Source organism: Castanea sativa, chromosome 2 (genome assembly GCF_040712315.1).
Source record: "Castanea sativa cultivar Marrone di Chiusa Pesio chromosome 2, ASM4071231v1".
Taxonomy (NCBI): domain Eukaryota; kingdom Viridiplantae; phylum Streptophyta; class Magnoliopsida; order Fagales; family Fagaceae; genus Castanea; species Castanea sativa.
In genome coordinates, this window is record NC_134014.1 from 23,738,835 (window position 1) to 23,810,923 (window position 72,089).

General features: G+C 38.6%; 3 protein-coding genes, 1 long non-coding RNA gene and 1 pseudogene across 4 annotated transcripts; all 5 read right to left on the bottom strand.

Annotated features, from left to right (window-relative positions):
• Nucleotides 1-1,526: 1,526 nt before the first annotated feature.
• On the bottom strand, nt 1,527-1,901 carry LOC142625093 (uncharacterized). The gene has a single exon (XM_075798800.1). It carries the CDS (start codon nt 1,899-1,901, stop codon nt 1,527-1,529), a length of 375 nt encoding a protein of 124 aa, XP_075654915.1.
• A 592-nt stretch (nt 1,902-2,493) lies between these two features.
• On the bottom strand, nt 2,494-7,678 carry LOC142625094 (uncharacterized). The gene is made up of 4 exons (XM_075798801.1): nt 7,602-7,678; nt 7,026-7,508; nt 5,211-5,434; nt 2,494-2,990 (listed from the first exon to the last, which is right to left on the bottom strand). The coding sequence occupies exons 1-4, from the start codon at nt 7,676-7,678 to the stop codon at nt 2,494-2,496; spliced, it is 1,281 nt and encodes a 426-aa protein (XP_075654916.1).
• A 7,101-nt stretch (nt 7,679-14,779) lies between these two features.
• Nucleotides 14,780-15,217, bottom strand: LOC142625095 (uncharacterized). Its single transcript, XM_075798802.1, has one exon. It carries the CDS (start codon nt 15,215-15,217, stop codon nt 14,780-14,782), a length of 438 nt encoding a protein of 145 aa, XP_075654917.1.
• A 6,806-nt stretch (nt 15,218-22,023) lies between these two features.
• On the bottom strand, nt 22,024-33,553 carry LOC142625096 (putative pentatricopeptide repeat-containing protein At5g40405; annotated as a pseudogene).
• A 5,441-nt stretch (nt 33,554-38,994) lies between these two features.
• On the bottom strand, nt 38,995-39,947 carry LOC142623172 (uncharacterized). The gene is made up of 2 exons (XR_012842067.1): nt 39,723-39,947; nt 38,995-39,551 (listed from the first exon to the last, which is right to left on the bottom strand). It is a non-coding gene; the product is annotated as an uncharacterized LOC142623172 (long non-coding RNA).
• Nucleotides 39,948-72,089: the final 32,142 nt, after the last annotated feature.

A 72,089-nucleotide genomic window follows, 5' to 3' on the forward strand; every position in this document is an offset into this window, starting at 1 on the left:
AAATCTAGTACAAAACCATTGTCCCTAGACTCTACAATCCCCGTAGATGAACTTATAGCAGAAACCTTCTACCGCTTCAGAGCCTCTGAACTCTTCAATATATGAATGCCACCCTTTGACGCACGGATCCCAATATATGACTAACTTCATTGCACGAATCTCAGTATGTAACTCACTCACCAATTTGAAGAAGATTTTTGGCTACAAAGTTCTTTACTTCATCAACAATGAAGATTAAGAAGCACTTGGTTATAAAACCCTAAGGCGCAAAGACGCAGTAACTTCTTTTAGAGAGAATAAGGCACCAGTCACCTTTTGCATGTGTTCTCCTTGTATTCTCTTATGTGATGGCCTTTAAAATAAGCCTTATATATGTCTAGGGTTGTGAGAAAAGAAACCCTACACAAGTACATAAGCATGTGCTGAAAATCAGATCTGAAAAACTGATTTTCGTAATTCTTGATAGATACAGCTATCCAGCAGCTGTTGAGACCTTGATAGATAGAATCTGTTGAGAGCTGTCGAGACTCATTAAATCTCGATAGATAGCTATCTATTGAGAGTTGTCTGGATTCTGTCCAGCTTTAATAAACAACCTTTCTTTATGGCTTTAATACTTGGCTTGAACAACATGTTTCTTGAAGTATTAAACACATCCTAGATCTACCTAAATACAAGTAAATTGCGTTTTGTTAAAGGATTAGCCAATTACATAAAACACGTCCTTAACAATCTCCCTATTTGGCAATTTGTGACAAAACCACAACAAACAAATGGACATATGAGAGAAGTTATAAATCACTCAACTCATATTCACTTATTAAGTACTTTAAAATCTATCTTAACACAAACTCTTGAAAAACTTTGCAAGAAGAGAGTTCATGGAATGGAAGACTTTGACATCCTGTATTTCTGAAACACTTGAAACAAAACTCATCAAGGCATCTTAGTCATCCACTGCAGATAGATCAAACACTAATTTACCCAAGGTATGTGGTTCGAGGAACCAGACATGACCGAGGTTTTGTTTAGTACTTAGCATAGTAGGAAAGCATTAATTTACCTAAGGTATGTGGTTCGAGGAACTGGACATGACCAAGGTTTTGTTTAACACTTAAAGAGATAGAAAAGTATTAATTTACCCAACGTACGTGGTCTGAGGAACCAGGTATGACCAAAGTTTTGTTTAACACTTAGAGATATAAAAAAACATTAGTTTACCCAAGGTATGTGATTTGAGGAACCAAACACGACCAAAGTTCTGTTTAACACTTAGAAACTTTCACATCAAGTAATTAGGAGTTGCGCCACAGCTACAATAATACAGAAATAAACCAGTAACGAATGAAAAGAACATCATATTATTAATAATAATAATAACGTAAATTATTTACATTCCAAGGAAGTGGAACCACATTCTCGTCCAAATCTTCCAAGTAATAAGCCCCAATCCCTGCCACTGACGTTATCCGGTATGGGCCTTCCCAATTGAGGCCTAACTTCCCCCAGGATGGGTTCCTTGCTATTCACACAACCTTTCTTAGGACTAAGTCTCCTGGGGCTAGTGGCCTCAGTTTTACTCCCTTGTCATATCCTTTCTTGAGCCTTTGCTGGTAATGAGCCATCTTCACCATAGCTACCTCTCTCTTTTCCTCAACCAGTTCCAAGCTAATGGACAGTACGCCATTATTCTCCTCAACACTAAATTGATCAGTTCTCAAGGTTGGGAATCCTGATTCAGTAGGAATCACTACTTCAACTCCATTGGTCATTAAAAAAAGAAGTCTCTCCAGTTGATTGTCGGGGTGTAGTGCGATAAGTCTATAACACGTGGGGCATTCATCTACCCATCTTCCTTTGGCATCATCTAACCTTTTCTTTAGCCCAGATACTATGGCCATATTTGTAGCCTCGGCCTACTTGTTCCCTTGTGGATAAGCAAGAGTAGAATACCTATTTCTGATTCCAAACTTGCCGTAATAGCTTCGAAAGGTCTTACTATTAAACTGAAGCCCGTTGTCCGAGATCAATGCTGTGGGACCCCAATCTTGGTGATAATGTTTCTCTAAATAAACTTCTTAGCATTCACATCCCTAGTGTTAGCAAGAGGTTCAGTCTCCACCCACTAAGTAAAATAATCCGTCCCGATGAGGAGCCATCTTTGGTTTCCTTTGGCACGAGGGAATGGCCCCACAATGTCCAAGCCCCACTGAGCAAGCGGTTAAGGACTGGAAAGTGGGTTTAGGGCCCCTCTTGGTTGATGAATATTTAGTGCGTACCTTTGGCACTGATCACATTTCATTACATAATCTTGGGAAGTTTTCTGCATGCTCGACCACCAATATCCTTGAGTGAGGGCTCTATGGGCCAATGATCTCCCACCAGTATGACTTCCACAAATTCCTCTAACAAGGGTTCCACTGCCTCGGGATGCACACACAATAGATATGGTCCTGAATAGGATTGTTTATACAACTTGTGCTCCTTGGATAACTAGTAGTGCGGGGCCTTTCTACGTATCTTTTCTGCTTCAACTTTATCATCGGGTAGTTGGCCTTGCGTCAAGAAGGTAATCAGAGGATCCATCCAATTGGGCCCAACCTGAACATTGTGCACCCCAACCACTAGCTTCTCGTCAAGACTATGATTGGCCATATCTTCAACAAGGACGACCCGAGGTAGGTTTGCTTCTAAAGAGGTTGCCAACATGGCCAAAGAGTCTGCATGGGAGTTATGCCCTTTTGAGATTTGCTTTTGGGCGAAGCTCTTGAAGCGGGTTTGAGCTTGTCTAACTTTGGCAAGGTATCCCTGCATATGTTCGTCTCTGGTTTCAAACTTACCATTGACTTGTCCTACCACCAGTCGTGAGTCTGAATGTACCTTTATAACTTCTCCCCCTAACTTGTTAAGCATTGACATTCCCACCAACAAAGCTTCATACTTAGCCTCATTATTTGTTGCCAGAAAACCCAAATGTAGTGTGTGAGAGACTGCCCAAGAGGGGTACCCTCAAAAAAGAGATTTGGGGTGCTTTTTCAAGACACCTCTCTTTTTGGGTAAGTGGTGTGGAGTCGCCACTTATTTGCTATGTACAAAAAATAAAAAAAAACTAAATAAAAAAAAATACAAGACTGAATTACCTTGTTTCATTGATTGACTAAAAAGGATACATATTTGAAAATTAACAATTACATAGCTTTGGATCCTAGTTACAAACTACCAAATAATTACATGCCTTTTTGTCCTAGTTACAATCTACCCAAAATAAAAATAAAGATAAAGCCCAGGTCTCCCTATCCAAAGACACTAAATTCGGAGGCTAAATTACGGAATGAGAAGGTGTTAGGCACCCATTCCGCCCAGATAGAGTCTAGTCTTTCTAGACTCTTGTGACCAATGTACCATTTTTATGCATGACACGAATGATATGTTGAAAACAAGAATAAAATTAAATCATATGAATCTATTTTATGAATGCATACCCTTCTTTATTAAAAATTCAGATTTGTTTTTGTAAAAAAATTGATTTTTTGTTCTAAAGAAAAATCAGACCAGTTTATGTTTGTGTAAAAAAAAATTAGTTTTTTGATGAAAGAAAGATCAGATATGTTTTTGGGATAAAGTAAAAAAAAAAAAAATCTTTTGATTAAAAAATGTCAAATCTGTCTTTTGGGAATGAGAAAAATTGGTTTTTGGGTTGGTAAAAAAACCAGATTTGTTTTTGTGAACTTAAACAAAAAGGTTTTGATTAGTATTAAAAAAAAATCAGATCTGTTTTGTGATAAAAAAAAAATCAGATTTGTATGTTAAAAGAAATCAAATCTATTTTTATGTGTACCAAAATAAGAATTTTTTTTTTTTGTTTTTTTTTGTTTTTGAGAAGGGGACTTTATCCATTAAATAAATTTATGTTATGTTAAGAAACCAGATTTGCATCTAATAAAGATGCAGATCTGTTTTTGTTTTAAGAAAAATTCAGATCTACACCTAATGAAGATGTAGATCCATTTTTTATTTTATTTTAAAGTAATTGATAACATGCAGATTTTGACACTAAGAAAGAGATCACAACAATAATAACAAAGAAAATCAAGAACATGCTTTAACAATATAGATTAACATGAATGTTATGGATTCTTGAAATAATTAAATTGAAAGAAATATACAAACATGCATTATCATAACAAAAGAAACATAAAAAGAAAAGAGTAATTAGAAAACAACCTCTTGCATGGAGAGCTCTTCTTCTTGACAGGATGTTTTAGGGTTCAAAGAAATTTATGCAATTATCTTTGAAACCTAAAAACCCTAGCTTTTAGAAAAAGAACATCAGAAAGGGGAGTTAGAAATATAGGTATTCTAAGAGTGTAAAAACATATCCCCCCTCAGAGCGAAAAAGTGTGTAGAATTTTGAGACCCAGTCCCTATTTATAGAGATTGGAGTGCTTAAAAAATAAGCAACAACGCTTAAAATACAAATCGGGACTCATCCTTTTGTGAAAAGGTAGAAAAAGATGTGCCTTATTGTCACCCGAAAGGAAGTTGGGCCAAAGTCCAAAAGAGTGCCATTTGGCACTTTGAAAGTGTCGTTCGACACTCCAAAAGTGTTGAATGGCACTCTTGAGTGCTGATTGGACTTTTGTGTTTGGGTGCCTTTTGGACTCACTTTTTAGGGTTTTCCTGCGCTGGGCCATGCACTTAGACGTGTTTCCAATTCGGATTCCAATTTTTTGAACTCTTTTCTAGATAATTTCGGTATTTTCAGCAACAATTATCTTGTAGATAAATACCCTAAAATAAATCTTGATAAATTTCAGATTATCCACAATTTTATTGTTATCCAATTATCTCTTTTATTCCTTTGTAAGCAATCCTATTTTAAACACTAATTATGAATCAATCATAGAATTATTTAATTAATTTTAATTGCTTAACCAATTAGAATTAGTTTAAATTAATCATGCTTGGTCGACTCTACCTAGACACAATGTATGCCGACCGTGCAAACTTGACCAAGTGATATCTCTTGATCCGACGGTCCAATATGGAAATCGGACGTACTGTCATGATCGTTAGAATATCAAGATATTTTTTATGATATGCAATGAATGAATTAATGCATGTAATACAATCATGGTTTTTGAGGTACAAGGATGGTCACTCTAGTCATCTTCCTTGATTATATCATGGGTGCAAAATCGAGTGTTTACATAGTGATTTCTCCATCACTAGCATCTCGGGCGTTATCAGCATAATTCCTACTCCTAACCCTTTTCGGTTAGCTGCTCCATCGGTGTACACCTCCCAAGTGGCGACGCCAGTCGAGACCATCATTACATCTACTTTCCCATTCCCATCCTCGGCCATACTCTCTGTAAACTCTGCCACAAAATTAGCCAAGACTTGCCCTTGTATGGCAGTACGAGGCATATATCTAATGTCATAGACACCCAACATGGTTCCTCATTTAGAGATCCTGCCCGTGTAATTTGATTTTTGCGGGAGTGCTTGCAAGGGAAGTTAGGTGAGCACCATCATAGTATGTGCTTGAAAATAATGTGGAAGCTTCCTCGTGGCATGTACAATGACCAACACCGCCTTCTCGGGGGGTAAATAACGTTTCCCAGCTTCCTGCAAGGACTTACTAACATAGTATACAGGTCTTTGTACCCCACTATCATTCATGATTAGAACTAGACTAACGACATAATCTGTAACTACTAAATACACATACAACACTTCCTTTTTCTTAGGTCTAGAAAGGATTGGGGTGCGCGACAAATATTTTTTGAGCTTCTCAAAGGCTAACACACGCTCCTCGGTCCATTGAAAGTCCTTCCACTTGTGGAGGAGTTGGAAAAATGGACGTCACCTATCTACTGACCAAGAGATAAACCTATTTAGAGCAGCTAGGCCTGTCTAGGTATCGACTGGCACCGATGAAACTGGTCGGCACTGAACCAATCCGACCGCTTCACATGCCCACTGTAGATGTTGGTGCTATGGTCGGTAGCGATTTGGACAAATCAAAGACGTCCGATGCAGCGAGCGGTGGTTGTTTTGCACTCCAACAAGATGACGTAGCTTTATCATCAGATTAAAAAAAAAAAAAGTTTTTTTGCTTTTTAATTTAAAACCCTAGGTTTATTTACCCACACTCTCATCTGTTTGCCTCTTCTAGTCCCAGCAAGTCAGCAACAAAAGTCTTCATCTCTCCTCTTTCTCTCTCCCCTCAACCTCCGCCGCTTACTACCACCGCAATCTAGTGCTTAATGCCGCATTTTTTGGAGTTCCACCCTCTCCTCTCTCCTCTTTGTCACAATATTCTCAAGAGTTTCTAGTGATGATTCTGACTTCAGTTGCTCTTCCTTGCAAATGTAATGCTTTCTACCAGGTTTGTTCATGTAATTTATTTTCAATCGTTTTGTTTGATCTTTTATAGGTTTGGTTTAGTTTTTTTATTTGGGTTTTTGTGATTTGAAATGGGTATGTTTGAGAGAAAGATTGTGAATTCATTTTCTTTTGATTTTTTGTTTTTGGAATATTTGGGTTTTTTTCATGAGTATGATGTGGTTTGGGTTGTTAATTGCATTGTGTTTGGTTCCTGAGAAAATGAGGAATTAACCGAACTAACTGCACCGAACCAGTATTTTGCATCGCACCTTGTGTAAACCGGTTCCCATCCCTCCACAGGTGAAGTGTGGTTAGGGATGAGGGAAAACCGCTCCTATAGGTGCGGTGCAAAAATGCCCCAAAAAACTGGCCGCACCACACTGTGTACAACCCTAGGAGCTGTTGCCATTCCTGTTAACTTTGGTACCTCCTTAGGGTACCGAGTAGGAGGCAAGCTATTAATGGCCTTAATCTGATCGGGATTGACTTCAATTCCTCAGTATGTTATCATGTAGCCTAGAAACTTTCCCAAGCTGACCCCAAAAGAGCACTTAGATGCATTTAGGCTCAGTCTATGTTCCCTTAACACCGAGAACCCCTCCCCCAAATCTACTAAGTGCTCTACAACTTACTTGCTCATTATCACCATATCATCAATGTACGCCTCCACGTTTCTCCCAATTTGTGACTCAAACATCCATGTCACCATTCTTTGATATATGGATCCTGCATTCTTAAGGCCAAATGGCATCACACGATAATGGTAATTTCTAGTGGGAGCATGGAAAGCAGTTTTCTCCTGATCAGATAGTGTTAAAGGTATCTGATGATACCCTTGGAAGGCATCCAAGAAATTCATCCGAGGATTTTCAACTGTTGCATCCACCAATTGACCAATCCGAGGAATGGGGAAGGGGTGCGGTGCAAAAATGCCCCAAAAAATTGGCCGCATCGCATCGTGTACAGCCCTAAGAGCTGTTGCCATTCCTATTAACTTTGGTACCTCCTTAGGGTACTGAGGAGGAGGCAAGCTATTAATGACCTTAATCTGATCGGGATTGACTTCAATTCCTCGGTATGTTATCATGTAGCCTAGAAACTTTCCCGAGCTAACCCTAAAAGAGCACTTAGATGCATTTAGGCTTAGCCTATATTCCCTCAACATCGAGAACACCTCCCCCAAATCTACTAAGTGCTCTACAACTTACTTGCTCTTTATCACCATATAATCAATGTACACCTCCATGTTTCTCCCAAGTTGTGACTCAAACATCCGTGTCACCATTCTTTGATATATGGACCCTGCATTCTTAAGGCCAAATGGCATCACATGATAATGGTAATTTCCAATGGGAGTACGAAAGCAGTTTTCTCCTGATTAGATAGTGCTAAAGGTATTTGATGATACCCTTGGAAGGCATCCAAGAAAATCCGAGGATGTTCAACTGTTGCATCCACCAATTAATCAATTTGAGGAATGGGGAAGGGGTCCTTCAGACAAACTTTATTCAAATTCATGAAGTCCACACATACACGCCACTTCCCATTTTTCTTCTTCACTATCATGGTATTACCCAACCACTTGGGATAAAAGATTTCCTTGATCACCTTTGCTTGCTTAAGTTTGTTCGCTTCTACCCTTACCGTCTTAGCATGTTCTCTTGCTAAATGCCAAGGAGGTTGCTTTTGTGGGATCACCTCTGGATTCACGTTCAACCGATGACATATAAACTCAATAGATCCCAAGAACGTCATAATGACTCCAGGCAAACACATCCATGTTATCTTCCAAAAACTTCACCAACGCTGCCTTTTCCAAGGATTGCTATTGAGACCCCACCTGAAAGTATTTTTCTTTATCCTGTCCAATCACAACCCTTTCAAGTTCCTTAGACAACACTCCATGCAACTTGGTTCCAAGTCCCACTTCGGGACCCTCTAGTTGCTATAGGATTCCCTCCTCTTCCACCACAATAGGATCCACAAGATGCTGTGTAATGGCTACCACTAGACATTGGCAGCCATTTCTTGACTACCAATTAGTTCCCCTACTCTTCCTTGTGTAGGATATTTGACTTTCAGATGCAGAGTTGAGGACACCGTGTTAGGACATATGTGGAATTTGTTATGAACATATGTCATTTAGAATTGGCTAATCCTTTGAAAAAACACACTTTACTTGTAATCGGGTAGATCTAGGATGGTTTAAGTCTTCAAGCAGCATTGTGTTCAAGTCAAGAGTTAAAGCCATCCAAATCTATTCAAGAAATAAGTGAAGAAGTGTTGTATTTCAAAAATTGACAGATAGCTCGACAGATTGTATCTATCGAGGTTTAAAAGGAGCTTTTAGCCCAATGCTCAACAGCAGCTCGACAGATAACCTTTCTATTGAGGTTTACAAAAATCAGATTTCCAGATTTGTTTTTCACACATATCCAAGCTATTTGTGTATGATTTCTTTTCTCACGACCCTGGACACATATAAGGATTATTTTAAGGGTCTACTAAGGTGATGCAACTTGATGCAAAGTGATTATTAACTCAAATTTTGACCGGAGACAATTTACCTTAGTTCATCTTTCTCTTGAAGAAGCTGCTACGTTTTTATGCCGTTGGGTTTTGTAAGCAAGGGGCTTTTTGATCTTTATCATGTGGATGAACTGAAAAACTTTGTAGCCAACATCTTTCTTAAGTTGGTGTGTAAGTCGTGTACTGGGGTCCACGCATCGATTGGTTAGTCACGTATGGGGAGCCATGCATTGAAAGGAGAGATTGTCACTACATTGGAAGTCCAATTGTGTATTAGGGTAAGGGTTCAACTGTAGGTTGGTATAAGGTATTGGGATTCCTTTGCTTGTAATCGCTTGTTTTGATAATAGTGGATTCTCGGGAGTGGTGACCTTAAATTCACTTGGTGGGGTTTTGCCTCAGTAGTTTTCCCCATTCGTAAACAAATCACTCGTGTTAAATTTAATTTCCGCTGCATTTAGTTATTTGGTGATTTGTTTGTGCTACTACGTGTATTGCGTGTTAAACTGACTTAATCAATTTACTTGGCTAATTAATTGGTTAATTTACCCAAGGGGTCAATACATTTTTGGCCTATCAAATGGTATTAGAGCAGACACACTTTGATTAGGGTTAATATTTTCTGTGTGATCCATTGACCCTTGTTGTCATGGCTACAATCGGCAAGAAAAGATCTTTTGGTTCAAATGCATCTTGTTTTTCTAATCTCTATTTGATTGAGTGTCTCAGAAAATGCAAGTCTAAAAGTTATTTGAAAGCTATCATGATGATAATTGAAAAAGATCTAAATGTGACAAAGAAGAAACTTGACTGTCTTAGAATGAAAATGTGCAGAGAAGTTTGTCTGAGAAGAGTGAAGGTTAAAGGCTTTGTTCATAAATTGTAGATGAAAGAAAACACAATTCCTACAGATTTGTCATCTAAGCATGAGGTGTACTTTATGATGAAGTCGACATTCAAGGTAATGGACACATGTTTGTGGTACCTTGACAATGGATGCTTAAGACACATGACTAGAGACCGCTCTCTCTTTAAGGTTTTCGAGTCCAAGAAAGGTGGAAATGTCACCTTTGATGATGGGAGCAAATCATAGATAAAAGGGAAGGGAACTATCTCTCTACCTAGACTGCCAGACATTGCTAATGTGCTATATGTCCAAGGTTTGAGGGTGAACTTGTTGAGTACAAGCCAGATATGTGATCAAGACTTTATGGTGCTAATCTCAAAAGGAAAATGCCTTATGTTGAATGAGTCTGGAAAGAAACTCATCAGGGGTGTTTGCACTCTAGATAACTATTATGGATTGGTACCTGATGCTGATATTATGTGCAATAGCATTCATTTGCCAAATGAAGACCTATGGCACCAAAGGATGGGACATGCTAGTTACAAACATCTTTCAATTGTATCTAAGCATGAATTAGTTTTCGGGATACCAAAGCTCAACAGAGTGAGCAATGTTGTGTGTGGACCATCTTAGCTTTGGAAACAAACAAAAGCTAAACATCATGGCACTCAGACATCAGCTACATCTAGACCTTTGGAGCTACTACATCTGGATCTCATGGGTCTAACTAGAATTGAGTCTCTTGGAGGAAAGAGATACATCATGGTTGTAGTAGATGACTTCACTAGGTACACTTGGGTCATTCTTCTAAGATCCAAGTCAGATGCTCCTAAGCACATTGAAGCCTTGTGCACAAGACTGCAAAATGAGAAGAGTTTGAAGATTGAACGAATTCGAAGTGATCATGGTAAAGAATTTGAGAACTCATACATGAAATCCTTTTGCACTAGATCAGGTATATCTCAAGAATTCTCTGCATCTATTACTCCCCAGCAGAATGGTGTAGTAGAAAGAAAGAACAGAGTCCTTCAGAAGATGGCTAGAGTTATGTTGCACAATAAGGATATGGCTAGAAATTTATGGGGAGAAGCCATCAATACTGCATGTCATATGGTTAACAGGGTGTATTTTAGACCCGATTCCAAGAAGTCTCTCTATGAGTTTTAGAAGGGAAGAAAGCCAAACGTGAAGTATTTCATAACCTTTGGAAGTACTTGTTTCATCCTTAAGGATAGAGAGGATGTGGGAAAATTTGATTCCCGAAACGATGAAGGAATATTTTTGGGGTACTCCTCCACTAGCAAGGCTTATCGAGTATACAACAAGACAACAAAGAAGGTGATGGAAACAGTCAATGTTGTTATTGATGAAGCTTCAGACTTTGGTTTTAAGAAAATTAGTGAGGAGATTCCTAAGGAAATTCTTCCTCCTGAACCTAGGGGTGTTCAAGAAATAGTTGATCAAGAGCCCGCATCTCCAAGTAATCCAAGTGTTGTAGAGGTTTCAGCAGACATTCCTACCTCACCTGATTCTAAATCTCATGAAGAGAAAGGACCTTCCCCCAGAATCAAGTTGAATCATTCTCCTAAAGTTATTGTGGGAAATATGAATGAACTTACACTAAGAAAGCGTACAATTGATAAATATACTGCTAACTTTGTGTCTTATTCTTGCTATTTGTCACAGGTTGAACCCACCAAGGTTGAGGAAGCTCTTCAAGATGAAAGCTAGGTTGAGGCTATGTATGATGAACTGCTTTAGTTTCAAAGGAATGATGTTTGGACCTTAGTACCTAGACTGGAAGGTGAGCAAATCATTGGCACAAAGTGGATATTCCACAATAAGACTGATAAGGAGGGAAATGTGATCTGCAACAAGGCTCATCTTGTGGCTCAAGGATACTCCCAAATGGAAGGAGTAGACTATGATGAGACATTTGCTCTTATAGCTTGTATGGAATCCATCAGGATTCTCCTAGCCCTGGCATGTCATTTGAAGTTCAAGCTTTACTAAATGGATGTAAAGATTGCATTCTTGAATGGGTTCCTAAAGGAAGATGTCTATGTCGCTCAACCTAAAGGATTTGTCGATCCACAATATCTGGATCATGTGTTATATCTCAAGAAGTCACTCTTTAGTTTAAAGCAAGCACCTAGAGCTTGGTATGATCGGATCACACAATACTTAGTCTCACATGGTTTTACAAGAGGAAAAGCTGATCAAACACTCTTCATCAAGAGGGAAGATAGCGAGTTAATAATTGCTTAGGTCTATGTTGATGATATCATCTTCGGTTCTACAAAGGATGAACTTGCTCACAACTTTTCCAAACTCATGCAAGCCGAGTTTGAGATGAGTATGATTGGAGAGTTAAACCACTTCCTTGGATTGCAGACCCGTCAGCAAGAGTTAGGTATATTCATATCCCAATCTAAACATACTAAGAATCTTGTGAAAAAGTTTGGTTTGAAATTTGCTACTTCTATTAGAACCCCCACGAGCCTAAATGTTAAACTCACTATTGATCAATTAGGAAATTAAAGTGTTGATTCCTCTTTATATAGAAGCATGATAGGAAGTCTTCTATACCTTACTGCTAGTAGACCTGACATTAGTTACAGGCTAATCCCAAAGAGTCTCAAAAACATCTCTCAACAAGAAAAATGTCAAGCATTTAGATCCAAAACACACACACAAAACAAGTCTAACTAATTTTATATTTCAAAAACAAGTCAATACAGTTTAGTGGGCATACATTAACACATGTATTCCTTGTGATGGCCAAATCACATTGTACCTACACGTGTCAAAAGTAGCAAAGAATATTGCGTGTTGTGTGTGAAAAACATCGCAAGATTGCATAAGTGTTTACATGTTATGACGATTTGAGATATGAGCAAAACAATTTAACTCACACACAATCATAACTACTTGATGGGGACTATCACCCACGAGGTACATCCTATAACTCCCACATCTCCTAGAAGACACACTTGTAGTCATATATATAAAGCATTTTGAATCTTTTTGCTATTAATTTTCTTTGCATATTTTCTTTTAAGCATATCATGCATGGGCATATAAGAGAGAGAAAAGAATTACCCAATTATGTTTAGGTTTTGACATTGCACTTTTGCTATGCTGAAGCATACAGATGTCATTTCATGATTGGCGGGCAATAGTTGTGAGATTGTTATTTATGCTTTTCTTTTAGGATTTTCTAGTCCTACCCGTCAAAAAGAGTATATGAGTGCTAAGTACAAAAAATTACTTAATCTTACTCATCACAAACACGAGCCACAAAGCTCACTTGCTTAGTTGTGCATAGATATGCTCATCTAAGCTACAAGAGATACTACGTTTAGAAAATTTTGTTTCAATGGCCATTCAAGGTACACAAGTACCGATTTACACAAACACACACTGTTTTTGTATTTTTATGATTTTTTTTTGAAAAAATAAAATAAAGCAAAACTGAAAATAAAGCAAAACTGAAAATAAATAAACAAAAACATGTTAAACAAAGCAATGCATAAAACTAGACTGACTCAAAACAAGAAAGAAATACACGCAAGTAATGCAAGCAAAAATAAAGAGGGAGGGGAGAGAAAAGTGACAAAATCACTTTGAGCCTTTTTTCTTCCACACTTTGGAAGAACCTTTCCTTTTAGTGAACCCTTGAATCGGCAAAGTGGGGGAAGAGTTGCAACCGTTCAAGTTCAAAAGGAACATGAGGGCTTTGAGTAGATCTCCAAGTGGAGCAAGAGAGGATGGAAACTGTCTCTAGTTTCCCGATGAGATCATACTGTTGCTCTATTGAGTGGCCAGCCACTTATAGCAATTAGGTCGAAGTGATGGCAGAGATACTACTTCTTCTGTTTAGGCTTTTGGGTATTGCCCTTCTTAGCCCTAGGGTTTTTGGTTTCTTTTTTAGCAAGCTTAGGGGGTGCTCCTAAGATAGATTTACCCTTGTCTATGTTCTTACTAGCTAACATAGTTTTGACATCATTGTTCTCAGATTCAACATTATTAGTAGGTGAAACAAAAATAGTAGTACTGGAAGAAGCAATATCAGGAGAAGAGAAATCATACCCTAAACTAGTTCGATTGGAAGCATATTTTTGAAGGCTGAGCATCTCATTAAGCTTGCACTTGAAGTCCTCTTCAGCTGAGCTCTGACTTGGAATTGCTCTGCCTCAAGCTTCTTGGTCTTCTCAGCCAAGAAATTATTCTTAAATCTCAGTGCTCCAATAGTCTGATTGGCTTCATCAAACTTTGTGGAGATTTCTTCTCATTCAAGCTCCACCTCACTGAGCTTCTTGGTGGCCAACCTATACAACTTCTTATGCTTTTTGGAGACCTTGTATAATTTTGCATAGGCTATGTGGATGTCATCTTGCTCATCCATCTTCTCAAACTTTGACTCTACCAAGTCCTCTTCTTCATCCACATCTTCTACAATCCGTTTAGTACGATTAACTGTGGCGGTGAAGGCATTGAGGATTCCGTCATCCTCATTTTTGGAATCATCCTCAGGTTCGGTGTTTCTCAGTGTAGCAGCAAGTGCCTTACTTTTCCCAATGGTCCTAAGATACGTAGGGCACTCTTGCCTCATGTGTCCAAAACCTTGACACCTGAAACACTTAGATCCTGAGGGAACAGTGTACTGACCGCCATCCCTAGCATTCTTTTTTCCTTTGTCCTGGCTCTTAAACTGAGAAGAACTAGTTTGCCTACGGTCCTTCTCGAAGCCCTTCCCATTGACATTCTTCATGAACTTCTTGAATTGCCTGGTGATGTAGGACTTTATTTTAGAATCGTCATCGTCTAAAGACTCATCCATGTCACTACACTTGGCCTTCAATGCTATGCTCTTACCCTTACTTGATTTCCTAATCCTTGTCAAACCCAACTCATAGGTCTACAGATTGCAAGTTAAATTGACTTAATTAATTTACTTGGCTAATTAATTGGTTGATTTACCCAAGGGGTCAATACATTCTTGGCCTATCACACTGCACCCATAGCATGAAGCCATGGTTTGGCCAAAATAGCTGTGTAAGGGGAATATGCCTCAACTACAATGAAACTGACCTGCACCTCCTCGTCTCTAGCCTGCACAGGTAACCTTATCATCCCACGAGGGACTACCATCCTCCCATCAAAGCCCACCAATGGCAAGTCATATTTTTCTAAGTCTTTGGGCCTTAGATTTAACCTTTTATATAGATTAGGGTACAAGATCTCCGCTCCACTTCCCTGGTTTACTAGTAACCTTTTTACATCATACCTACCAATCCTTATGGTAACCACAAAGGCATTATCATGCGGTTGGAATGTTCCCTCCATATCCTCCTCCAAAAAACCCAAAGTGGGGGTGGCCACCACCTTGGCCTTTTTGAGAGCCTGACTCCTATCATTTGAATTGGGGCCTACAACCACAGACATGACCCCCGAATAGGTCGTTGCATCACCTTTAGGCTTAGCAAAAATCACATTAATTGTGCCCAAAGCTGGCCGAGGAGCTATATCCCTCTAATACCCAGCTCCCGAATGCCTGATCTAATCTGTTGGATGGTGCAAGAACTGACTTAGTTTCTCTGCTTTTACCAGTAGACCTAGGTGATCTCGCAAAGTCCTGCAATCCTCTGTTGTGTGCCCTTTTTCCTGATGATAATGGCAGTAAAGGCTCTAGTTCCTCCTGGACGAATCCTCACCCATCTTATAGGACTACTAGAATTATGGTTTATTTTTTTTTTTATCTTTTACAGTATTTGATAGATTGGCTCTTTAAACAATGAGTTAACCACTTGAGCCCCCGTTGATAATGTCTGATTGGGGAAGTCCCTTCTAGGACGGTTATTATGATATCCTACTCCTTGAGGATCCCTTTTCTTTTGGAACACCTTAGCTTTGCCCTTTCCCTGGGACTGATCTTCCTCCACTTGTTTATACTTATCAACGCAATCCACAAGCTGGCGTATACTGAGGGTAGACTTCATGGTTAGTGACTTCCTCAACTCATGCTCTATCAGGAGCCCTACCTTAAAAGTTCTCATTGCCATGTCCTCAAAATCTCCATCTATTTCATTGTACGTTTCTCAATATCTATCTAAATAAGTCTTGAGAGTCTCACCTTCCCTTATTGCCATGGACAAAAGAGAGTCTAAGGGCTTGAGAGTATAGCACCAAATGCCTTTTTCGGCTCTTCGAAGGACCTTATTAACCCCTCTTCCAAAGCATTAAACCAGCACATAGCCACAGGCCCGAGGCTGGAGGGGAAAACCTTGTACACGAGGGCTTTATTGCCAGAATGAACTGCCATCTTTGGATTGAAGTGCCTCACATGCTCCACCGAGTCAGACCTTTCATTGTAAATGGTAAAAGTTGGCTATGAAAATCAATGGGGAAGATTGGCCTTGTTGATCCCCCTAACAAAGGGTGACTTGGAGATTTGTTGAAGTGCTTTGCTCATTGCGTCATTCCCTATGCTATGGTGAGATGGCCTTTGCCTGCCCTTGTACTTACCCTTTTCCAGTTTCTCCTAGTGAGACGATGTTGAGAAGGACTCACTAGATGGAGTTCTTGACCTATGGCGAAATGAGCGATCCTTACTCCCCCCTGATCCATCACTTAATGGGGGTGATGGACTCTTTCTATCACGCTTCCTTCGTTGTAGCTTCCTACGCAAGTGATCTATCTCAAGTTGCAACTTCCGCGTCTCTTGATCGTGTAGAACATGGCTCCCTGACCTTGAATGACTCCTCTCAGTACGCTTCGTATGCTATGATTCTACCACAACACTTGGTGTATGGTTCCTGTCTCTCCTTTATTCCAGATTAACAAATGGATTCTCCTTCTGTGAAGTAACAGATTCTTCCCTATTCTACTCCAGGTTGGCCATGACTAATTAGAACAAAGCCACAACAAAACCTTGTTTTCCACAGACGGCGCCAATTGTAAGGGCATGAAATCTTGGGGGTTGTTTGGTTTTTATGTTTCCATCACCCATAACTCTGTTTCTATCACCCATAACTCAAAAATAGTGGGACCCACAGAGAGAAAGCTTGCTTGGATTTTTTTTCAAGTTTTGTTTCCATCACTCAATTCTCTGATTTTTGAGTGGTGAGTTATGAAAACTGAAAACACATTTAAGGTGTTTTCAAGTTATGGAAACAGAGTTATGATGGCATTTTTGTAAATACACACATTGAGGGACCCACCAGCCGCAACTTTTGACTTCACTCTCCTTTTTCTTTACTTTTTTTCTACTCCACTTTTCTTTCTTCTCCACTGTTCTTCAGTTCGTTCTTTCATCTTTTTTTTCTTCCTTTTCACCAGAATCTTGTCAGTTTGTTTTTTTTTTTTAATTTTTTTTTTTAAATTTTTTGTTCTTTATCATAGAACAAACATGAATGGGTTTCAAAATACCCATTACTTGTTTAGATTTCTTTATTGTACTTCTCAAAACCCAAAAATAAGAAGAAGAACAAGATTAATCACCTCCTCACGCATGTAGTCACTGATCGGAGCTTACCCAACTCGCGCTGCCCCGACCTCAAAAAAACCTTTCTCACGCTGCTGCACCGATCGTTAGAGGTTTGGTGAGATGGGTCCAGGTTGAAAGGGACATACTTGGCAGAGAAGAGGTGGGAGTATGCTGGGTTGTTTCGGCGAGCCTCATCGCGAATGTTTTCATCGAGTGGGTGGCGGGGTTTAGAGACTGAGATGGGTTTTGGCTGTTGTTGCGATGGAGGAGATGGGTTTGTGGAGGCTTTGATGAAATAGGGTTTTGGGAAATGGGGTTTTGGAGATGGGGTTTTGGGTTTGATGGAGAAGAAGGAGGAGGTATATGAAGAAGAAACAAGAATAATCACCTCCTCACGGGTAGGCTAACAGAACTCAATGAGTGAGGAGTCAGACAGAGGTCCCACAAAAAGTAGAAAAAATTGAGTGATGAGTGATGAAAATTGAGTGAGGAGTGATGAGTGATGAGTGATGAAAAAAAAAAAAAAACCCAAACAGCCCCTTTGCACCAAGCTCACTTAGAATAGTGAGATTGATATTCCCAAACCTAGCATAAATCAATAAATATTTGTAAAGAGAGTGGGATGAACAAGTTGGGATTCGTCTGAGGACAAAGATAGAGAAGGAGGCAAAAGTCTAAGACTTAAATGTGTAGATGGATCTTTACAAGCATGCCCGAGGACAATGTTCTTGGGTTGTTACATACGTTGTTCACTCTCTTTCTCTCAGTTACTGTTCTGGCTCTAATCCCTTTCCTTGATTTTTTTTAGATCCCCTTTATCTGAGAGTCCCTTTCCTTTGTATACTCCATGGCTTCTTGCATCCTTGCCCTCCCTCTTTAATCCTCCTAAATCTCCTTAGGACACTTGTCCTATTAGACTTCTGGTGAAGGTGGTGGAAGGAGTTGCTAAGCTGTGGATCTACTGTTCAGGTCACTTCCTCATTAATGCAGCTGATAAAGCTGTTGTTAGCCATTTAATGCGGAGGAGTAGGTGAGACTTTACAAGAAACCTCCCACAAATATCTTGTTTATCTCCTAAGGCGCCCACCTTCACCTCTTATACTCCCCAAGGATGCTTTGTCACTTCCCATTCTCTCCTCGGGCAACCTCACTCCTTGGGCTATAGATGCTTCTTCGTGAGGAACAATTGAAGGCTACAGCGGTGCTTTCAATCTTTGGTCCTCAGGTTCCCACAATAATAATTGATGTAAGTAGATACCCAGCTAGTTTCAACCCAGCTAGGTATCACGGTGTCACACAAGCTTGTAAAATAATAAGAATATATATTAGAATGTTTAGAAATGGTCCATGAGAGATCATCTTTATAGTTCATTTGAAAAATGGTCATTTTTCTGTTTAGAAATTAGAAAGAAGTCATACAACTACAAGTGATTTAAAAAAAAAAAAATCTTATATGCTTAGTTGCCAAAAATTGGTTAAAATATAGTTTTATCTAAAAATAATAGACTTCAAAAAGCTATACATAAGTAAATAAACTAAACAACTACCTAAACAGTTACAAATTATTTGAATGTTTCTGCGAATGAACAAAATGGTTTTTATTGGACAGTCAAATTTTCATATTTTAAAAGATTCAAGCAATGGCGAGAGTAGTAGAGACTTTTTATTCTAGCTAATGTTCATGTGAATGAACAAGAGTTGGGATTGTGTTCAGTGCATTAGTATACTAGACATATTCCGTTTTTTAATTTGTCTAGTACATTAATGCATTGGATATAAAGTGTGTCAAATGAACAAATGGGTTGAGTGGACAATTAAATTTTTTATTGTCTAAGAGATTGAAGTCATGGCGGTTGCGTTTGCCAAACTGCATTTTTTTAAAATGGAGATTAGGTAAAGAGGGGTTATCACGGGACCATTATCATTGCAAAAGCTATTTGATTTATAAGTTAAAGCCTTCGAATTCCAAACTTCACCTAAGTTTTAAGGAAGCAATACATGTGTAATCATATTGCAGAATATATTATACAAAAGTTTAAAATGTAGTTGTGGACCCTCATGCCAGAGGAATTGGATTCTATTGGGTCTTGTAAGAACGATCAAGAAGATCATAATTCACAACCAAATGTTCTCCAAAGATATAATAAAAATAAATAAAGAAAGTTGGGCCAAAAGTGCACAGACCCAAAAAAGAAAAGAAAAAAAGTTTACCCAACCAAACGCGGATTTAGACTTGAAAGTTGGAACATGTAAATATATGAGGTAGGTACCTGCCACCGGAGCCTAACTTGTCACCCCACATGCGTAGATCTTTTGAGGATTTGGTCTTTTTCTTCATAATTCTATTATAATACCAACAAAATTTATGTATAGTTGTATTTTGACAGTAGAATTCAAACCTATAACACACATTTTATGATTATTGCTTTTATTATCTAGCTAAGAGACTAGTTGGTTATTAGTGTAAACGGAGTTTAATCCAAGACCTCTTATGTGACGGTAAAATTTTTTACCAGTTGAATTAACTGGAACCTATTTCATATAGTTTTTTAGTTTTTGTAACTTAATTTTCAATAAAATGTAATAACCTACCATGTAAAATTTGTTGTGAATATATTATAGATGTAACACTTCTCAAGGTCAAATTATTTTCTCAAAAGTGTCAAAGCTTGGATGTAACAATTATAATACATGTCCATTCCATCTAGACTTGAAAGCATTAATACATAAATTACTACTCAATTACTACTCCTTGTTCTTTTCTGGTATTTTAATTGATTGGGCTGATGAAATCATCTCCTCATAGGAGAGACGGCCCAACAATTGTGATAGGCCAAAAACGTATTGACCCCTTGTGAAGGATTAATTGATTAATTAGTCAAGTTTAATTAATTAACCAATTTAACATGCAAATGCGTGGTAGCATAAACAAATCACCAATAAACTAAAGTGCAGCGGAAAAATAAATTAACACGATGATTTGTTTACGAATGGGGAAAACCTCCAAGGTAAAAACTCTACCGGGTGATTTTAAGGTCACCACTTCTGAGAATCCACTATTATCACAACAAGCGGTTACAAGTAAAGGAATCCCAGTACCTTATACCAACTTATAGTTGAACCCTTACCCCAATATCCAATTGGACTTGTTCTGTAGTGACAATCTCTCATTTTCAATGCACGGCTTCTAGTACGTGACTAACCAATTGCACAGATCTCAATACACGACTTCAATCACCAACTTGAGAAAGATGTTGGCTACAAAGTTCTTCAGTTCATCCTCACAATGAAGAACAAGAAGATGTTTGGTTACAAAACCCGATGGTGCAAAGACACAGCAACTTCTTCACAAATAGATGAATTAGGACAAACTTTGTCTCCGGTCACAAATTGCTTGAACAGACTTTGCTCAATGCTTGTGCAACTTGTGCTTACTTTGATGGCCCTTAAAATAATCCTTTTATATGTCTAGGGTTATGAGAAAAGAAGGCCCAAAGACATGTCCACGGATTAGAATCAAAACAGTATTGAAAAACTGTTTTTCTTAAATCTCGATAGTTAGAGGTATTGAGGTGCTGTCGATCAGCTGTCGAGCCACGGGGCTAGAACAGCTTCTTAAAGCTCGATAGATGCAGCTGTCGAGCCAGCTGTCCAGCTTTAATGAAGAGCACTTCTCAGCTTGTTTCTTGGACAGACTGGCATAACTTTAACACTTCCTCTTGAAACCTTGTTTCTTGAAGTATCAAAAACATTCTAGATCTACCAAATTACAAGTAAAGTGCGTTTTGTCAAAAGATTAACCAATTACATAAAAGAATGACATATGTTCTTATTAAGTGAACCACATATGTCCTAACAAATTGGGAAGGGTTTCGTTTTGATTATTGCTTGTTAATTGTCACGGAGATACTAATTAGTCATTTTCTTCTCTCTTTTTTCAAAACTTTCCTTCTTTACATACTCTGCACTTCAAATTATGTTTATCTGTACATCCTATACACGAAATTATTTTTCAACGTTCCAAAAAGCTTAAGGACAGCAAATGAAAAGAACCAACCAAATTTGGTTGGTTGTGATCATCAAATAAAAGAACTGAGCAGAGCCACTGATTTGCGAAAGAGTAAGATGGTTCAAGTTGCTTGGTTAAGGCAAATTTAATTAACAACACCGAAATGAGTTTTGTATTGGTAAGAAATATTGTATGATCTGACTTGTATTAAAATGCAGGAGTAGGTTATAAATTATGCATGCAACATGCATTTATAAGGAAATGGTCAAATCTTTGATTGCAATTTACATAAATTCACTTCTCAGAAACTGAGGCCTAACTGTTTATCTCCAAGTTGCCTCTTAAAAAATATTGATTATGCCACAGCGGCATATCACAAAGACAGACCAAAAGACACACAAAGAAGTGCATTGCCAATTTCTTATTGTTTTAGGAAGTACAACAAAGAATTACAACTGATATGACAGACACAGAATATGTAAACTAAAATCATCCTTGAATAAATGAAGTGAAGCGCATTGAATTATTTCACCAATAACCTTTACAAGAACAGTCACCGTCTTTAAAATGGTGAAGCCTATTCCTGTTTCTCACAATAATCTCTCTGTTAAAAGTTTCAGATATTTTTTTTGCTACGTCATGACAATCCCAACAAATCCTGACGTTCTTCAAAATCCTAATGGGTACACCTTCTTTTAAAGTGATCAAACCAAAAGCGATGACTACCTTCTCACTAATGAACTTCACCCCCAACCTTTATAAACCAAAAGTGATCAAACCATAAGCACAATGATTCTTGGCCTCCAGCTCCACTAACTTTCTTTAGGCAAGTTCACCCAGTTTCATATTTTTATACATTCTACAAGCATTAAACAAAGCTCCCCCAGCACCAGAATGTGGTTTCATGGGCATGTTATTGATGAAGTTTAATGCTTCATCTAAGCGGCCAGCTCAACCTTATAAATCAACCATGCATCCATAGTGCTCCAGCTGAGGCTTAATACCATAAACTCTCCCCATTGACTCAAAATGCTCACGACCTTCCTTGACTAGTCCAGCCACAGTACAACCTCTAAGAACCGAAACAAAAGTGCTCACATTGGATGAATGCCATCATGTTTCATAGGAGAAAAAAGTTGAAGAAACTTCTTTCCAAATCCATTCATGGCTAGCCCACCCATGGCACTAGCCCAAGCATACACATTCTTTTCTTTCATTCCCCAGAAAACTTCCATGGGCTTATTCACATTTCCACATTTCGCATACATGTCAACCATTACGATCCCCAGTGTCACCGTCATCCTTAGCTTGTTTCTCTCTATATAAGCATGCGCCCACCTCCCTTGATCCAATGCACCTAGGCGGGTGCATGCAGATAAAACCGAAACCATAGTCCATAGACACCTCATTCATCCACACCCCCTCCATTTGCATCAAATGGAATAAACTCAACGCCTCCCTCCACTGCCCACATTGTGCATACCCTGCAATCATTGCGTTCCATGCAATATGGTCCCTCTTAGGCATTACATCAAACAGCTCCCTTGCAAAACCAATGTCACCGCATTTCACAAAAGCACTCACCATAGCTATCCGACACACCAAATCTGGCTCCGGAATTTTACCAGACACCTTATTACACGAACTAAGACAACCCAATTCAGTGTGCATGAAAATCAACCCACTTTGAACATGTCGGTCATGTTCTGATGATGCTGAAAATCGTTAGTGAGCCGAATAGTCCTCACGTGCCCTTGTTAACCTACACAACACAAATAAAAAGAAAGCCTTGTAGAGAGTATCGGTGTGGTATTGGCCAAAAACCCTCCGAATGTTAAGTTAGAAGAGAGAATTTTTCTATCACTCTAGAATGCCAGAGTTAAGGTATCATTATGCGTACCTTGATTTGTGAGAGCTTTCGGATTTTTATAGTAGTGTAGAGTCGACCTTAATATCTTGGTGGAAAGGGTATTTCCTTGTAGGGAAGATCCTCATTAATGCTTGTATTTCGTGAGATCCTTTCCTTGTAGGATTCCTTTGATTGTGGTTGGGCATAGAATGCAAGATATTTCCATATTAGGATTCTTGGAGACCACTTAGGTCACGTAGATGCCACGTGGCTTCAACGAACCGTCTCCCTTGGATTCATTCACTCTAAAGAGTCCATCTGTTGCCCCGCCTCTCTGTTCGGGTTATGAGTCCGTCTACTAGTTCTTTGACTGTTAGACTAACTATGTCGTCTCTTTTGGCTACCTCGTCTTTAATGTATGACTCTGTTAATTCAATCCATCCTCTCTGGGATTTATCCCTATCAGTTGCCCCCCACTTCATGGGTCTGTCGCTTGATATGCTAGACGGACATGTGGGGTGACAGCCTTAGCTAGTTCTTGGGAGTCGCCCTTTAATTCATAGGGTGGTTAAGAGTCATAAATGTTGTGGGACGGGTGACAAAATTTAGTGGTTGGTTATTCGGACCAAAGCGTCGCTTCGTCTTCCGCACCATTTCTTTATATATATGTCGCCTCTCCCCTTCATTTCTACTTTTCGCAACCATTTCCTAGTGTCAGAGCGCCACTGTCATTTGCAAGAATTTGGTACTCTGTCCCCTCAACGTGTCCGCTCACCACATCACTTCCGTCTCTTTTCTGCATCGTACACCTGTAAGTGCTTTTCGTCCTGAACTCATATTTTCATTTTCTTCTTTATGTATTATACACCCGTCGAGTATATAGACCTATAGAGTCTTAGGAGTTTATCCATCACTTGTAGGTGTAATAGATGTCTAGTGAAGCGTTAAGTGTATAATTGTGTGTCCGCAAAGGAGCGAGCTACGATGATGTGTACCTGTCAGGTGAAGGTGACCTTGGCACCTCTTCTCCTAAAAGGGTTCCGTCTTCCAACTCACCTTCCGAGGAGGAGGATGAGAACTTGGGCGTGGACGAGTCAGAGAGTGACATCGACGGAGACTTAAATGGAGAAGAGAGCTTTGAATCTCCTTATAGAACTGTCATTGGCCCTGATGGCCTTAGGAATTTCGTTCTTCCCCCATTTGTGGACAGTCGATGATTTTAATTCGACCATTAAGAAAAGTCACTTCAACACCTTGAGGGAAAGGTATCAGATTCCCGGCGACGTCCCCATCCGTCTACCCTTTAAGTTTGAAAAATGCTGCCACCATGGTGTTGACGACGTCAGGGTATATGAGCAAATGTTTAAGGCAGGATTCAGACTGCCTTTGAGTGCTCTCCACCATTGCTTAGTCCAATACCTTAGACTGGCCGTCACCCAAATTTCTCCGAATGCTTGGAGAATCTTCCTTGGCGCGGAGGTGTTATACGGAGTTTTGAGTAAAGGGAGACAGCGTCTAACTGTGGAGGAGTTCTTCCACTATTTCCGTCCTAGTGAGATTGCCAAGTTTAAGGGCATTTATAGCTTTCTGCTAAGGAAGCTGGTGCTCAGGCTAGTGTACGAGACCCTTGACTCCAACTGAAACTGGAAGAACCGGTATTTCTTCATCCAGGGAGACAACTAGGTGTGCCACCCTCATGAACGGGTGGACATGCCCCTTGTTGATAAAACTTGGGGTATAATGCCCCCGTTTGGTAGGCGCCCATTTACTTATTTTGTCTATTTTACCCGTTTGTCTAATCGTCTCTTGTTGCATCTCAGGACCATTCGGGGGTTGCTCTTGAAAAGTGGAGCTTTCTAGAGAAGATCTTCAACATTCCACTAGAAGAGAGGACTTGGAAGAAGCTTGTCACTTTAGACATCCTGCACTGGTATTGTGAGGGTCCCGAGCCAACAGATACTGGCCATCGCTACAACGCACAAGCAGTCCAACGTGAGTTCGTTGCTTATTTCTTACTCTTTTAGTTCCTTCTTTTGTAATTTTTGTCTAATTCTTTCTTACCGTTCCCTTTGGCTTAGAAATGGAAGACAGCAAGAAGAGAGCTTAAATCTGTCAACAAGCCACCTTGCAAGCAAAGAAAAAGAAAGAAGAGGGTGTGCCTCCTACTGCAGTGATAGGCCCAATCAAGCCGTTCATCAAGAGGAAACCGACAGACAAGGTCGACTGTCCAGTGAAGAAGTCGAAGGGGGTTCCTCCTACCATCGGGGATTCGCCTCCGGCTACCAAGTTGCCTTTGCCCCGTCATGGGACTGGGAAGGGCTTAATGACGGCCAAAGGCCCTGTCACTAAGCAGTGCCCCCCTCCTTCACAAAGATTCACAATACGCCCTTGGCCAACTCTCGTCCATCATTAAGGACGGCGATTATGAGGACTTGGGAAATCATGCAATGGAGGCCATGGGGGAAACTGGCCTCTTTAGTTTGGCTTAGGTGTGTGACTGTCCACTTTTCCCCTCCTGTCCTTTTTCCTTCCATCTCTCAATTACCCTCGTCTCTAACCTTGTATTTTACTCTCGTAGGTGGTGCTGATGATGAATGGGCTAATGGACCATTGCATGGCCCGTGAGAAGTTGGTTGACTTTCTAAAGGAGAGGGTTGAGGCTGCGGATACAGAGTAGAATGAGCCTAAGGCCTCGTGGGAGGTTCAGGTAAAAAAACTTGACATGATGAGGAAAGCCTTAAAGGAGACGGAGACTCAGGCTAAGGCACTAAAGAAGGTACTCAAGGAAAAGGAGGGGGAGATCTCCTCATTAAGGAAGCAAGTCCGGCAGGCCAAGGAGGACAGGAAAACGAAGTTTCGCAACTTCGATGGTTTCCTTACCGAGCTTGCCTGCTGCTATATTGATGGCTTTAATGAGTGCCTTCGTTAGGTCAAGGCTCTGTTTCCCGACTTGGATGTGTCTCAAGTCTCCTTGGATGACGTGGCCTAGACTCTAGCTAGATGCGTCGAGTTTGAAGGCACTGACGAGCTATTTGAGGGTGACCCCACTCCCGACGCTCAAGGTGACGGGAGAGCCGCTTCCCAGGATGGACAAGCTCAATCCGTTGGCGATGAGAACCGTCCAGTTGAGGAGGCCAAGCCAGTTGAGAAAGTAGTGAACGAGGAGGCCCCTGTTAACCAGCCCTAGTTTTTGTAGACTTTATATATTTTTTTTATTTGTGGAAATTACTTTGAGAACAATGGTTGTGTAATCTTAACATTGCCCACAAATTTTTGTGTTTTTTAAATTGTAAGTTTATTTGCTTCCGTTCTATCTAAAATATATCGCATCTTACATCCGTCAGCTTGAATGTTTTAGGCCATTTGTTTAGTTTTTAACCCAAGAGTGATCAACCTGCCTTACAAGCATGACTTAGTAGATTTTTAGGACAGCCATAGTTCGTCCACGTCATGGGTTGGATTTTGTAGATCTATTAGACAAACATGGTTTGTCCACTTTCATGTTTTAATAAATAATTCTGGCTTATCATTTTCTTCAAGGTTTCCATGGGTATCCTTGGATCCAAGGCCTCATATATATTTCAGGGTATCCTCAGAATGTGTTCGTCCACTTAAGGACTTGTATATATTTTAGGGAATTCCTTTGGATGTATCCGTCCACTTAAGGACTTGAGTAAATTTAAGCAACCCTTGGAGTGCATCCGTCCACTTAAGGACTTAAAATAGATTCTAAGGCATCCCTTGGAATGCATTCGTCCACTTAAGGACTTTGAGTAAAATTAAGCATCCCTTGGAATGCATCCATCCACTTAAGGACTCTGAATAAAATTAAGCATCCCTTGGAATGCATCCGTCCACTTAAGGACTTAAAATAGATTCTAAGGCATCCCTTGGAATTTATCCGTCCACTTAAGGACTTAGTCATAGACGCGGCTCTATAGAAATGTATATATGCACATGGTATATCTGAATAACTTCTCTTATTATGATAAATAGGTGCATAAGCAAAAATTGTTTAGAAAATAAAAAGCTATCCTTTGGGCTAACAAGTACTATAGATAACAATAATAAAAAAAAAGAAATAAACTGGAAATGAGGAGTGGTAGTCTATATGCCGTCGTCTACTGGTAGTATTTCTTTAGGTGCTCAGTGTTTCACGGATGATGCGACTTTTTTCCGTCGAGCGTTTCTATATGCCGTCGTCTACTGGTAATATTTCTATAGGTGCCTTTCCTTTTCCACGCAGCGATTCTGTAAGGTCCTTCCCAATTGGGTCCTAGCTTCTCTTGGGAGGGATCTCTTGTAGCGCCCATTACCTTCCTCAGGACGAGGTCTCCAACTTGAAAGTCCCTGTGTCTGACTCTGGAATTGTAGTGCTTAGATATGAGGCCTCGGTATCTTGCTAACCTTTGTTCTGATATTGCTTTGACTTCGTCCACTAGATCTAGCTATAGGCGCATGTTTTGTCGTTCCTACTCTCATCATGATTCTCCACCCTATAGCTTGTGAGTCCAACCTCGGCAGGGATAATGGCCTCGTTCCTGTATGCTAGTTGAAAGGGTGTTTCTCCTATAGGTGTCCTAGCTGTCGTCCTGTATGCCCACAGTACACTTGGCTGCTCGTCTGGCTATATGCCCTTTGCCCTCTCGAGCCGAGTCTTGATGATTTTGAGCAAGGATTGTTTCGTGACCTCAACTTGTCCGTTGGCCTGAGGGTGGGTGGGTGAGGAATATTGATTCTTGATCCCCAATTATGAGCAAAAACCCCTAGATGACTCGTTGTCGAATTGCTTTCCGTTGTCCGAGACCAAGACTCTAGGGATCCAATACCTACAGATGATAATTTTCCAAACGAAACTTTGTACGTTTTTCTCCGTGATGGTGGCCAGGTCTTCAGCTTTCACCCATTTGGTGAAGTAATTAATACCGACTACTAGGAACTTCAGTTGTCTTATTGTAGTTGGGAATGAGCCCATGATGTCCAACCCCCATTGAGCAAAAGGCCACAGAGATGTCATCGGAGTGAGCTCTTCAGTTGGTTGCCTGATGATGTTGTTGAACCTTTGGCACTTTTTGCAAGCTTTAACATATGCTTGGGCATCCTTCTGCATGGTAGGCCAATAATACCCTACTCGTATCAGTTTGTGTACTAACGACCGCAATCTTGAATGACTCCCGCAGATTCCCTCGTGAACTTCTCTCATGAAGTAATCTGCCTTTCTGGTTGTGAGGCATCTTAGGTACGGTTGAGAGAACCCTCTCTTGTATAGGATGTCTTTTATCAGTACGAACTATGCTGCTTGGACCTTTAGTTTCCTCGCGGCTTCTTTACCATCGAGTAACGTACCGTCTCTCAAATATGAAGCAATTGGTGTGATCCAACTATCTTCTAAGCGTATTTCCTGTATGCCCACGCTATCTATCAAGGGTGAAAGTTGAACAAAAGAAAGTACCTTACTAGAGGTGAGCATGTGTTCTACTGATGCAGACTTGGCGAGACGGTTTGCTTGATCGTTCTCTTCCCTTAGGATTTGAACAAACTTAGCCTAAAGGTCGCCTACCCGCTTCCTTATTTGCTCTAGGTATTTCTTCATCCGTTCACCCTTGCATTCGTAGTCACCGTTCACTTGACTTGTGATCACCTGAGAATTGCAATAAAAAATCATACTTGTGGCCCTTGTTGCTTTGGCAAGGTCTAGTCCTACCACTAAGGTGTCGTATTCCGCCTCATTGTTGGTCGTAGGGAAGTCAAGACGAACCATGCACTCGATCTTGTTTCCTTCTAGAGAGTGGATCACTATTCCTGCTCCTATAGCCTGCCTATTGGATGATCCGTTTGTATGAATACTCCATTAAGGATGCTCTTTTACCCTCTTGCCTTCCATATTGGTGAACTCCGCGATAAAGTTAGCAACCACCTGCCCCTTTACCGCAGTGTGCAGACAGTATTGTATGTTGAATTCACTTAACTCGATTGCCCATAGTGCCATTTGTCCAGCGGCTTCAGGATTACTCATTGCTCTCCGTAGGGGCTTGTTTGTCAGGACGACCACTGTATGGGCCTGGAAATAGGGTTTGAGTTTGCGAGCCGCGGTAACTAGGGCAAAAGCTAGCTTTTCCGTTGGGGGGTACTTTTCCTCTGGGCCTCTGAGTGCTCAACTAGTGTAGTACATAGGCTTCTGTACCTTTTCTTCTTCTTTGACTAAGACTGCACTAACCATAGCTGGGGAGATGGCCAAGTAGAGAAATAGCTTCCCCCCAAGTTTGGAAGGACTTAGTAATGGTGCGAAAGAGAGGTATGCTTTTAAGTCCTCAAATGCTTGTTGACATTCGTTCATCCATTCAAAGGATTTCTTTAAGGCATGGAAGCAAGGTAAGCACTTGTCCTTTGCTCTTGAAATGAACCTGTTCAACGCCGCTATCTTGCCATTGAGGCTTTGCACTTTTTTTACACTCTTTGGCGGTGCCATCTCCATTATCGTCCGGATCTTGTCTGGGTTGACTTCGATGCCTCTTTGAGACACTATGAACCTTAGGAACATTGTAGTCATTACCCCAAATGCACATTTACATTGACTAAGCTTCATGTTATAAGAGCGGAGGGTATCGAAGGTCTCCTTGAGGTCGTCCAAATGGTCACTTTCCCGTCAGCTTTTCACTAGCATGTTGTCCACGTAGACTTGGACGTTCCTCCTAATTTGATGTGCAAAAATTTTGTTCATGAGCCTTTGATACATCGCTCCCACGTTCTTGAGACCGAACGTATCACCTTGTAACTAAAAAGGCCTTGGCTAGTGATGAACAAAGTTCTCTCCTGATCAGCCTCATCCAACTTAATTTGGTTGTAACTAGAAAAGGTATCCGTAAAGCTCAACAACTGGTGTCTTGCAGTTGAGTCTACCAGGACATCGACCTGCAGGAGTGGGTAGCTGTCCTTGGGGCATGCCTTGTTCAAGTCTGAGAAGTCTATACACATCCTCCACTTTTCATTGGCTTTCTTGACCATCACTACATTGGTCAGCCAGTTGGGATAGTATACCTCCCTGATGAATTTTGCATCCTACAATTTGCAGACTTCTTCTGCTATAGCCCTATCTCGCTCCTAAGCAAACACTCGCTTCTTATGACGAATAGGGGGAAAGGAGGGCGATAAATTCAACTTGTGAACAATGATTGACGGGTCAATCCTAGGAATGTCTTCGTCTTTCCAGGAAAAAAACATATTGGTTCTCTCTTAGGAACGCTATGATTGCTTGGCGAATAGAAGGACTGGCAAGGGTGCCGATCCTTGTCATCCGCTCAGGTCTAGAGTTATCGAGAAGTATCTCCTCCAACCTTTCAACTGGTTCTGCAACCGTTTGTTGCTCCTCTATGCCTATAGTCTATAAGTGGTCATCCATCTCTAACATTGGTATCCTCACATGATGCCACTTGGTCTCCTTGCGCCTTTCCTACACCATACTCGGTGGGGAACTTGATCATTAGGTGCTAGGTTGAAGTCACTGCCTTCCATGCAATGAGGGTAGGTCGGCCTAGTATGGCACTGTAAGCGGACGAGTAGTTAACAACAAGGAAAGTTACCTCCTTCGTGATTTGTTGAGGGTAATCTCCAACTGTCACAAACAATGTGATTGCTCCAATGGGGTATACTTTCATTTCTCTAAACCTAACGAGTGGTGCATTGGTCAGTACGAGCCGTTCCTTCTCGATTCGCATCTGCTGGAATGCCTGGTAATAGAGGATATCAGCAAAGCTCCCATTATCAGCCAGGACCCAGTGAGTGTTATAATTCCTTACCCGTATGCTAACAACAAGTGCATTGTTGTGGGAGTAGTGGTGACGTTGAGCATCTTCCTCTGAGAACCCAACTATGGGGTTGTCGACCTGTGCCATCTTTGGAATGAAACTCGTCAGCTGGACGTTCTGAACCATCTTAAGGTAGGTTTTGCGGGCTTTCCTAGACGAGCCAGATGTTGCAGTGCCCCTTACAATCATCCTTATGTCCTTTAAAGGTGGCCTGGGCGCTCGCCTTCCCTTCTACCAACCTATTCATGCGGAGGGTCTGTCCTTTCTTTGCTAATGATCCGTTGTAGTTTTCCTTGTCTGATGAGGGCCTTGATCTGTTGCTTCAGGTCATAACATTCAAATGTGTCATGATCGTGATCACGATGAAAACGACAATACTTGTCTTTGGACCTCTTGCTTGGATCTCCCTTTAACTTGCTCAGCCATATCAAGGTTGTATCATCCTAATCTACATTATTATTTGATCGATTGGGGCAGTTAGTGGGGTGAAATTTGAAAACCTTCCAACGGGTGGCTTGGAGTGCCTATCCTCCCGTCGGTCTCTTGTTCTAGAGGTCTTCCGTCCTCTCTCTTGCCGCGCATTTTCCTGCCTGTCCCTCTTCTTAGGCTTTTCCTCTCAAGCTAGCAATGCATCTTCCGCGTTCATGTACTTGATGGCCTAGTATAGCATGTCTGACATGGTCTTAGGGCCGTTTTTGTATAAGGAAAACAAAAACTTCCCCTTTCGCAAGCCATTGGTGAATGCAACAACCAGTATCTTGTAATCTGCCTCATCTATGGAAATGGATTCTTTATTGAACCGTGTTATGTATGACCTCAGCATCTCATCCTCCCGCTGCTTGATGCTCATCATGTAGCGGATCTTTTGTACCTATGCCCTTCGATGAAGTGCAAAGCAAACTGTGCACTTAGCTCCTTAAGGTGCTGATGGAGTTAGGCGTCAATCTGCTAAATCATACCCTGACAGGTCCTTTCAGCATAGTTGGGAATGCTCAACATATGATCTCGTCCGGGACCCCTTGTAAGTGCATGAGGGTTTTGAATAATTCCAAGTGATCTAATGGATCCTTAGACCCATCATAGGGTTCTATCTGTGACATTTGGAACTTCATCAGGAGGGGGAAGGAAGTGACAGGTGTTGTGAAGAGCGAATCTGTCTAGTGGACCAGTTCGTCAAGGTCATTCGACACCTGTCCCTTGAGGGCATTCATCCTGAAGTCCATCTTTCCTTCATCATCTGCATCTCCACGACCATGTGTGGTGATGTTGTATCTATGATAGACGGTCTGCTCAAGGTGTTGCTGCCTTCTGGTCTTTCTCTATTCTGCCTGCCGTTGGTGTGCTAGTGACTGTTACCCTTTTGCTCTTTTTCCTAATTATGGGACCCAGCGTCCCTTTGATGCAACTGTTCTTCTAGGTCGTGGTTCCGCTTAGTAAGGCATTCCACAGCCGTGACCAAAGTCTGCACCTATCTTTTGAGGACAGCCGTGTGTGGTTCACTCTCTTGATTGTTGTTGGTTGCCATCAAGCATGTGAGTACCATACAACTCTTTGTCTAGGAAGTGGCAATATGGCTATCGTGTTTCGCACAGATGGCGCCAACTAATGATGCTAAAAATTGTCAGTGAGCCGAATAGTTCTCACGTGCCCTTGGTAACCTGCACAACACAAATAAAAAGAAAACCTTGCAAAGGGTACTAGTGTGGTACCGGCCAAAAACCCTCCGAAGGTTAAGTTAGAAGAGAGAATTTTTCTATCACTATAGAGTGCCAGAGCTAAGGTATCATTATGTGTACCTTAATTTGTGAGGTCTTTGAGATTTTTATCGTAATGTAGAGTCGACTTTAATTTCTTGGTGGATAGGTTATTTCCTTTTAGGGAAGATCCTCATTAATGCTCATATTTCGTGAGATTCTTTCCTTGTAAGAATTCCTCTGATTATGGTTGGGCATAGAATGCAAAATATTTCCATATTAGGGTTCTTGGAGACCACTTAGGCCACGTAGGCGCCACATGGCTTCAACAAACCGTCTCCCTTAGATCCGTCCACTCTAAAGAGTCCATTCATCGCCCCACCTCTCCGTCTGGATTATGAGTCTGTCTACCAATTCTTTAACTGTTAGACTAACTATGCCGTCTTTTCTGGCTACCTTGAGTCTAATGTCTGACTCCGTTAATGCAATCCGTCAACTCTGGGATTTATCCCTATCATGTTCAAACCCATGTTTTATGAGTGCACCGTGTACTGCCAGAACTGTGCCATGTGCACACGTGCGAACCAAGAAATTGAAGGTGTAGTTATCAGGTGAGAGATTGTGATTAGATTGAAAAATTGCTTTGTAGAAGGGAAAACTGTTTTGAGAGGTTGAGATTTTGGAGTGGGCTCTGTCTGATCATAGAGAAAAAAGATACTCGTAAGAGAGATAATAACTGCCCGTTCTGCCAATTGTTCAACTTCTTTCTTGTTTCCACTATGTCCATCAGTATATGAAATACCATTGAAATCCAAAGAAGAATTGAAAACTAGAAGCAACCCTTTTGATTTTGGCTGAGCAGTATTGTAAGTAGGTTTTTCCAGGTTCATCTTGATAGCAAACTCATTGAGGATATAGACTTGCATAATAAATACCATATCTTGGAAAATAAACAAAAAAAATTATGATCTAATTTTTAAAAAAAAAAATATTGGTCAATGGCTGAGGATCGGCAGGTGGCCGACAGCCTTACTTCCTTTATCTTCGCTAGATATGTGAGGTTGGGTCAAGGGATGCTGATGGTGGTGGGTGTTTGGCGTTATTAGGGTCACGATATTATTTTTGTGTCTTGCTCTGTCATGGTTTAAAGGGAAGGAAAACAAGGTGTTATCTTGCTAGTGTGTAGTTGGCTATTCTGATCAAAATATGGATAGTCCCTTTGGAGATTTTTAGTGGAAGACTTAAAATCTTAATTATGTGAAAAAAAATGTAGTATAAGAAGGTAGTTTCAGCGTCTCAATGCTTGACATATTTGGGTTTGTGGTTCGAAGATCTGAGCTTATTCTTAATAGTTCTAGTATAGGAGTTATTATCTATCATGATTTCTTGAGTTCAGTAGTGAGGCTTGTTCTCTTAAGGAATTATTGCTATTATAATGCCTATATTGTGGTAGAACATGAAGTTTTAGTAGGTTGGATTGAAAGATAATTTTTATACTACTATTTTCATCTTATCAAATTTTGTTGCTTATTTATGGCATAATGATATATGCCTTTGCTTGCTCCAGTTTACTTGAAAGACTGTCAATAAGTTCATAGCATGCTTTTGTTTCTTCCATGGGATTTTGTTTCTTCCATTCTTTTGAAGTCAATAGATTGGATTTTCTTGTGGTTATTTTGATTGTGTTTATGATACTTTTCCTTTAGCAGGGCCCCATTCCACAACTAAGGTCATGTTTCTCATATGATTTTATTCTCTTTGAAGTTCTCTTTGTTACAATATATCTTAAATTTTTGACAGTTGATGAACATGGGAGTGTAATATATTTAACCATGGGCATGCTATTTGCATTTCAGTTTTAGGCCTTATGATTTGTGGTAGTGAGCTTGGAAAACTATGATGAGGAAGCAAGTAATGATAAGAGGATTGGAGTTGATTCAGCTATGTTGTTGAGTCAAAACATGGTGTTGTTGCTATTGATGATGACCTATTCTAAAATTGGCGCATCTTTGGAGGGCATGCTAGGATGGCTTCATGATTGTCCAGTCCTCAACTTCACATACCCAAGATTTTGACAAGGGAAAAACTGAACCATTATTTGCTTCAAAGGATCACAATTGTCTCTTTCAGCTAAAGTTTTTGATTTAAGATTTAACAGATTCCTACTTATGAAATTACATTGGCATGTGCAACACGATCAGATTACTCTCTTCTACTAAGTATTAACAACTTTTCTTTTGGTTTTCATACAAAATGTGACACTGCCTTTTGAGTAAGAGTAAATCTTAGCCTATAGTTGTGTACATTGCAATAAAACTCTTGTTATTTAGTCTTGTAATAAAAATGTACATTTCAATAGAATTTTGTTCATTCATGGACCAAAATCTTTTCTTTTTTACGTCTCCTTTCTTGCATCACATTGTTATTGTAATACAATATCAGAATTGTTAAACTCGAAGCTTTACAATTAATTAAGAAAAAAAAATCAAATGATCCATCAAAGTATGACTTTAGTAAAGGAAATTATTATTATGTTAAGAATATATCGATATTTAACTTGTAGCTAGTCAAAACATACATATATAAAAACCAAGTTGGAGTAGGTTCATAAGTCATAAGCGAACTACAAAATTGTAAAGTGCTACAAGCTGTATATAAAACTATCTAAAAAATTGCTGTAAGGGGTTTCATAAAGCTATTAAAAAGTTTTCCAATATGCTCTGCAAACTATCCAAGATACTTCAAAGTCTTGTATCGTCCTTTAATTTGGTAGAATCCTGAAAAAAAAAGTCATAATCTTAGAAAAAGCAATAAATAAGAGCATATGATAAAGTTTAAGTTTTAAAAAGTACTTGACTCAATTATGGAAACACTCAAGTGAGTTTCATAACCATTATCAAAATATTATAATCTCCACAACAACTCCATCAGTAACCAAATTATTATTATTATTATTTAACTCAATCAGCAACAAAGCATTTACAAAATTTTATGATAACTCCTAGTGATTTGTAATCTAAGATCAATATTATTCCTGTGTTATGCATGATGCAATGTAATTTTTATAATACTATGTCCATGATAAGTATAATTTCCAGTAAAAACATACAAGTACCAACACTACTTCATACATTGGCTTGGAAATAATACAAGTTAATATTTTTAAAAATTATAATAGCACAACCTGAATTTCGGATGGATTTTTGTTTGTGTGCAACAAATGGCACTTTTATGTCAACAATCTGTGCCATTGACATCCAGGGTCTCAATAATTCAAGCTACTTGCTCCAATTTTAAGTTGCAGGACTAAAGAATTCATATACTGCTCTTCGCAACAATCCGAGTTCTCCCAATCAACCTACTAAAACTTCATGCTCTACCACAACATAGGCATTATAATAGCAATAATTCCTTAAGAGAACAAGCCTCACAGCTGAACTTAAGAAATCATGATAGATAATAACTCCTATACTAAAACTATTAAGAATAAGCTCAGATTTCTACCTTTAATCTCCAAAAAAGAGAAACAAAAAGAATAAGCTCAGATCTTCAAACCACAAACCTAAGGATGTCATGCACGCTGAAATTAACCCCTTATACTACATCTTTGTTTCACATGATTAAGATTTTAAGTCATCCACTAAAAATCTCCAAAGGGACAATCCATAGTCTAATTTCAGAACAACCTACTACTCATTAGCAAGACAACACCTTTTTTTTTTTTATCTTTTTTTTTTTCCTTTAAACCCATGACAGGGCAAGACAATAAATAAAAAATAAAAAAAAATCTGTGACCCTAATAATGCCAAACACCCACCACCGTTAGCATCCATCGGTCCAAACTCACAAATCTAGCGAAGATAAAGGAAGTAAGGCCACCGGTAGGGGTGGTAAATGGGCGGGTTGGGTCATAAATGAGTTGGGTGTGTAATTACCTATTTATCCATTTATGATCCGTTTATATATAAATTAATTATCCATTACCAACCCAATCCATTTAATTAGTAACCCACCCATTTAACCCAATATGGCTCAAATACATATAAAACTACTTGAATACCCTCTTGACCTCCAAAATTACCAAAATACCCTTAAATACCTAAAATGATGCAAATACCCCCTACACTTCCAAAATTACCAATATACCCTTGGACATCCAAAATTATCTCCAAAATCTCTAAAATGAGCAAAATGCCCATGAAACCTCTAAAATGACCAAAATACTCCCGATATCTCTAAAATCACCAAATATGCTTAAAAACCACTAAAAACCACTAAAATGACAAAAATGCCTCCAAAATCTCTAAAATAACCAAAATGCCCCCTGAAACTCAAAAAATGGCCAAAATACTCCCAAAACCCAAAAAATGACCAAAATACCTCCAAAACCTAAAAATGACCAAAATACCCCTAAAACCTAAAAAATGACCAAAATAGCCCCAAAACCCAAAAAAATTACCAAAATACCCTCGAAACCTAAAAAATGACCAAAATACCCTTGAAACCTAAAAATGATTAAAATACCACTGAAACCTAAAAATGACCAAAATACTTCAAAACCCAAAAAACGACCAAAGTACCCCCAAAACCCAAAAAATGACCAAAATACCCCGAAATCCAAAAAATGACCAAAATATCCTCGTAACCTAAAAATGACCAAAATACTTCCAAAGCCTAAAAAATGACCAAAGTACCCCCAAAACCCAAAAAATGACCAAAATACCCTCGAAATTCATAAAAATGACCAAAATACCCCCATAACCTAAAAATAACCAAAGTACCCCCAAAACCCAAAAAGTGACCAAAATACCCTCGAAACCTAAAAATAACCAAAATACCTCTGAAACCTAAAAATTACCAAAATACTTCTGAAACCCTATAAATTTACCAAAATAACCAAAAAATATAAAAATTATTGAAATAACCCTAAAACTAAAAGATGACAAAAATGCTCTTGTAACCTAAAAAATGACTAAAATACCCTTAGAATCTAAAAGATGATCAAAATAACCCGAAACCTAAAAAATTACCGAAATTCCCTCAAAAACTATAAAATGATTGAAAGACTCTTAGAACCTTTAATTTGTCAAAATACTCATTTTGTGGGTTTTGGGGGTATTTTGGTAGTTTTTAGATTTCTGGGGTATTTTGGTCATTTTTTGAGTTTTGGGGATATTTTGGACATTTTAGAGGCTTTGGGGGGGTATTTTGGTCATTTTCGAGATTTCTGGGGTATTTTGGTCATTTTGTGGGTTTCAAGGGTATTTTGGTCATTTTTTGTTTTTGGGTGGTATTTTGGTCATTTTTTTGGTTTTAGGGGTATTTGGTCATTTTTTGGGTTTTAGGGGTATTTTGGTAATTTTTTTTGTTTTGGGAGTATTTTGATCATTTTTTAGGTTTCAATAGTATTTTGGTCATTTTCTAGAAATTTAGATTTTATTTTGTTTATTTAAATTTTAGATGGGTTTGGTGGGTATTAGTGGATTTATCCATTTAGACCCATCTAATTAAATAACCAAATGGGTCTTTACCCATTTAACCCAAATATTCAAATGGGTTGGGTTAAGATTTAAGCAAATAAGGTGAGTAATGAGTGGGTTCATGGATATGGATAAAAATTACCACCCTTAGCCATCGGTCACCCGTCGGTCCTCAGCCATCGACACACCCATACCCACACCCACACTTCACTGGGTTTTGTACCCATTATAAAAATCTCAAAATGCTCCACAATAAATCAACAAGAATCATGAAAAGAAGCAAAACTGACGTGGACTTAGACGAAGTTACTTGTTTATAGTTTATAGTGAGGGCGGTGGTGGACTTAATGGCAAAAACTAACGTGGATGGCACGGTCGGCGACTCAAAAGCGATGGCAAGAAATCCAATGTGTGCATTTATGGCAGAGGCCAGTGAATCTGGGCAAGCTTGTTGTCAACACCCTAAAGACAACGGTTGAAAATCTGAAATGGAAGAGTGAAAGTGGAAAAAGAGAGATGAAAAGTGATATTGTGTTTTCAAATTATAGAGGAAGAGAAAAAATGTTTAGTTGGCAGGCAATTGAAATTTTGAGGGGTAAATTAGTATTTTAGCTTGTATTGGTAGTGTAATGTTGAGTTGACTTATTTTTACACGTGTCATTCACCCATTGGTTAGTCCCACCAAATAAGAGTGCTGACTTGGAGAGAATGGCTCATAGGATACTTTCTCGTACCTTTGATATAACAATGTAACTATAAAAGATAACTTTTTTTAAATATATTTAAGCATCTCTTAGCCTTAGGATCAATCTTGAATATTTATTATTTAGATTGAAATAGTGATATTCAAAATTAATCCACCTAGAAAAGATGCAACATACATATTAATGTTCTAAAAGTTCACTAAAAATTTATTGTAATAAAAATGAAAAGATCATCTTCAAAAATATGAAGATAATCTTTCACACACACAAGCATCTTTTAGCCTCACGATCTAGGCTTCTTTCAACTTTAAAAAAGTTAATCTCCCATCCTTTGGAAATAAAAAATAAAAATAGAAAGAATAAATTACAAGTTTCACTTAACAAAGTCTAAATTTGCGAGATGATATAACAAACCTCATGAATGAGAGGACACCATTCATCCTTTGTCTTCTTTGATACATGCTCTACTGCAAGTTTGGCAACGTCTTGTTCATGAATAAGAGGATACCCTTCAATCCTTTATCTTATTTGATATGTGTTCCATTGCAAGTTTGGAAATGTCTTGTTCAGCTTTTTTTCGATGTGAAAAAGTGTTTGGAGAGGTATTGCTACCTCCATCCACTTCCACCATTGACTAAACTTTGGTGCATGCGGTGTTCCCTCATTACTAGTTCCATATATTGGCCGCTGAATGGCCCATTGTAGTGTGTATTTATGTAGTCTGCTCATTTACGTCAAGTGTTTTGTAAGGCCTAAACAAATTTAAATCCAAAATATTCAAAAAAAAAAAAATTTGGATAGAAAACAAGCAAACAAATTTCAAAGTCTCAGATCTTTGAGTAGTAAGGACTATTAATCAAAACCCAAAAAGGAAAATGAATGAAAAACACAAATAAATGAAACCCCAAAAAGCTTAGACTTACGTGAAGAATAGGACAGCGCTACAGAAGTAGAGGTAGCCTGAGGCTGAGGCTAAGGTTGAGGAAAGACATTTGAGCTCATTTCCATCATTTTCAAGGGTTAAGAGGAAGAAGAAGCCATCAACTATCTCCAAAATGTAGTAAGCTCACTGTGCCTGTGAGAGTGTGTTTGTGTTCAAAGAAATGAGAGAGCTCAAACAGTTAAGGTATGTTTGGTTGGATGTGGAATGGGCTGAATGGAAAGTAAAGGAAAGAAAATAGCAGTGGGTGTTGTTTGGGGAGGAGGGAAGAAGAGAAAATTTTTGGGTGGGGCTCAAGCATTTTCTACCCAAGCACACAAAAAATCTATCTCTTTGAAATGGAGAGAAAACAAGTGTGAAAACGCCTGTTGAATATGAAAAAGAAATGTGCCCCCACCTTTTTGCTCTCATCTACCTCCAGCTAATTCCCACTTTCCCACAGAACTCTCATCAATCTTCAACCTCTTCACAGCTCAACTGTAATAAAGTCTCAACTTCTCTTCTTTTTCTTTTTCTTTTTTTTTTTCCCCTCCTTCTTGTCATTCTATTGGTATTAATCTTCTTTGTTTTTGTTTTTTTTTTCTTCTCTAACTGAGAATCAGGTATGATTGACCCTTCTCTCTCATTTTACCCCCTCCTTCTTGTCGTCATTCTCTATTTTGTTATCTTCTTTGCTTTTTGTTTTCTTCTGTAGTCGAGAATCAGGTGTGACCTCCTTTTTTTTTTTTCTTCTTCTTTTTTCCTCATCCTTGTCATCGCTCTCTCTTTCAAATGTTAATCTTCTTTGTTTGTTTTTATTTTCCCCTTCTACAATCGAGATCCTCAAGTATGACTCTCACCCTTTTTTCCCCCTTCTTGTCGTCACTTTCTCTGCTTCTAATGTTAAATCTTCTTTGTTTGGTTTTTTTTTTCTAGATTTTTTATTCTTTTTCCTTTTGTATCTAAACTCTATGCTCTTTCTATTTTCCATTGAAAATGCAGATAGAAGACACAGAATCAAGTTGCACGGCATCTGTACATTTTCTCTGTGTTTATTTTATCCTATTTTTGCTTGCTCAGATCATCTGTGTTTTTTTTTTATTTCTAATTCATTCCTATTTTTTCACACTTGACCTTTTAGTATTTTGTTGTTTTCTTTTTATTTTATTTTACTTTTTGCATACCTCATCTGGCTCTATTGAATCTAAGCATACAAAGAAGCTGTGTTTTGTATGTGAAAGAGGCCATGTGGGTTTTTTGAGGTTCATGTACTTTAACGAGTTTGGTTTTTATTATTTATTAATTGTGATTATTAGAATCTGTTGGTGTAAGGATTTGACTTATTAGTGTTTGTGTTTTGAGAGTGAAAGAGGCCATGCGGATTGTTTAAGGTTCATGCGCTTTGATGTTGTTGATTTTTATTATCTAATATTAGTTTTGCTTGTTAGAATCTATTGGTGCAAAGTTTTGATTTATTAGTGAAGTGTTAGTGGCAAGAGCAACACTTGTTGATTAAGATTCATGTCTTTGGTAATGTTTCATATTATATGTAGACTTATTTCAATAATCCTTTTACAAATAGATGTACATAATGATTTTTATTTGTATTATTATTTATAAGTAGTTTATTTTACATGCCTAGTTATGTGTAGTAGTCTTTTTATAGTATCTCTTTGCTAGTTATGTTTGGGATAATAAAAACTAAGATACAAGGGTATGGTGCTTTAATTAGTATTATGACTAATGTGTTGATTATTCCTTACTTGTGATGGATCTTTGGTAGATAGATAATCCAACTAATTAAGATAGTAGTCCACTAGAAGATTTGAATAAGAATTGGGAGGAAAATTTTCGAGATCAATTAAGGAATATTCATGAATTGAACCAATTTGTTTGCAACTTTTGATTGGTTGGCAAAGAAGATAAGATGTAGCAGTTTTGCAACTTCTTGTACATGTGGTGCATGCAATATGGATGACGGGCAAATATTGTAATCCACATTATGTGGATACGGTAATTACCAAAGTAGTGGGGAAAGATTAAACATTCGGCAAGAACTAATGAGTCAATGTAGTTGTAGTGAGAAATGTCGAGATATAATTCGAATAGGGACTTATGCCTTTGCTAAGTTGTGTGAAATTTTTTGAGGAACTAGTCATCTTCAAGATACTAGGAATCTTCTGTTGAATAGCAAGTAGCCAAGTTTCTTTACATTTTAGCACATAATGAGAGAATTTATACAATTACCTTTTTCTTTCATTGTTCTAGTGAGACTATTTGCCCGTTTGGATACAGCTTTTATGGCTGCGTTTGCGTTTTGCTTCCTTTTTTTTTTTTTTTTTTTTTCAAACCCAGCCGCAAGGTTTGACTATTCAGCCATGAACAGTGCACAAATGCACTGTTCATGGGTCTCACAAATTTCACTTTTTAATAACTTTTTCATTAAAAATGGGTCCCACAGTACTATTCACACATTTAAAAATTATTTTGCTACAGTGTTTTCAGTTTTCAGTTTTCAGTTTCAGCAAAATAAGTTCTATCCAAACGGACTCTATAAGCCTCATTTTCACAATATTTTGAGAGTAGTCATCTATTTGGAAGTCAATGTCTTCTACAAATTAATGGGGCAGAGGTTCCCCCACAGACATGAAATAGTCATATATTTTACATATACTTTAAGGTAAACATATAGTGGATAACTTATTTCTTAGTAGCCAAATATTATCTAGTAGATGCAGGCTTTATGCTAAAAAGTTGACTTATCATGCCATACAGGGGTGTACATTATCATTTAAAAGAGTATTCAGCACGTGGCCTAGAAAATGTTGAGGAAATATTTAATCATCGGTATTTCTTTGTGCAATGTCACTAAAAGGACATTTGGTGTGTTAAATAAACTATTTCCTATTATATCTAAAATGACAGAACCTTTAATTTCTAGTTGATACGGTTGCTGAGATTATCTTGACTTGTTGTATATTGCACAACTATCTTATGGGAGTGGATCTAGATGAAAGGTTAATTGTAGAAGTTAATCAAGAGATTCCTAATGGTGACATACATAATGAAGCTAAAAACAATACAAATGATAGTTATACAGACACTAGAAGAGGAGCAATGTTATGAACTAGTATATCAACTAGAACATGGAATGACTGTATTTTAGTCATTGTGTTATGGGATTTGACTTGCTTTTGTGTATCTTTCTCTATGTAATGGCTGTTTTGTATGCATTGTTATAGAACATTTAACTTTGTTGCTTTTATACAACTATTATCATAACTTTATTAATGTTTTATTCAATAATTAGACTTTTTTTAGAAGAACTAGTTTTGTTCCACGTGCAAGGCACATGGAAAACACTATCTAACTACAAATAAATATTTTATGATAAGATTAGAATAGTTAAAACTAAGTCATTATTATTGGAATAATAATTAAGTTTTTTTTTTTTTAATATTAATAAGTTACACATGCACTTTCTTCAAGGGAGAAGTAACCCTTGAGCTATAGTTGATTGGCTTAAACTATTATATTTTAAAAGGAAAAATGACGGCCACAAAAAAAAAAAAAAAAAAAAAACCTGGTTAGAAATCACATCAAGTTTGTATAAACATTTCTATCTCATTTGCTAATAGAGAATGCAAGATAGAATTCAAGGGGAACAAAAGCTTCAGTGGGAGTAATTTTTTGATCTATCAAAGTAAGTTTTTAGGTGAACAATATCCTTAATCCATAAGGTAGAGTTAATAATCACGAAAAAGCAACTTTATAACAGTGTTGAATACAAAATTAATTTTCACCAAGTAATTCATAACCTTCGTGATCAGAATCCTACACACATTACATTCTACTATATCTTGTATACAGAGTTCATATTGATGCATATATAGTAGCCTATAGAAATCATGTATCTTTGTCAGCTCAAAAAAATCAGACATACCATTCTACTCTAGCTTCCAAACTTTCCCCAATGCTTGTTTCATACTTTGTTGTGAAAGATCATATGCATAGAAACCAGCAAATGACAAAAATGTCCACTAAACAGCCATATAAACCAATTCAAGGAAAATAGTGTAATTAAGGAATGTGAAACCGATATACAACGTAATCATCCAGCTTCTTTGAATTGAACTTGAAAAAGCAAAAAGCAAAGGATAAGAGCTTCAACAAAAAATATTGAATTGTCGTCAAAAGAAGACACCCAAGCCTTTTGACCCTTTGGACCCAAACTCTCCCTCTCACAAAAACGAAAAAAAAAAAAAAAAAAAAAAAAGAGCTTAGCTGAAGATACAAATGTAGACAAAACCCATATGAAAAAATTAACAAAAAAAAATTATTAAAAAAAAAAACCGGTCAACAAACAACTGTGGTTGAAACTAATCTTGCTTCCACAAAAATTAAAAATTCAACCAAAATACCTAATAAAAAGTAGAGGAAACAAATACAAACACAAACTTAGGCACTTATGAACCAATCGAAAAGTCTCTTTTTTCCTAAAGTTTAGTTCTTTTTACTGCAAAACCAAAAGAAAAAACATGCAAGCCTAAGAGAACAACAATAAATTAAATTAAAAAAATAAAAATTCATTCAAATATTTTCACAAACAATACAAATATTACTCATTGATGTACCTGAATCTCCAATTCACGGCCACCTCCATCAATGATTTACACTTGCTATAAAATGCATCTCTTGCTCTTGATTTTTTCCTCCTTCCTCGACTCTTTCATAAAACATGCAAGGCCAAGAGAAAATACAAACAGAAGACAAAAACACAACAAAAAGCCCATACGGTACTTGAATCGGTGTCACTATTTGGTGGAAAATTAGGGGAATCGAGTGAAGTGTAGTATGATTGTGTGAAAGGATTACTGGAATCAATAGAGATTGAGAATATATAGAAATTTAATATGGTGGAAATTCAAAAATGTAGATTTGTAAGAGTTAAAAATACTGAATTGAATAGTATTGTATTTCTTACAGAAAGAATATACATGAGTGCCTTTATATAGGAGGCATATGAGTGCAGTACAAGTAAATATGAGTATAGTACAAGTAAGAGTGCTAAACAAGTAAACTAGTTGGGTCTAAAGCCCACAACACTATATATGTTAACAGCCCCCCTCAAACTCAAGGTGGATGTGAGACCAACTTGAGGTTGTCAACCAAAGTACAAAGGCGTCCCTTAGGATGTGACTTGGTGAAGATATCTGCAAATTGATCTGTAGAGGAGACTGAGATTAGCTTGAGAGCACCATGGACAAGATGATAACGGATAAAATGACAATCGATCTCGATGTGTTTAGTCCGTTCATGGAAGACATCATTGTGAGCAATATGAATGGCACTCTTGTTGTCACAATAAAGAGGAGTAGCAGAGGATGTCGACACACCTAAGTCTTTGAGAAGCCATCGTAGCCAAAGAAGCTCGATGTGGTATCGCAAGGGCACGATATTCTCGTCCCGCACTAGAACGGGCCACATGAGTTTTTTTTCTTGCTTCGCCAAGAAATCGAGAAGAACCAAGAAGAAAGCACAACTGGGTGGACTCGCGATCACGGGATCTCCCGCCTAATCAAAGATCGAAAAATGCATGGAGAACAAGAGGAGACCGAGCAGAGTAGAAAAGACTATGGAAGAGAGTACCCTTTAGGTACCGAAGAATGCGCAATAAAGAAGATAGTGAGTCGATCGTGGAGCTGACAGATATTGGCTCACTCCGGTGAACAAAGATAGGAAATGTCTGGACGAGTAACAGTGAGATAAACTAGGCTGCCAACTAAGCGTTTGTAAAGATAGGGATTAGACAATGGTTTCCCCCCTGAGAGAGTCAGATGCGCATTAAGCTCGACTGGAGTGTCAATAGTCTTGCTATCAGTGAGTCCAGCTCTAGACAAGAGTTCAGAGGCATACTTGGCTTGAGTAATGTAAAGTCCATCTGTAGAATGAGTGATTTCAAGACCCAAGAAGTAGCTGAGATGTCCAAGATCTTTCATCTTAAACTGCTGACTGAGAAAATCCTTGAGTTCTTGAATGCCACTGAGGTCATCACCAGTTATGATCATATCATCCACATACAAAATGAGAAGTAAAATAGTACCTTTGTCAGTGCGACGAAGAAATAAGGCAGAATCATAATGACTGGCCATGTAACCCAAACGAGAGATGGTAGAGTTGAACTTGGCAAACCAAGCACGTGGAGCTTGTTTAAGGCCATAAAGTGCACGTCGAAGGTGACAAACCTTGTTTGATTCAACAGAGAGACCAGGAGGAGGTTGCATATAAACTTCTTCACTCAAATCCCCATTAAGGAATGCATTTTTGACATCCATCTGGAAAAGATTCCATTTACTGGCAGCAGCAACAACTAAGAGGGCACGAACAGATGAGATACGAGCAACCGGAGCAAAGGTCTCTTCATAATCAATCCCATACTCTTGTGTAAAACCTTTTGCAACAAGATGAGCTTTGTAGCGCTCAATGGACCCATCAGAGCGAGTCTTAATCTTGTAGATCCACTTACAACCAACCATAGATTTCCCAAGGGGGAGGGTGACCAAGTCCCAAGTATGGTTTATGCATCAAGTTCCTCTTTTATTGCAATTTGCCATAAAGGGTCAGTGGAAGCCTCATGATAGGTGTGAGGCTCGTGCAATGTAGCAAGGACAGTGTAACAATGATAGTCAAGTAAATGTACAGGAATGGACCTTACCCGAGTTGAGTGACGAGGTGGAATGTCTTGTACATGATCTTCAGGCAGAGCAGGAGCAGGGGAACCAAGATCAAGGTTGGGTAGCTCGTCTTCGACCTGTTCATCTTCCACCTGTTCATTAAAAGGGGAACTAGGAAAGGGATCAAGGATTTATGATGGTTGGACAGAGAAGTTATTAAGAGAATCAGGAGCAGCTACAAGAGGATCAGGATCAGGATCAGCTATAGGAGGGTCAGGAGCAGCTGCAGAAGGAATTTGCGTCTCATCTGGAAATAGATCTAAGACAGAAGAGGAAAATAAAGAAGTACGGAAGTGAGAGAGCTCAACAAAGAGGCGATGTTCCCAAAAGACAACATTGCGGGAGACACGAAGACGATGAGAAATAGGATCATAACACCGATACCCCTTTTGAGTTTCGCCATAACCAAGAAAAAAACAAAGTCTTGACCTAGGCTCAAGTTTGTTATGCTCATATGGCTGAAGAAGAACGAAACAAGCAGAGCTGAATGAGCGTAGGTGGTGATAGTCTGGAGGTGACCCAAAAAGTCGCTCATATGGAGTTTGATTTTGGATGACAGGACTGGGAATGCGACTAATAGTATGAATAGCATGAAGAGCAGCTTCGCCCAAAACGGAAAGCAGAACTTTGCGTAGAGAAGAAGAGCACGAAGGTCAAGAATATGACGAAGTTTTCGTTTGGCTCTACCATTTTGCCGAGAGGTACCTCGGACAAGTTAGTTGATGAACAAGTGCCATAGGAATGCAAAACAGCTTGGAAAGCATATTGAGTGTACTCAAGAGCATTATCGATCAAAAAATTTTGATACGTTTAGAAAATTGAGTTTCAACCATTTTTGCAAAATTAGAATACACTTGCAATAATTCGAACGATGTTTCATATTAAAGATCCAAATTTATAGTGAGTGTAATCATCAACAATGACAACAAAATATCGAGATCCACCAATACTAGAGACAGAGGAAGGACCCCAAACATCATAATGAAAAAGGTCAAAGATATCGTGGATATAGATTCACTAGAATTGAAAGGCAAAGTCAAGTTGTTTTCCTAATTGACATGAAAAACAATCAAAATTTTCTGTAGATACTGAACCTAGCAAACCTCTAGAAGCCAATTGTTGTACACGGAAAGAAGATGCGTGACCAAGTTGAGCATGCCAAAGAGCAAGAGAAGGAATAGAAGAAACCGCAGCTAGCCTCGCGGCAATAGAAATAGGAGCAACAAGTGGAAGACGAAGGTTGTCCACGGGAAACATACGCCAACTCCCGGGACCGGTCCCTAGCTTCGTCCCGTCCTTGGATCCCGCACAATACAATAATAATCAAATATGATTCGATAACCCAACTCGCCCAATTGTCCTACGTAAAAAACAAATTGTAAGGAAGGTCGTGAACATTAAAGACCCCGTAAACGGAGAGGTTGGAGGTTGAAACGGAACGTATATTATGACCGTACATTGTGGAACCATTTGCCGTGCGAATAGTAAGAGGGTGTGGTGCAGTTTAAGTTCGTAAAATAAGGACGAGTGAGGTGTCATGTGATTGCAACAAGCAGAATCCATAAGCCAAGAGGAAGGAGACATACCGGACAAAGCTGAGAGAGAAGAGGAATAAAATGCATTACCAACCATACGAATGACATTGGTGATGATGTTTTTAAGGTCATCTGTGGTCATGGTGAAAGTGCGACCTGAAAACTTAGACTGTGCAAAGACGGGAGCCATTGGTTGGACACTCTCAATGTTAGCAATAGTGGCAGAAGAACCTGAAACAGCTGATTTATTGCGTTGAAAGCAAGTCTCAATATTATGGCCAAAACGTTTGCAAAAATTGCAAAAGCGTTTGCTAGATTGTCGGCGACGATTGTTGCAAAAGGAAGAATACCTGTCCTTATTCTTCATTTAGAAGCAAAATATGCAAAAATGGATTGCAAAAATAAAATCTACGCAAAAAAACTGGGTAAGGAGCACTTGGGCTGCAAAAAGTCAACCCTGTGAAAAAGTCAACGGTCAACAGAAGTCAACGGTCAGTCAACGATGACGTGGCGGGTGACGTCAGCAGCGTGATGGAAGGTGACGTCAACGATGACGTGGCAGCTGACGTGGCAGGATGACGTGGCAGCTGACGTGGCAGCTGACGTGGCTTAGGGCTGACGTCAGCAGGAGCAGTCTGGCGCGTGAGGCGCGTGGAAGCGCGTGGAGGCTCTGTTCGGCACGTGGCGGCGCGTGGCAGCTCTGTTCGGCGCGTGGGAGTGTGACCTTCAGTGCAGAAACTTTGGGCGGCGCGTGAGGGTGCGTGGAGGCTCCGATGACTGTGAGGTTTTCACGAAAAGGTAGATCGGAGCAAGACGATCTTCGTGGTACCTTCGGAAAATTTTTCGGAGCAATATTCACGGCGGTGCCGAAAAGGGCAGTGGTCTTTGCAGTGTTCGAACTCCCCAACGGAAGCTGCTACAGGTCCGGAACCTGAGGACGATGTCTAGAAGACTCGAAGGTTCAACGGCGAAAGGCTGACAGCGGAAGCAATATTGAGAATAGAGTTACACCAATAAAGACAAGACTGCTAAGAAAAGGTCAGAGCAGTGGCTCTAATACCAAGTTAGAAATACTGAATTGAATAGTATTGTATTTCTCACAGAAAGAATATACATGAGTGCCTTTATATAGGAGGCATATGAGTGCAGTACAAGTAAATATGAGTGTAGTACAAGTAAGAGTGCTAAACAAGTAAACTAGTTGGGCCTAAAGCCCACAACACTATATATGTTAACAGTAAGGAATGAATTAAATTAGAAATTCATTATCTGCCACTTTATTGAGCCAAAATACAGAAATCAAAACAAAATCTCATTTACATATAGACTCACAATTTTTTCTTCACTAATTATATTTTGCCACATCACAGTAATGATAAGAAGTTGTGAAAACTTTTGTGATCCAAGACTTTTCCTTCCAAATATGGGAATTGATGATTTTGATAATTTTAGTGATTATTTGTTAAGATTTTGTTTGTTCATATAAGAGCAATTAATGCATAAATAATTATTTATTAAGATTTTGTTTAATTAAAGAAGAGCAATTAATGCATAGATAATTATTAAATGATAGGCTAATTACAATTTACCCACCTATGGTTTAGCCAAGATTTAAGTTGCATACCCGTGGTTTGAAATTTGGCACTTTACTCACTTGAGATTAGCTCAACTAGTGTTCGATGACCCATTTCTATTAAAAATGGGGCTAAATATGTAGTTTTGCTCCCTTTTTATGTCTCTTTCCTCCCTAAATATATATAAAAAAACATAAAACAATAAAAGAAAATAAGATCAAAAAGTGAGGGTTTTGTAAAAATTAAGAACAAACATTAGCCCCATTTTTAATATTTCCCTAACCTTTTTTTTTTCTTTGATTGCCTATTTGTGGAAATGGACAAGAAGGACATGATTAATCATTACAACCTCAACCTGGAGGATTTCTTGATCAATCCCTCTCCCTGTATTGTGTTATACTCGCTATAGACTTGAAGATGGTGCTACATTTCTGATTTCTGCTACCTAGTATCTGAGTTCTGGAACCTCTTTTTTTGCAGACACGCACTTGTACAATCAGGGCTGCCAACTTGCAAATGGGGAGTTTAAAGGTTTATTTCTTTAGGGAGTGAAAGCTCGGATTTGTGTTGAAAAAAAAGAGCTGTTTAGACCCCAAAATAAAAGATTACGGCTCGATTGATTTTACTCTAACTTAAACAAAGTGCGGAATAGTGTAAATGCGAGCGAACAAACAATATAACTACTCTAAGCCATATTCAATAAAATACAACAGTAAAATGAAAGCTAAAAGAGTAGGGAAGAGAGATGCAAACACAAGATAACACGCCGATGTATTATCGAAAAGAAAACCGAAGAACTCGGGGAAAAACCTCTCTACCGCCCTCCAAGCGGTAAATTGATCCACTAGACAATAAGTTGGGATACACAAATAGCAAAAGACCCTTTAAGCCTAGTCTACCCAATGCACCTAAGCCCTTCAAGCTCCTACTCCAACAATGCTTCTCGGAACCGTGTCTTGTCTAGCTTTCCGGATCCCACAATGCGCCCGATTGCATCCGCTAAAGCTTGGCTTCTTCTAATGCTTCCCAACAGCACCAAAAACTCACTGAACACTCGGTATGGGTGTGGTAAGTGTTTGGGCTATCAACCTCTCAAGGATTTGGAAATAGAGAGGTAGGAGTAGAGGAAAACCACAATGGATGGTGTGTAGAATTATGGGTATGACAATCTCATACTCTCAAGGGTTTGAGGCTAGGGTTTTCTCTTCTGAAAAGCTCTCCATTCAATATGTGGGTAATGATGTTATATATAGTGTATATGAGGATGTAGTGGAGTAGATAGGACAAAATAGCAAAACAGACTATTTCACGGGTATCTTACAGGAAGGCCTTACCCGCGAGACACTCGCAAAAACCAACTGTCACCATCTGTCATGACTCTTCGCATTCCAATCATGTGCAAGGCACATGCATCACTTCACAGGATGCTTAGTTGCGAGCAACCCACGAAAACTCTTCTGTCTTCAAATGCTTGAGTCTTCACACTCTCTCTCTATCACATAACCCTTGCAATAAAATCCCACATAAAATAGAGGGTACAAAAGATTGAATAAAAATAAAATCAAATTTGGCACGGAATTAAAGCCAACACAAAATAGTTGTAAATTACAACTTTACAAGAAGCAATCCTTGAACTGAGCCAAGTTGGACAATGAGAGTGCAAGGAAAGGTAGCCTTGTTATAATTGGTAAGTTGGTGTTTAAGATGGACAAGCTATTACAAGTTTATGGGTACGAACACTATCTAGAACTCTCTAGTTCAGCTCCTGTATCTTGTTAATGAAATTTTCAAATTTATAGCAAGTATAACACAACACAAGGAGAGGGATTGATCAAGAAATCCTCTTGGTTGAGGTTGCAGTGTTTAGTCATGCCCTTCCTGTCCGTTTCCACAAACAGGCAACAAAGAAAGAAGGGGTTAGGGAAATATGATAAATGGGACTAATGTTTGTTCATTATGTTTACAAAACCCTCATTTTTTTTTTTAATCTTTGTTTTCCCTTGTTCATTTATGTTTTGGGAGCATAGAGATATAAAATAAGAACAAAATTACATCTGAGCTAACCTCAAGTGGATAAAGTGTCAAATTTCAAACCACAGGTAGGCAACTTAAATTTTGGCTAAACCATATGTAGGTAAATTGTAATTAGCCCATCATTTAATAATTATTTGTGCATTAATTGCTCTTTTTTAACTAAACAAAATCTTAATAAATAATTATTTGTGCATTAATTGCTCTTATTTGAACAAAGAAAATCTTAACAAATAATCATTAAAAATTATCAAAATCATCAATTCCCATATTTGGAAGGAAAAGTCTAGGATCACAAAATTTTTCACAACTTCTTATCATTACTGTAACGTGACAAAATGTGATTGGTGAAGAAAAAATTGTGGGTCTATATGTAAGTGATGGTTAACCACTCATAATTTGCCATGTTAGAATTGTGGCAAAAAAATTGTGGAATAATTTGTAGTCCTAGAACTACTTTATTTAGAAAGAAAAAAAAATATTTCCTAATATATATACTAATAATAAGGGTCATCAAATAGCCCACGGCCCATAGCCCGACTCAAAAACCTGGCGGCCCACCTGGCTAATGGGTGGCCCGACCCGTTGTTATTGAGGCTCATGGGTAGCCCACTAGCCTAATGGGTTAGGTCATGAGCTAGTTTTTATGCCCATGGGTACCCGGTGAGCTAGCCCAGTAGCCCAACCCGTTGCCCAGCCCATTGGCCTAACCCATTGGCCCAACCTAATAACTCATAATTCATAACAAAAATAATATAGGAAGTGTATGAAGGATTGATCTTGAGATATTATAGAGAAATTTCTTAAGAGAACTCCCTCAACCACTAAGATACTCAAAGTAATTGTGCTAAACTTAGTTTACTAAATATATATATTTCTAGTAGTCTAGCAAATTTGAATTAACCATTTGACATTTTTTTTATTAAAGATAAAATAAAAAACTATTTAAAGCCTTAATAAAAAAAAATTAAATAGGTTTCCATCAACAAAACAAAAAATTAAATAGATTTGAATGTAAAATTTTTTGTAATTAAGTATTAAATTCTTTAATTCTTTCCTTTAAAAAAATAGATTGACTATTCCCTTATAAAAAATTGATTCTTTCCTTATAAAAATAATAAAATAATATGCTAATATAAGCCCATGGGTAGCCCATTAGGCCCAACCCGATAGCCCAGCTCGCTAAACACAAAATGGGTATTGCCCATGGGAAGGGTCATGGGCTGAGGTTTTTTCTTTTGGCTCAGCCCAACCCAGCCCGTTAACTAGTTAATAGCCCATTATGCCCAGCCCATTGTGCCCATAGGCCAAGTAAAAATGGGTCGGGCCGGCCCATTAACGACCCTTAACTAATAATTATCCTAATAAATCCTTTTGAACGGTTGAACTTTAATGTTCATGATGTACCAAACATCAATATTATTCCATAAAAAAAATCAATATTATTCCATAATGGTGGAGAAATTAAAAGAAATGTAAAAGGCAAGGTTTTATTTATTTATTTCATTGCAAGATACTAAACATAAAGAATCCAATTCCAATATACGGAAATTTAATAACGTTGACTAGATCAAATTACATACAATTCAAGGGCAAGAGTTTAAAAAAAAAAAAAATTTATTGCACACCCTTAGTGCCATTGTCACTCCATAAGAATAAATGCTTTTGAGTATGGGAATTAAGGGTTAGGGTTCAAGTCTCCATGAGGGAATTGAAGGAAATATGGATGTGCGCAGCTGAAAATAAACGGATCTACTTCATTCATATAAGTTAACATGTACTATATAAGTTTCAGAATTTGAGAACAAGAGAGTGTACCTTGGAGTGGTGACTTTCAAAACCGAAGATCAGAAACACTTGGGAAGACTTTCAATCTTCACTCCAATTCCACGAACGCCCAAGATGTGTGATCTCTCAATTAGTTCCAAAAGGAAAATATCAAGGAGTGTCTAACACTTCTTACACCACTTCACAATAGTGTTCTTCCAAAATTCTCTCTAGAAAATTCTGTATATTTCTCCTTTTGTGTCTAACCGATTATTCTAATTGGGCTGGCCTTTTGAGCCTTTCCAATTGGGCTTAAGTGTGTGGCTTGGAGTGGGACCAAAAGGGACCAATAAGACACTAGCTCCAATGGGCCTTGGGCTTTTCTGTCAACTCTTGACAAGTCCAAAATTACCATTAACTATATTTAATACCACTATATAAATATAGTTGCACTCTAGGCCTTATTTATTAAATTACATCCTGAGACTTTATTGTACATGTAATCCCTTCATAAAATATTCGTAGTAACACAAAGTCATAAATATAGACTGTCACTTTGTAAATTACTACATCTTATCCTTGAGTACCCAATTTAATCCTTTAAAGTTATTCATTATATATTTATGAAATCCAATTCCATAAATATATACATACTTTCGTAACTCCTTACTAAAGTGGTTAGGCCTAACTCTCTGAATAACAATCTCATTAAACTTATCTCAAGGGAATATTTTATATCTCCGTTAAGAGATTATGAATTCCATCTTGAGAATATATGTTCCATTAACACTAAATGTGGTTGTTCAACATACTGAGGTTTTGACCGTTACTCTATATCTCACTCCTAATATATCAAAACAACCAAGACCTCATGATCAAGTCCATTATTCTCTTAGGATTAAGAGTTCATGCAAATATAAGTCGTGAGTTTATTATTCAATTGACAGTCTTTAGGTGAATAATAAATCTCACACCGGTCTAGTTCAATATGTTTTAACTCTTAAGATATATCAACATATCAACTAGAAATTTACATTTCCATGATCAAGACAAGTCATCTTAGTTGATGTGTTATAATCTTCGCAGATGAAATGCCCGATTTCATCACTGACTACGAACTACAATTTTGAGTTTACAAAGAATTTGTGATTTACATCTTCTGTGACTTTTCATATAAATCACATACTATGCATCTCATGGACTATATGATAATGTCCCAATATTCATGTTATCATTATTTTCAGATAAAAATAAAGCAACTTTATTAAACACAATATTAAGTCATACATAATAAAATACATAGCATCATACAATAGGATTTAAGGGCATACATCCTAACAATCTCCTACTTGCACTAAAGACTATTGTGCACTAATCTAACTCCCATCTCCTCCAAATGTGACTCGAAAGTCCTTTGGGGCAAGACTTTGGTAAAGGGATCCGCTAGATTCTTTGCACCATCAATCTTTGCTACTACCACATCTCCACGAGCAACAATATCTCAAATGATGTGATACTTTCTCTTTATATGCTTTCCTTTCTTGTGATTCCTTGAATCTTTGGATTGTGCAACCGCTCCACTATTGTCGCAGAATAATGTAATGGGAACTTGCTCAATTCTCACAACACCAAGATTAGAAAGGAATTTCTTGAGCCAAACAGCCTCTTTTGCTGCTTCACAAGCAGCAACACACTCGGCTTCCATGGTGGAGTCAGCGATACAAGATTGCTTAACACTCCTCCAACTTATGGCTCCACCTCCCAAGGTGAAAACACATCCCGACGTGGATTTTCTGAAATTTAGATCCGACTGAAAATCTGAATCTGTATAGCCAATGGGAATCAAATCCTCACAATAGTAAACAAGCATATAATCTCTCGTTCTCCGTAGATACTTAAGAATATGCTTTAGCTTGCCAATGTTTTGGTCCTGGATTTGATTGATATCAACTGACCATGCCAACTGAATAACAAATATTTGGTCTAGTACAAAGCATGACATACATGAGACTTCACACAGCAGAAGCATAGGGAATTTGTCTCATCATATTTTCCTCTTGAGTCTTAGGCCTTTGGTCATCAGACAGAGGAACTCCATGTCTAAAAGGAAGTAATCCTTTCTTGGAGTTTTGCATGCTAAACCGTTCTAGAACCTTATCTATATATTCAGCTTATGACAAACCTAACATCTTATTCTTGCGATCTCGCTAAAGCTTGATCCCCAGAATATAGTTAGCTTCGCCTAAGTCCTTCATATCAAATTGGCTTGACAACCAAACTTTAACTGATGACATTACTCCTACATCATTTCCAATGAGTAGAATGTCATCAACATAAAGCACTAGGAACATTACTACTTTGTCTTGATGTCTTTTGTACACACATGGTTCATCAAGATTTTGTTCAAAACCAAATGATTTGATTGCTTGATCAAATCTGATGTTCCATGACCTAGACGCTTGCTTAAGTCCATAAATGGACCTTTTCAACTTGCATACCATATGCTCTTCGTTCTTTGCTATGAAACCTTCCGGTTGCAACATGTAGATTTCTTCTTCAAGATTGCCATTAAGAAACGTAGTCTTGACATCCATTTGCCAAATCTCATAATCATAATGAGCAGCAATGGATAAGAGAATTATGATAAATTTAAGCATGGCTACTGGCGAAAAAGTTTCATAATAGTCAATGCCTTCTTTTTATGTATACCCTTTCACCACTAGTCTTGCTTTAAAACTTTCAACCTTTCCATCTATCACTCTCTTCCTCTTGTAAACCCATTTGCAACCAACAAGTTTAATGCTGTTAGGCGCCTCTACAAGATCCCAAACTTGATTGGAATACATCAAATTTAATTCAGATTTCATAGCTTGGACCCAATGATATGCATCTATATCATTTATTGCTTCATCATAAGTGTAAGGATCCGATTCAGCCTCTTCAGAGATAGCTTCATAAGTTTCTCCCAAACATATGAATCTCACAGGAGGCCGAACAATTCTCCCACTACAACGAGGCACCTGTGTACTAGACATCTCATGAGTAGTATCTTGTGGTGTATCCAATACATCCACTTCATCCCTAGTTTCATCCACTGGTTGTTTAACTACAGGTTCATTCATTTCAGCTAAGACAACTCTACTTCTAGGAGTAAAATTATTCATATAGTCATTTTCCAAGAATTTGGCATTTGTGCTAACAAACACTTTATTATCCTTATGACTATAGAATAAACCTCCAACTGTTCCTTTTGGATACTCCACAAAGAAAACCACTTCTGTTTTAGACTGTAACTTGTTAGACTTTCCTTTTAACACATGTGTTGGACAACCCCAAATATGGAGATGTCTCATACTAGGCTTACGCCCATTCCACAACTCTACAGGTGTTTTAGGAACAGACTTTGAATGTACTAAATTCAGAAGATACATTGCAATACTCAAGGCATATCCCCAAAAAGAAATTGGTAGAGTCAAATAACTCATCATGGATCTAACCATATCTAAAAGAGTCCTATTCCTTCTTTCTGCTACACCATTTTGTTGTGGAGTTCCAGGTGCAGTCAATTGGGATATAATCTCATGTTCAGTCAAGTAATCCTTAAAATCACCAAGAAGGTATTTGCCACCTCGATCATATCGAATGACCTTTATGCGTTTACCCAATTGATTCTCAACTTCAGCCCTAAACTCTTTGAACTTGTCAAAAGCTTCAGACTTCCGTTTCATTAGGTAAATCTAGAGTAATCATCAGTGAAAGTAATGAAATACTCATAACCACCTCTTGCTTGGATTGACATAGGACCACATACATCTGAATGTACTAGTTCTAGCAAATCTTGAGCTCTTCTACCTTTTGCATTAAAAGGTCGTTTGGTCATTTTACCTTCCAAACAAGATTCATAAACTGGAAATTCATCAAAGTCCATGGGCCCCAAGAGTCCATCTTTGATAAGTCTATGAATTCTGTTTGAATTGATATGACCCAAACGCAAGTGCCAAAGATATGCTTCACTAGTAGAAGGAAACTTTCTCTTTAATGATTTCACATGTGAATTATCATCTAATTCAAAATTGTATAATTCATGCTTATCAGGAGTTAAAATATAAAGACCATCTACAATATTGCCAGAACAGATAAAAATTTTATCCTTCTTTATTACAACATTGTCTTTAAGGATAATACAATACCCATGTTTACCTAAATAAGTTGCAGAAATCAAATTCCTATGAACATTAGGTACAAACAGACAGTCTTGCAATATTAAAACCCTAGAATTAAAACACAAATTAAGCACTCCAACAGATACAATTGGAACTTTACTCCTATCCGCTAAGGTAAGAAACAATTCTCCTTCATTCAGCTTTTTGGTCTCCTGAAACCCCTACAAAGAATTGCAGATATGATTAGTACAACCTGAATCCACACACCAAGAATCCGTGGGATTCTGTACCAAACATATTTCAAGAAGAAAAGAAGTTATCATACCCTTGTTCTTGGCAGCCTTAAACTTTGGACAATTTCTCTTCTAATGTCCTTTCTCGCCACAATGGAAACACTTTCCTTTGAGCTTCTTTCCTTTGTCGGCAACCCCTAAGGCAATTTGCTTACCCTCTTACTTAGTGAAGTCCTTCTTCTTTTTCTTCTTCTTACCCTTGCCTTTCAACTTAGGTTGAGAAGTAGAAGCTTCACCAACATTGGCTTCAACACTAGAAGTACCAAGGATGCCTTCCACCGCTACCAATTCATTCATTATTTTAGACAAGTAATAAACCTTTTTGTTCATATTACAATTTAGTCTAAATTCCTTGAATGATTCCGGTAGTGACTAGAGTATCATATCCACTTGGGATTCTCCATCAATGTCGGCACCTAAAACCTCTAATGTATTCACATTAGAGATCATTGTAAGACAATGCTCTCTCACTGAAGTACCTTCAGCCATTTTAGTATTATAAATCTGCCACATGGTTTTTTGCCTTACTGAACGGCCTTGCTCACCAAACATCTCCTTCAGACTATGTATAATGTCCGAAGCAAGTTCTACATCCTGCATTTGATGTTGTAGAACATTTGAGATAGATGCTAGGATATAGCACTTGGCCATTTCATTAGATTTTTGCCAACGATCATATCGTTGTTTTTCCTCAGAAGGAGCATCTAATGAAGGAAAGCTAGGACATGGTTGAGTAAGCACATATTTGTGCTCTTCAGCTGTTAAAACAATGTCGAAATTTCTTTTCCAGTCAACATAGTTGGATCCAGTCAGTTTGTTTTGATTAAGAATAGCAACAAGTAGGCTAAATGATGCCATGATAAAATTTGAAAACAATAAACATGAATATATTAAGTAAACTTGACATTATCAATTTAGCATATAAAAATATAGTATGGAACCTTAATAAAACCATAACATAATATATATGCAACGACAACCCAATTCCATATTTAATATTCCTCAGCATAGAGTGAACATAAAATATTATGATTGATTGAGAATTATTTTCATTATTAGTGCTATCATGATAACTCTTATCAAACACTAATAATATGTCGTTTTTACATTTAGCCTCTAAGTAATAATAGTAAGAATTCAGCATAGAGGATACTATAATACTTAGTCTAGTGTACACCATTGTCTAGAATTATGTGTAGCCACACTTTATCCCTTTAACAGGCTTATTTTGTAGTACCATGATACAAACACCCTCCGCATGGAATGCAAAGCTCGAAGCTAGGACAAGGCGTTTGATTAAATTACTATAAACCAAGAAATCCAATCTAGTAGGACCATGAAATAAATACTCTCCGCATGGAATGCTAAGCTCGAGGCAAAGACGAAGTATATATTTCACACTACTATGAACCAACAATGGAGGCCGTGAGATCCAACCCTTGTATCTCTCTCCCACTAGATGTTTTAAGATAAAGGTTTTTAAAATTAAAAATGCATAAATTAATTACACATAGCTTTTGCTCTTCATACACGTAAAAACACTTTGGAAAAATTCTGAAGCCACAGTCCTCGATCGATCCTTGACAAATTCTCGATTGATTGAGAATAAGTTCTACGAAGTTCGATCGATTCTCGACAGATCCTCGATCGATTGAGAAACCTTCTGTTTGCTGGATCGCTCCTCGATAGATCCTCGATCACTCCTCGACAGATTCTCGATTGATCGAGAATCAATTACACGAAGCTTGATCGATGCTCAACAGATTCTCGATCAATCGAGCGTCGCGAATTTCGAATTTCAAATTTTCCAGAATTTTTCTAAGACAGTTTTTCTACGTTTTCATGTACAAAAAAATCAACATACGATCATAATGAACAGAAATTGATATCAAAACTGAATTTCATTGATGCTATAGCCTTAAAGTTTAGTTTAACATACATAAACTAAAAATTAAACAACATCAAAACATCAAAAAACAGTTTTTATCAATCAATAATTTCAAGAACCATGCAGAAAACTATTTTCTAACAAAATGAAACTATTATCTATAATTCCAAAACTATAAACATGTTAAACAGATATGAAATGAAGATGGCTCTAATACCATTTGAAGGAAATATGGATGTACGCAACGGAAAATAAACGGATCTACTTCATTCATATAAGTTAACATGTATCATATAAGTTTCAGAATTTGAGAACAAGAGAGTGTACCTTGGAGCGGTGACTTTCAAAACCGAAGATCAGAAACACTTGGGAAGACTTTCAATCTTCACTCCGATTCCACTAACGCCCAAGATGTGTGGTCTCTCAATCAGTTCCAAAAGGAAAATATCAAGGAGTGTCTAACACTTCTTACACCACTTCACAATAGTGTTCTTCCAAAATTCTCTCCATAAAATTCTGTGTATTTCTCCTTTTGTGTCTAACCGATTATTCTAATTAAGCTGGCCTTTTAGGCCTTTCCAATTGGGCTTAAGTGTGTGGCTTGGAGTGGGACCAAAAGGGACCAATACGACATTAGCTCCAATGGGCCTTGGGCTTTTCTGTCAACTCTTGGCAAGTCCAAAGTTACCATTAACTATATTTAATACCACTATATAAATATAGTTGCACTCTAGGCCTTATTTATTAAATTATATCCCAAGACTTTATTGTATATGTAACCCCCTCATAAAATATTCGTAGTAACACAAAGTCATGAATATAGACTGCCACTTTGTAAATTACTACATCTTATCCTTGAGTACCTGGTTTAATCCTTTAAAGTTATTCATTATATATTTATGAAATCCAATTCCATAAATAAATAAATATATATATATATATATATACACACACACACTTTAGTAACTCTTTACTAAAGTGGTTAGGCCTAACTCTCTGAATAACAATTTCATTAAACTTATCTCAAGGGAATATTTTGTATCTCCATTAAGAAATTATGAATTCCATCTTAAGAATATATGTTCCATCAACACTAAATGTGGTTGCCCAACATACTGAGATTTTGACCGTTACTCTAGATCTCACTCCTGATATATCATAGCAACAAACACCTCATGATCAAGTCCATTATTTTTTCAGGATTAAGAATTCATGCAAATATAAGTCGTGAGTTTATTATTCAATTGACAGTCTTAAGGTGAATAATAAATCTCACACCGGTCTAGTTCAATATTTTTTAACTCTTAAAACATATCAACATATCAACTAGAAATCTACATTTCCATGATCAAGACAAATCATCTTAGTTGATGTGTTATAATCTTCGCAGATAAAATGCCCGATTTCATCACCGACTACGAACTACAATTCTGAGTTTACAAAGAACTTGTGATTTACATCTTTTGTGACTTTTCACATAAATCACATATTATGCATCTCATGGACTATACGACGATGTCCAAATATTCATGTTATCATTATTTTTAGATAAAAATAAAATAACTTTATTAAACGCAACATTAAGTCTACATAATGTCATACATAATAAAATACATAGCATCATACAATAGGATTTAAGGGCACACATCCTAACAGGAACTTCATATACATATATATATATATATATATATATATATTTAGAATATACTATAATAGAATTTATATCATATATCAAAAAAAAAAAAAAAAGTAAGAATGTTGCCACATCATATATATGTTTTTGAAAGGGAAGATGTAAAAATTAAATGAGGTAACTTCTTACCCAAATAGCACTATTTGAGGGTGTATATATATGATGTATCCATAATCTTTAGAAGCACACCATTGCTACAAATGAATCAAGGAGGTGAAAGAAAATGGCCCGTGGATGTCTCTCTACCATCGCAAAGTTGCTCGTCGTGACTGTTTTTGCCCTGATATTTTTTTCTAGTGCTGGTAATATAGAAGATATTACTTGAATTTTTTTTTCTTCCCAAACAACTCTTACAATTATCTCTCAACCTTTTTTTTTTTTGATGAACAATTATCTCTCAACCAAGCATTGACGATTCTCTCTCTTTTTAAGCATTGAATATTTTTTTTCCCTAGGATCCCATTTCTTGTATTTGGTCTGGAATATTGGGAAAGACCAATATTTCTTTCTCAATACGTTGAAGCTTAATAACACAAACTGTCAGCATTCATTTGATTAACCTTCTTTAGTTTATGTTGTCTGTATCAAGTAGCCACCATCATTCTCTCCATTACTATAAGCCTATAAATGATCAGTTCTATAGATTCATTCTGCAAGATGCATACAATAACAACAACAACAAAGTTTTAGTCCCAAAATTTTGGAGTCGACTATTGATCCTCAATGGATTATAGGGTTGGCAACATGTATACTTTTTTCTATAAAAATTGTGCAAGACCCATGTCTAACAGAATTTTGTTTCTTTCACAGGACTTGTCTCACTAATATAAATGTCTGAAACATATGTTATAAGTAGACTAAGATATGAGTTAAGAAAAGAGTAGACCACATTACTATTAATCCAATTAATAGTTTTTTTTTTTTTTGCACATCGTATGTATTTTGTTTTAGAGAAACGATTCAAACCCTACATAAATTTTGTTGTGATTGTTGCAGGAATGGCTCGATATGTTTGCCAAGGAAAATGTGAAGACTTTCCCAACTGTAATGAGTTTTGCCAAAGAGTAGGTTATCAAGGAGGGAAATGTGTTCCACCCCTGTATGAATATTGTTGCTGCGTTGCTAACGACTAGTTTGTGTAACTATTTACTGCCCCAATAAAATAAATGAAAGTTGGGTAGTACAATAGGATTTTTTTATATATAAATAATAATAATACCGCAAAACTACACGAATCACATTGTCTTGTTCATGAATAAAAGCAAGAATAAGTATAAACTAATATCGCATACATGTAAACAAAATATTGTGACATGGGTTATGGACTTCTGTCTTTTCTCTCTTTAAGGGCCATTTGGTTGGAGGAGTGGAAAAGTGAGAAGATAGAAGATTAGTAGGAGGATGAAAAAGTGAGAGGATAGAAAAGATTTAGTTTTACCTCATGGGTGTTTGGTTGGAGGGGTAGAAAAGTGAAAGGGTGGAAAACTTTTTTATTTAATTGGAGAGGAAAATGGAAGGATGGAAAATGTAGTTTATATAAATTGACTATTATATCCTTGTTATATAATATATAAGAAATAGAGTGTAATAAAGTGAGGGTATTTGTGTAAATTATATCATTCAGCATTTTTTCCTCCTCATTTTTCTCCCAAATTAGGAGGATAAAAAAATGTGGGCCCGGATGGATTACTTTCCTCCCTATTTTTTGTCTCTCTTGTTTTTTCTCCTGAACCAAACAGTGAAAAATGTCATTTTCCACCTTATTTTCCTCTCCCTATTTTCCATCCTTTCTGTTTTCGCTCAAACCAAACATACCCTAAATTGTATTGCGAAATCTAAAGAAGAATTTGAGTAATTGTATTATTCAAAGGCCTCCTCTCTTGTAGCCAACTCATTTGCTGATCTTCAGTAACGGTAAGAGAGCCAAATATGGTGTTGATTGAGTAATGGCAGAGGATTTTGTGTGATTTGTCTAGGAATGAATGATTTCCAGATTTATTGCTATGTTATTCTTTCCTTTTTTGTACTGCTAACTTTTCTTCTTCTTTAAAATCTAATGGAAGACTGCAATGGCTAAGAGTTATTAATGAAATTTTCAAATTTATAGCAAGTATAACACAACACAAGGAGAGGGATTGATCAAGAAATCCTCTTGGTTGAGGTTGCAGTGTTTAGTCATGCCCTTCCTGTCCGTTTCTACAAACAGGCAACAAAGAAAGAAGGTGTTAGGGAAATATGAAAAATGGGACTAATGTTTCTTCATAATGTTTACAAAATCCTCATTTTTTTTCTTTGTTTTCCCTTGTTCATTTATGTTTTTTGTGTTTTGGGAGCAGAGAGACATAAAATAAGAGCAAAATTACATCTGAGTTAACCTCAGGTGGGTAAAGTGTTAAATTTCAAACCATAGGTAGGCAACTTAAATTTCAGCTAAACCACATGTAGGTAAATTGTAATTAGCCGATCATTTAATAATTATTCGTGCATTAATTTCTCTTTTTTAATTAAACAAAATCTTAATAGATAATTATTTGTGCATTAATTGTTCTTATTTGAACAAACAAAATCTTAAACAAATAATCATTAAAAATTATCGAAATCATCAATTCCCATATTTGTAAGGAAAAGTCTAGGATCACAAAATTTTTCACAACTTCTTATCATTACTATAACGTGACAAAATGTGATTGGTGAAGAAAAAATTGTGGGTCTATATGTAAGTGAAAGTTAACCACTCATAATTTGTCATGTTAGAATTGTGGGGAAAAAATTGTGGAATAATTTGTAGTCCTAGAACTACTTTATTTAGAAAGAAAAAAAAAACATTTCCTAATATATACACTTATAATTATCCTAATAAATCCTTTCGAATGGTTGAACTTTAACGTTCATGATGTACCAAACATCAATATTATTCCATAAAAAAAGCAATATTATTCCATAATGGTGGGGAAATTAAAAGAAACGTAAAGGGCAAGGTTTTATTTATTTATTTATTTCATTGCAAGATACTAAACATAAAGCATCCAATTCCAATATATGGAAATTTAATAACGTTTGTGTGGGCTTTTTTGCAAGTGTTGGATTGGGCCGTCTGCCGCTACACCAGGCCCAAAGTTTTCTGGATTGGGGAGTTGGGACCAGTCCGGGAGCAAGCCTTCCTAGTCCAGTTTGTGCGTAAACAATGCCTCCGTTGGTTAGATCCTGATTGTATGCTTTCTTCAAGCAGAACTGTTACATTAACTACATCAGGCAAATATAATAAAAACAATAATAGGGATTTTGATAGAATAGACAGTGAACCCGTATAAGGGGTGCCCGCTTTACACAATGGTAACAGAAGAATAAGTATTGAATAGAGAAAAACATGCGTATTCAAAGAAATAAAAGTCAGCCTGCCATGTCAAACCATCCTGCGGAACCAACGTCAGAAAGGAGAACCACTCCTTCAACGCTACTAATCTCCCTGAGAAGGAAATTAGCTGCTCTGAAAGAATGGGCCTAAGTGACTTGGGTTGAGTAAAGTTCCTTTTTGCTGCCAGAGGGCATGGATTAGAGGGGGAGAGGGAGATTAACCCATTCGGTGTATGCCAATCCCTCCATTCTCTCTCTGCTTCTCTCTTACTTTTTTTTTTTGTTTCTTTTAATCCTTCTTCTTTCTTTTTCCTTTTTCTTTTTGCTTTTACTCTTTTCTTATTCTTTCTCTCTTCTTGTTTCTCTCGCTCCCCTATTCTTGCAATTTCAGTGATTATCTCACAGAGGTTGCCGTCCTCTTGGCCTTGCACAGTAGGGCTCCTTATATAGGGCCAGCCATGCTTGGCTTTTACCATTTTAGCCTTTAACCCTTTTTGTCTGGTGTGGGTTTCTTTGCCGACCATCACCTACTGGTCAGTCACCCAGCCAGCGCTACTCCGCTTCAGACAGAGAAGACTTTTTCGTTTTGCTTGCTCCTTATAGCACTCTTACCTGCCACGGTGTGAATACTCCCTTTCTCTCTACCTCTCTCAGCATGCACCAGGTGGTTCCCACTTAGCTTTACCTCTTTTGGGTAGTATGTCATCCCAGCAGGACATTGCTTCCAAAAGGGCTTGAGTAGGAAACACGAAAAATGGGTTTTCCCCCCTCCCCACCGCCAAACCATACCCCCTTACCTCTGACCCATGACCTCACCATTTCTTGTATTGGCTGGGTACAGGCTGGTGGTACCTGGGCCTCGCGCGTGCCTTGCCTTCGTGCTTATTCAAACTCTGCCTACTGCTCCTTATCTGTCGTAGTCTGATCTTTAAATCGTCCAGTCTGCTGTTCGTTTTGGCCTCTTTTGGCATGTGCTGTTTCGCTAGACTCCTCATTTATGGCTTGCATCCTCTATGGGCTGGGCCTTGCCCGATTGTGGGCCGTTCCATGCCTTTATTCCCAGCCCCTGTTACTTGCTTCCTGTCACACAATTTCTGTTGTGCCTGCTGTGGAGTCTACTTGACCCAAGCCTGCTAGGCCACTTTAGACTTTTTCTGTTCATTCTTCTCTAAAGGCCCAATAATCTCACTAGGCCCTTTGCTACTCGCGGGCTCCCTTGTCCTACCTACTTTCATTTGGGTGTCCTTGGTCCACTTACTTTCCTGGGCATCCTTGGCCCTTTTTCAATTCTATGTTTCTCATGCACTTTTACTAACTTCTCGGGCTTCCTCGGCCCAAGTACTTTTCGCCTTTCCCTTGGGGCTCACAGGTTCTCCATAGCCCCTTACTTTCTTTACTTGCATTACTTTGGGTCTGCCGTAGCAGCCATGGTCCATTCTCACTTTTCCACATCTATACAGCCCATGGGTTTGTTGTTACTTTCTTCTAGGCCTGTTTAGGCCCATTTACTTCCTCAGGATCCATTTATTTTCCTTATAGACCCGCTATCTATCATTCCTGCCACTTAGCTTAATGGCATTTCCGTACTACTTTCTTTCGCCCATGACTTTGGGCCTTCCTCCTTGCTGGGCTCATAAAAAATGAGGGTCTACATTTAGCCCCTTGAACATATGAAATGGTTCTGCAGTTCATATGTGAACAAAGACTTTTCTATCCTTTTGGTTTTCCTCTTCTTCTTTTTCTTCGCGGGCTTTTTCGAAAAGTGGACCTCAACCTATATACATCTCCCCCCCCCCCGCAAATTTTTTTTCCTGTCGTGAATAGTGTTGTGTCTTCGAATTTCCCAATTTAGTAGTTATTCTGAAGTATAGCCTCCGCTTCATTAACTTCTTCCCTCATTTCTGACTGACCCATCGCATCCCTTCACACCCTTCCCCATGGCGCGGGTATTTAAGGCCAAGTCCTTTCAGATTTTGGGCACGAACACTCCTTATTTTCTCTTTTCTTTTTTTTGTTTTCCTTCCCAATCACTACAAATTTTCCTCTCCTACCAACCGATACACTATGACTCCAGCGAAAGGTCAATCATCTTCTCGTCATAAAAGGGAAGGAGACTGCTGATGATCCTGCTGTGCACAAAGAGGTCGCCTATTCCGAGTCGGATCATTTGGATGAAGAAGCAGAACGGTACGATCCCAATAGCGAGTGTGCGCCCCTTCTAGACCCTTGGTATGATGTTCACAGCCACTTCCCTAAGGTTCCCGGTGACTACATGCCGCCGCCGCCGGGCTGTGTATGGCTCGTTCTTTGCCGGCGCAGCCTCGACGTCTCTTGGGCTCCCTTTCCTTCTTCGATCTTTGATCTCTCTATTCGCCAAGGTGTCTCACTCCCTGTACCCATCCATTTCGAGTTTGGGCCTAGTGCTGCCTCGGGTTGGAAGGAGTGGGTAGACCGAGCGTTGTCGGATACACACTTTATGGGTTTACTTCAGCGGGCCGGCATATTGAAGGACATCGTTCAATCCCGTTGCTTGGCCAACTTCAGGGACCTATTTAACCTCCGCCACCTGGTCCGCCAGTGGTGCACCACCACCCGTACCTTCTTTCTCTCTTGCGGTGAGATTACCGTAACTTTGGAAGACGTGGCTAACCAATTGCTTCTGCCATTCTCGGTGACGTTGATCCTGCCACCCTCGAGCTTTCTTCAGAAGAAGAGGCCATAGAGGCCTAATTGAAGAAGCGGATGAGCGGTAACGCCAAATTGTCGTTCTGGATTAGTTCTCCCTCAAAGCTTTCCGCCGCCGCTAGCCGTGCAGCCTTTGTCGCATTTTGGTTATGTAAGTATGTTTTTGGTTCTTACCCCCATTACACTGTGAAGCCTCTGTACTTTTGTTTGGCTATCAAGATTTCTGCTGGGGTGAGTCTGCCGCTGGCACCTATGTTCTTGGGGCATCTGTATGTCCAACTAGACATCCTGCGGAGTGACAAGAGTCAGGCAGGTTCTTGTCACTTGATCACTACTTTCATTCACGGCACCATCTTGCAGCGTATGTTGTACGAGCGCTGCGCTAAGCATCTAACTAAGTGTAGGCCCGTGTGCTTTGCCAGAGGGAAATATAGTTCGTGTCCAGAGGTTATTACGGACTTTTGTGGCAGGTTTGACTCCGATTTTCCTTTGGCTTTTCATTGGGCTGGTTTAAAGCTGATTGGGCATCCTATCGTTGAGTTTTTTGATAAAGGAGTATATTTTCTTGGAGGGCGTATAGGGATTTAGGTAGGGGCTATACATGTGTGGATTCTATCATGGGCACTTTTACTGATGTTGTTGGCACTACCACCCCACTGACTGAGTTTGATGAGAGGGGTATAACATATTTGATAGCCACCAATGCTAGGTGGTTACCTTATTTGGCTGATGAAGGTGTCAGGTATGTACATTATCCTGCCAACCGCGTGTGAAGGCAATTTGGACTGGACCAAGACATTCCTAATGGCCCATCTTTTCTTGCGGAGTCTCCTACTTCCATCCTACCTTTCCTGTCGCATACTGCCTTCGAGTTCTGGAGCCAGTACTTCACAGCAGTTACTATCCCAGGCTCTTAGAGGGAAGTATGTGTACTGTCACTATGTATGGATACTAGCAGGCGGTGATGATCTCTTTTGAGAAAGAGTTGTTGGGTAGTCATGGATTTTCCCTTATTCCGCCTAACGGGCTTAGCATGGTTGTCTTCACCAATCCTCGCCTGCTTTTTCCTTCTGCATCTGTGCGGGCTTATGCTAGGAAGCAGAGCCGTTCTGCCATATTTGAGTGGGTCGAGAAGGAGAAAGGGTGGTATTGGCACGACGGTGATTACCCCGCAGGTTGGGAAAAGAAGGTAAAAGTGATCAATGTCCCAGTGCCAGCGAAGAAAAGTTCTGCTAAGTCCAAGTCTATAAAGAAGAAGGTAGGTGATGATTCTTCTGAAACTTGCTCAGACATTGTTCCTTTCGAAAGCGATCTGCCTCCCATGAGCAATATAGTGTTAGAGAGCACCACTCCTCCCCCTATTCGCACTCGTTCTAGCAAATGTTCCACCGCAGGCAAAACCAAGCCTGCCATTCCTCGGCCATCCACTGACGCTCCTCCCTCCAGTAGGACACGAGGCAGTAATAGGAAAACTTCGCCCCCCCAAGCGCCCACCACTACTGAGCGGAGGGTATGTCATCTCTAAATCTCTTCCTTATTCTTTGTTATTCTTGTTTAGAATTTCTTTTTTTCTACGGCTAACCCGTGTTGGCTTGTTTCCTTCCCTTTATTTCTTCTCTTGCAGTCGAAGTACAAGGAGGACTCATCTACTACCCATCCCATTCCGCTGGATGAGCCTGAGCTTGAAGTATGACTTCTTCCCTTTATTCCTTTATTATTATTATTTTTATATTTGCGTCTCCAACCTTCGTCTTTTTTTTTTTTTAGGCTGATCCTCAACCCATCTCAGTGTACCATCCCACAGCCGCGGAGATTTCTGCCTCTCAGGGCATTCCAATGGAGGGCTTCTTTGATGAGGCAAACACTGTGTTTCCTACTAGAACCCCTGCTACTCCACAGGGAGCTCCTGCTGAGGGGGTCAGTGAGACCATTCTCACTCCTGCTTCGATGTCCACTTCCCAGGAGAAGGATACTCCTGCTACTGCTGTTCAAGCCGAGGCTGCTTCCCCTGCCACGCCACTCATTATCTCTACTAGTGACCCATTTGCATCTCTATCCCAGGCCGTGAAGGATGGCTCTTCTTTAGTGGTCACCCCTTCCTCCATTCCTGATTCTGCCACATGTGGTCCTGGCGCGTACTTGTCCTCCAAGGAATCCGAAGACACTCTTGAGGATTCTGACGATGAACCGGCCAAGAAGAAGAGGGTCTCAGAATCTGAAGGAAAGGAGGAAAGTTCTGGGCCCTAAGCTGAATACATGGGTACGTGTCTCTATGTGTTGCCAAGTTTCCTTCCCCTCTTCTTTTTTTGTTATCTCTCTTCTGCATATAACACTCTCCCTGCTATGGTTTCCCGTTATTTTGCATGCCCATTCCTCCTTATTGTAGAGACCTCCGAAGAGCTAGAAGTGGCAACAGACAGGGATATGCCCACCGTTACTTCTTCTGCCACACTTGTAGCACCTGTTTCTGCCATTCCCATAGCCCTCACTCCCATCGGCCCTAGTGAGTCTCTCTTTTCCTCTTATCTCCATTCTTCATTCGCTGTGTGTTTCGACTTGCTTAGTCACATGTTCTTATTTCGCTTCTGGTGCCTTCTGCTAAGTTCGTTCCCTACTTTTCCTTCTCAATTTGAGGTGGGTAGTAGTTTTGCCACGGCACCTGATCCGGCGAGTGAGGCTGCGACCTTCTTTACCCGATTTGATCACTATGAGGTTAACGACCTCGGTCCTGCCGATTTCTAGGGTTCTGGGCCTCCCTATGTTGATTTCCATGGCTTTAGGATTCTTGAGGATTGCGCCTCCTATCTCGAAGCCATTTACAGTAGCCGTGGTGACTTCATGCGAGAGTTCAGGTTTGGCCGTTCTGCCAGGGAGCACTTTCTGAAGTTGCTAAAGGGTGTGATGAACGATATTGAGCACAACTTTGTTGACACCGTTTCGACTGAGAGGATTCTTCAGTGGAGGGCAGCGATTCACGAACTTGTTAGTATGGGGTTTGCTGTGGGGTTTGTCTTGGACCATCTTTGTGAGATTTCCCGTGCTTATTTCATAAGGAAGATTCAGCTTGCCATTGAAGCTATTGACGCGTGCCTCGAGGTTCTGAGGAAGGAGGTGGCCAACTTGGAGGGTCGTTGCGAGCGCCTTGTTTCTAGCACTGGTGGTTCTAGCCACTTTGGCGACTAGACGCTTATCTCCAGCCTCCATTGATGTGACTCCAGTTCCTTTTCTATTTAATCCCCTTTATGTTTCTCTTGTCTTTCTCTCCCCCCCCCCCTTTTTTTTTATACGCACTTATTTGGCGGGTTTGCCACAACTTGGGTTTTGTAACTATGAGATGCTACTGCTATCCTTTCTAGCTACATATAATGACGTGGGATGTTTTTGAAGGAAAAATTCTAGTTTTGCATCTCATGCAAAACCCACAGCGGAAGCGACGAACTAGGATCTATTTCATTCATGATTGATAACGTGCACAATGTAAATTTTAGAATTTAAGAACAAGATAGCGTACCTTGGTGTGGAGAAATTCAAAACAAAGATTAGAAGCACTTGGGAACACTTTTAATCTTCACTCCAATTCCACTTTACGCCCAAGATGTGTGGTCTCTCAATCAGTTTTTCAAAGGGAGAATGAAAGTGTGTCTCACAATCTCTCACACACCGTTTCTTTTTCTTTTCTAAACTCCTCTAATAAAAATTCTGTATGTTTCTCCCTTTATAACTAACTGATTATCTAATTGGGTTGGCCTATTGGGCCTTTCCAATTGGGCTTTAGTGTGTGGCTTGGAGTGGGACCAAAAGGGACCAATAAGACACTAGCTCCAATGGGCCTTGGGCTTTTCCGTCAACTCTTGACAAGTCCAAAGTTACCATTAATTATATTTAATACCACTATATAAATATAATTGCACTCTAGGCCTTATTAATAAATTATATCCCAAGACTTTATTATACACGTAAACCCTTCATAAAATATTCGTAGTAACACAAAGTCATAAATGTAGACTGCCACTTTGTAAATTACTACATCTTATCCTTGAGTACCCGGTTTAATTCTTTAAAGTTATTCATTATATATTTATGAAATCCAATTTCATAAATATATACTTTAGTAATTTCTTACTAAAGTGGTTAGGCCTAACTCTACGAATAATCGAAACCATTAATCTTATCTCAAGGGAATATTTTATATCTCTATCAAGAGACTATGAATTCCATCTTGAGAATATATGTTCCATCAACACTAAATGTGGCTGCCCAACATACTGAGGTTTTGACCGTTATTTCAGATCTCACTCCTGATATATCAAAGCAACCTACACTTCATGATCAGGTCCATTATTCTCTCTGGATTAATAGTTCATGCAAATAGAGTTCGTGAGATTTATTATTCATTTGACGGTCGTTAGAAGAATAATAAATCTCACGGCGGTCCCGTTCAATATGTTTTAACTCTTAAAACATATCAACATATTAACTAGAAGCTTCCACTTCCATGATCAAGACAAATCATCTTAGTTGACACGTTATAGTCTTCGCAGATGAAATGCCCAATTTCATCACCGACTACGAACTATTAATTACGAGTTTACAAAGAACTTGTGATTTACATCTTCTGTGACTTTTCACATAAATCACATACAATGCATCTCAT

Excerpts from the sequence above, each read along its gene's own strand:
- LOC142625094 (XM_075798801.1), bottom strand. The coding sequence starts at position 7,678 with ATGGTGACACGGATGTTTGAGTCACAACTTGGGAGAAACATGGAGGTG. Across the intron at positions 7,509-7,601 it reads TATATGGTGATAAAGAGCAA|GGTTAGCTCGGGAAAGTTTC; the intron begins GTAAGTTGTAGA and ends GTGCTCTTTTAG. Across the intron at positions 2,991-5,210 it reads AGTGATGGAGAAATCACTAT|TCTCTCACACACTACATTTG; the intron begins GTAAACACTCGA and ends CCTCTTGGGCAG.
- LOC142625095 (XM_075798802.1), bottom strand. The coding sequence starts at position 15,217 with ATGTCTGTGGTTGTAGGCCCCAATTCAAATGATAGGAGTCAGGCTCTC.
- LOC142625093 (XM_075798800.1), bottom strand. The coding sequence starts at position 1,901 with ATGGCCATAGTATCTGGGCTAAAGAAAAGGTTAGATGATGCCAAAGGA.